The sequence below is a fragment of the Pelmatolapia mariae genome, linkage group LG2, assembly GCF_036321145.2.
Source record: "Pelmatolapia mariae isolate MD_Pm_ZW linkage group LG2, Pm_UMD_F_2, whole genome shotgun sequence".
Taxonomy (NCBI): domain Eukaryota; kingdom Metazoa; phylum Chordata; class Actinopteri; order Cichliformes; family Cichlidae; genus Pelmatolapia; species Pelmatolapia mariae.
In genome coordinates, this window is record NC_086228.1 from 32,914,744 (window position 1) to 32,986,832 (window position 72,089).

A 72,089-nucleotide genomic window follows, 5' to 3' on the forward strand; every position below is an offset into this window, starting at 1 on the left:
AAAAAAATACCAGCAGAAGAAAAGTCCTAGGCAACTCTCTGATAATCTGAAGCCATCTTAGTAAACACCTTCAGATGGTTCAAAATAACAAACTAAGGTCTACATCTAAATGAATGGCAGCTGCACTTTTAATGTTTATGAGTTTGCTGTAGAGAAAGGATTACATTTTTTTCAGTATTGGAAGATTTCTGATTTCTTCTTGCAGTCAGTTTGTCACCTGAGTTCTGTTAACTAATTAACTGCATTTGAGCAGACTTTGACTGTAATTAGATAAATAATCCGTGTGGAGAGCAAAAGAGGAATGACAGACAGACACTCTGAATATAAGTAAAAGTGGAAAAAAAGGTGAAAAAAAGAGCTAATTATGAGTCAGGCAATGTAAGTTATGGCAAGGATATTGAGTGCATCTGCATCAAAAGTTTTTGATCAGTATCATCTTCATTTTTGGACATTTTTGGTGTTATTGTTGTAATTACAGAATTCATTGTTGCTCAGTGGTCCAAAAGGTACTTGAAGAAAGGCACTGTTTTCTCATAACTAACCCATCTGAGAGTTCTCTTAGTTAAGTGATATTAATTTTCATGGTAAGTAATCAAATCTTGACATTTGGACGTAAATGCTTTTTAATTACCTCGTTAAAGTCAAAATTAAGCACTTATGAGCAAATCAGACAAAAGTTTTGTTCTAAATCATTTGTTATATGAAGCTTTTTTGGAAGATTTTCAGTTGCACAGTGGTGTCCTTCCCCCAGCTGTCGAGGATGGTTGATTACAAATATCTAGGAGGAAAACAGATGCTGAGCTGTGTGATTTAGCAAAGCGAAATGGAAAGGCAGTCCTGGTTTCTGCTGTGCTGTGCAAAATCTGATGATTTACCAGAGTTCATTTTCCATGAAATGGCTCACCAAACTATGTAGTATTTTGGTATAAGAAGCTGGAATAGTTGTGGACTTTTTACAGCTGGGGAAAAAAGTAGGATTCCTGTAAAACTTGATTTTTTGGAAAGACACACACACACACACACACACACTGTAATTCCTGCTCTTCTGAACTGAATGGTCTTAAAGTCAGTGTAGCCCTGCTGATTCTTGCTTACACTGAAATGCATTTGGTAGGAGTGTGATAGAGTTGCTGCTTTTCTTCCACAGCGATGGAATTCTTCAAACACACACAGAGTGAACTGGAAAACACAGGCTGAGCTCAGTGTCAGAGCCTGCAGCTAATAAGAAGCACAAACCTGGCAAGTGGCTGCATGAGCATCCGTGTTGACTAATTGGAGTGAGATGGCCTACTTCATCAACTTTCCAGTGCAGAGCTCTGACTGTCCCACACAGTACTATAATACACACTTAACACGGTTTGTACAGGGTGAGCTGGAATGTGTAATGACAATGTTGTTGGACAAGTTGTAGAGATGTCACTAGCCTGTACTGCTTTTTAACAAGCAGAAATGTTTGTGTGCGCATTGGATCTGAAAGCAGAGCCAATGGGGATAAAAGGAAATATTGCACCATTAATGTGTTGTACAATAATTTTGCTTAATTTGTAGTACTTTATTATATCTACACTGTAGTCCTGTGTCCCATAGAACAGTCATTCTCAAACTGTGGTAGGCTGGTGGTATGTGGGCTCCCTCTAGTGGTACGCGGGAAGTCTCCCAAAATATCTCTAAGATTAAATAATAGACCATGTTCTGATTGAGGGATTTCTAACAAAAAATAAAACGTACAGCTCTGCTATCAATTCCGACATAAATGAAGACAGGAAACTAAACAGCAGTGACATTTGTAGGGTTACTGAAGTTGGGCTAGCTGGTATATAATGATGTGCAATGTGATCGCTAGCTACACAGCTATGGATAGCATAATAAAAACACATTGGCACAGTGAAGCTGGAGGGTTAAAGCTAACCTTTTTCCACTCAATAAAAGTTAACATGAGGGTTCCTGATGGTTAGGGACAAATGAAATCGCATAGCAGGATGCTGTGAATGGATTAAACTTCAGTCAGGTGAAAAACTGAGATAGAGGTTAGTAATTAATATACTGCTGGGCTGGGCTCTAGGTCAGTGGTTCTTAACCTGGGTTCGATCGAACCCTAGGGGTACGGTGAGTCGGTCTCAGGGGTTCGGCAGAGCCTCCGCCATGACATGCACGGCTCATTTTGTGCACCAGTAAAAAACATATCTATGTCTTGAATTTGAAAAAAATCATATTTTATTTTTCACTAAAGAGGGGTTCAGTGAATGCACATATGAAACTGGTGGGGTTCGGTACCTCCAACAAGGTTAAGAACCACTGCTCTAGGTAAACTGTACGGTTTTAAAAAATGAGCTTTAAAATGAACAGTGGTAATAAAAACCGAGAGAGGCGGACAGTGATCACTGACATTTTTTTAGGGGCTTGTTCAGATTAAATAGAACAAGATGCAAAGCATTAAAACATGCTAAAAACACAACAGCCTTAATAAATGCAAAGTCGTTGGACCAGGAAGCAGGGTGATACATCATAACTTAAAGACCAGATATCCCACCTGCTGTGAATGTTTTAATGTCGGTCATAAGGGTGGTACTTTAAAAGCCAAATATTCTATGAGGTGGTACTCATTGTGAAAAGTTTGAGAACCACTGCCATAGAATACTGTACATATCTTCCCCATTATGCTAATGCAGTAGATAGTGATCTGCCAGTGTAAATATTACACTTTTCTCTTTTTCTTAGCTATGAAAATAGACATAGACGCTCACTTCATAGTATAGGGCCCTGGTGGATGTTAAAAGGATTAATATGCAGTTATAAAATATTCTGATTTCACCAGTGGCCTAACAGCTTAAAAAAGGAACAATAGTTTTCTAAAGCTACCCCTTAGGGTACTCAGACCTCTGATATCAAATTAACAGTGACTCTCTGCTATCTGAAGCAGTGATTTTGGATTTTGTTGTCCAAAATCTTTGCAAATCTTTCACACTACTTACTGGCTATGCTTTGGTTGTTCGACACCGATGCTGCTTTTGAAACTAATTTCTCTCTTCTCCAAACTAGCCTTCTAGTATTACATGCCCTTACCTAGTAATGGCATCCTTTCCTTCCATCTCCTTTGTTTCCAGTAGAATGCATCTATTGGGCTCTGCTGTGTATAGCCCGAGGGGTTTATTGAACTCCACTCTGAATCCTGCTGTCTGGGATTAACCTCAAGAGCAGAGCCTATTCTGACAAACAACAAGCATATAATGTACTCTGACCTAAGTGGCTCAGATAGAACAGAATATGAACAACTGTCCAGGTTATATTGGAACTGCTTTCTCACCTCTACTGAAACACCACGGCAGGTAGGAAGGGGCAAAAACAGGTAAAACATAAAATAGGGGAATAAGTTATATGGATTAAGGTAAAGTTTGTAATAATAATAGTCACATTTAAGAGAACATTAATACAACAGCATATCTTGAGGAAACCCCTCATGACTCTCATGTGAGCCATCCATTATAAGGGGAAGGTTAACAGATGTAAAACAACAGATATAATCAATTACAACATCCAGTTCTACCTGGTGTAAAACAGTGTATGCCACAGCGACTGTGCTCATTAATGAGAAAATCCTTTGGGTGTGCAGGAGTGAATTCTAAATGAGCTCACTGTTAATTAATCTTAATCTTGATTAAAAGTGTTGTAATGCTGCATTACACGTCAGGGTGTAAATTGATGCATAATATATTTATACATTATTAATCAAATCCAGTATTATGTGTCAAGTTTCAGTGAGAAATGGTTGATGGCTTCTCTTCATTGTAAAGTCCGAAGTTGACATTGATATGATCCTTGAGATTAATGCTTTGAGGTATCATTATGAAAAGGTATGAGCCAGCTGTTAGAATGAGTATTAACTCATCTCCAAGATAATATTAATAAAAAAAAATCCTCTTTTTCCATTTCAGCTTAATTCTTTTATTTGAATGAGTTTGAAACATGGGCATTACAACTGATTTCATTTTTTACGTTTCATTTTTATTGTGTAACTAAAACACAGTCCTTTTAACCAAACACAAATTACGGTTACAAAAGAAGCAAAATAAATTAAACGAGGTTAAGGTTAGATAAAATAGAATAAAAGTGTGATCAAAAAGCCTTTTTGTGGCGGAGGTGTGGTCCCGGGCGCGGCTGCAGGGGAGGAGTGGCGCAGTGAGCTCGATGGGGCGGTGCTAGAGAGGCAGGTGAGAACAGCTGATGGCGTTTGGACTAATGACAGTTTTCCTGCCTTTTTAGTGCGATGGGAGAGGAGCGGAAAGGAAGCCGGGACTCAGCTGAGACCGGAGCTGTCAGACTGTGTGCTGTCATAACAAACCTAAATCTGTTAATAAACGTGGCCGCTGGCGACAAAGTACTCTGCGTGTGTGTACGTGTGTGGAGTGTATTTCACAGTGGTGCCGAAACCCTCTTTACGTGGGGATGTCTGACCCACATGTTGCGCCGCCCGCCCAGCCTTTGCAGTTCTTGGCGCAGATGCTGGCGGAGATGGTGAAAATGAGCCAGGATCAGGCGGCGGCCCAGCGCGATCACCTGGCCAAGCTGCAGGAGCAGGCAGACCGGCAGACCCAGGTTCTGGAGCGGCTGGTTGGCGTGGCCGCGCCGCCGAAAACCCCCCCGCTGTCGGTGGCGGTGCCCCGGATGGGCGACGGGGACGACCCCCAGGTTTTCCTGGAGACTTTTCGTGCCACGGCGGAGGCCTGCCAGTGGCCGCAGGTGGAGTGGGCTCCGCGTTTGCTTCCTCTGCTGTCAGGGGAGGCTCAGACGGCGGCCCTGAGTCTGCCGCCGACCTCGCGGAGCAGCTTCCAGGATGTGAGCCGGGCGGTGGTGGACAGGATGGGGCTCACCCCGGAGGATCATCGCCGGCGGTTCCGAGCCTGTCGGCTGACCGCGGAGGATCGGCCGTTTTCCTGGGCCCGGAAGCTACACGACGCCGCGGTGCGCTGGCTGCAGCCGGGTTCATCGGAGGGAGAGACGCTGCTGGTGGACAAGGTAGTGCTGGAGCAGTTCGTGGAGGGGCTGCCGGTGGAGACCGCGAGATGGGTCCGGTGCCACCGTCCCGCGAGTCTGGAGGTCGCGGTGACATTAGCGGAGGACCATCTTGCCGCCGGAGCGGGGGAGCCCGGGGAAGGCGGCCGGAAACCGGGCAGACATGCCCCAGTACCGGCACCAAGGCGCCGGGTACCTGCGCCGGCGCAGGCAGAGCGGGCGCCTGTGCTAAGCCCCACTAATCCTTTTGCTTCGTTTGTGCCTTCCCAGGGATCAGACATGAGCAGTGCCGCCCCTGAGCCACGGAGAGCGGCACAGACGCCGGGGCAGGAGTGCTGGAAGTGCGGGCAGCCGGGACACCTGAGGAGGGACTGTCCTCTGATGGAGGTGGGGCAGGTGTTTCGCGTTGCCGGTGCCCCAGCGCCCTCTCCCGGTCCAGGAGGGACGTACAGCATTCCGGTAAGGACTCGAGGGGGTATACGCCATGCTTTGGTGGACACGGGCTGTACGCAGACCCTCGTGCACCAAAGCTTGGTTCGCCCCGGGGCATTGTTGGAGGCAGATTGGGTGGAGGTGAAGTGTGTTCATGGTGACGTGCACAAGTATCCCATAGTGCCGCTGTTATTAAAGTATAAGGGCAAAACGCATAGAGTGTCAGCTGCAGTTAGCACGCGGCTGTCGCATCCCCTAATTCTGGGCACGAATTGGCCGGGGTTTCATCATCTGTTAGGGCAGTATGCGGGGATGCGATCACGACCTTTAGTAGCATGTAGCGTCTGCGCGGCGCTCAGTGGTGACGCGGGGTCGTCCGACACTGACTCCGGGGAGGGGGAGACGGCGGGTCCTTCATGGGAGGCCCCGCCGGCTCCGGCAATTTCTCCCATGGGTGATTTCCCACTGGAGCAGTCTCGTGATGACACCCTACGCTCAGCCTTTGACCAAGTGATTGAGATTGATGGTCACGTGGTGCGCCCTGAAGCCGTGCGGACCTACCCGCGATTCATTTTATTAAAAGATAGGTTGTATCGAGTGAGTCGTGACGCTCGCACGGAGGAAACACACGCCCAGTTGTTAGTGCCACAGGGCCGCCGGGAAACGATTTTCCAGGCGGCTCACTATAACCCTATGGCGGGGCATATGGGATATGAAAAAACTCTGGAGCGAATAACGGACCGATTCTATTGGCCGGGCATCCGCGCGGATGTGCGCCGCTGGTGCGCCGCTGGTGCGCCGCTGGTGCGCGTCCTGCCCGGACTGCCAACTGGTTAATCAGCCGGCCATACCAAAAGCGCCTTTGCGCCCGCTCCCACTCATAGAGGTCCCGTTTGAGCGCATTGGCATGGACCTCATCGGGCCGTTTCACCGGAGCGCACGCGGCTACCGCTTTGTATTAGTCCTGGTGGATTATGCAACGCGGTACCCGGAAGCAGTCCCGCTGCGCAACATCTCTGCAAAGAGTGTGGCGCAGGCACTGTTTCAGGTCATCTCCCGAGTCGGTATCCCGAAAGAGATACTGACTGACCAGGGCACGTCGTTCATGTCTCGCACACTGTGGGAACTGTACGAATTATTGGGCATTAAATCCATTCGGACCAGCGTCTACCACCCTCAGACGGATGGGCTGGTGGAGCGGCTGAATAAGACTTTAAAGTCCATGATTCGTAAGTTCATTACTGAGGATGAACGCAATTGGGATCACTGGCTAGACCCTCTGTTATTTGCAGTGCGGGAGGTGCCCCAGGCCTCCACGGGATTTTCTCCCTTTGAACTGCTGTTCGGCAGGAAGCCGCGTGGGGTGCTCGACCTGATTAAAGAAAGCTGGGAGGAAGGTCTGAGCCCCGCTAAGAATGAGATTCAGTACGTGTTGGACCTGAGAGCAAAACTCCACACTTTGGGGAGGTTGTCACGGGAGAATTTGCTCCAGGCTCAGCAGCGTCAGCAACGCCTGTATGACAGAGGGGCTAGGCTCAGGCAATTTTCACCGGGAGACAAAGTGCTTGTATTACTCCCTTCTTCCAGCTCAAAGTTGCTCGCCAAGTGGCAAGGGCCCTTTGTGGTCACACGGCGAGTTGGGGACGTTGACTATGAGGTCGCTCGGTCGGACAGGGGAGGGGCCACGCAGATTTATCACCTCAATCTCCTTAAAGCGTGGAGAGAGGCTGAAACCGCTGCTCTGGTAAGCCTGATTAAGGAGAGAGATGAGTTGGGGCCGGAGGTACCAAATTCCATCATTCCCGCCTCCCTCCCTTGTGATGACCATCTCACGCAGGCTCAGAGAGCGGACGTTGTCGCGTTACAACAGCGTTTTGCGGATGTGTTCTCCCCCCTGCCCGGCCGAACGGCTCTCATTGAGCACCATTTTGAAACGCAGCCTGGCGTGACGGTGCGTTCACGGCCCTACAGGCTCCCTGAGCATAAGCGGCAAATTGTTCAGAGGGAATTGGCAGAAATGCTGAAAATGGGAGTGATAGAAGAGTCGCACAGCGCCTGGTGTAGCCCCATCATTCTTGTGGTAAAGAAGGATGGGTCTATACGGTTCTGTGTCGACTATCGTAAGGTGAATGAGGTGTCACGCTTTGATGCTTATCCCATGCCCCGGGTCGACGAGCTCCTGGATCGGTTGGGCACGGCCCGTTTTTTCACGACACTGGATTTAACCAAGGGCTACTGGCAGATTCCCTTGTCTGCCGAGTCCAGGGATATAACGGCCTTCTCCACTCCGTACGGTTTGTACCAATTCGTTACGCTTCCGTTCGGCTTGTTCGGAGCCCCGGCCACCTTTCAACGCCTCATGGACCGGGTGCTGCGTCCGCACGCTGCATATGCTGCCGCCTACTTGGATGACGTGATCATCCACAGCGACACCTGGGCGGAGCATGTGCAGCGGGTGGCCGCGGTCCTGGAGACCCTGAGGAGGGCGGGGCTCACGGCCAACCCGAAGAAGTGTGCGTTTGGACGGAGGGAGGTGCAGTATCTGGGGTACCACTTGGGGGGCGGGCAGGTGCGTCCACAGGTGGAGAAGACGGCGGCTATCGCATCCTGCCCGCGCCCCAAGACTAAAAAGGAGGTGAGACGGTTTCTGGGGCTGGCAGGTTACTATCGTCGTTTCGTGCCGGGGTTTGCGCAGCTGACCAGCCCCTTGTCCGATCTCACCCGGAAGGGTGCTCCAGATCTGGTTCAGTGGACGGGGCCGTGCCAGGCGGTGTTTGTGCAGGTAAAAAAAGCTCTCTGTGGAGAGCCGCTGCTTCACACTCCTAACTTTTCCCTCCCTTTTGTTCTGCAGACTGACGCCTCGAACAGAGGGCTGGGGGCTGTTTTGTCCCAGCAGGTAAGGGGGGCCGACCGTCCCGTCCTTTACATCAGCCGGAAGCTGACGGAGCGTGAAAGCCGGTACAGCACCGTGGAGAAGGAGTGCTTGGCTATCCGGTGGGCGGTCGACTCCCTTCGTTATTACCTCCTGGGGCGCTCGTTCACCCTCTGCTCGGACCATGCCCCGCTGCAGTGGCTCCACCGCATGAAGGATGCCAACGCCCGGATCACCTGGTGGTATCTGGCTTTACAGCCCTTTAAGTTCAAGGTGGTCCATAGGCCGGGGGCGCAGATGGCTGTGGCCGATTTCCTCTCTCGCTCGCGGGGGGGGGGAGTAGGTTCGGCCGGACGGCTCCCCGGCCTCAGTCGGGCGGTGGGGGTGTGTGGCGTGTGGCGGAGGTGTGGTCCCGGGCGCGGCTGCAGGGGAGGAGTGGCGCAGTGAGCTCGATGGGGCGGTGCTAGAGAGGCAGGTGAGAACAGCTGATGGCGTTTGGACTAATGACAGTTTTCCTGCCTTTTTAGTGAGACAGGAGAGGAGCGGAAAGGAAGCCGGGACTCAGCTGAGACCGGAGCTGTCAGACTGTGTGCTGTCATAACAAACCTAAATCTGTAAATAAACGTGGCCGCTGGCGACAAAGTACTCTGCGTGTGTGTACGTGTGTGGAGTGTATTTCACACTTTTTTTTCTTGCTTACACAATATTCATTCATGTACAAAGTGCAATCATAAAGTCCTATGATTCCAGAAATTCCACAATCAAAAGTTTAATAAATCTGAAACAATTTGGCAAGGAAACCAAATGGTAAGTTTCAATGTACTGCTTCTCAGTACAAGCTGCCTCTGCTGAACTTTTCTCTGCTTCCATTACCTCAGTGCTCCACTTTGTATCACTGGAAAACAAAATCAAAATGTGACAAAAGTTGAACAAATACAAAGAAAACCATGAGATGAGGGTTAACTCTGTGTTACCTAAGTATCAGACTCTGTGAACTTAACCTATTCAGTGGTAGGTTTTCTTCAGCAAACTCTGACTTTCTCTCTGATAATGCGCTTGCTGCACGTGAACCAGATGTCTGGCACTGACAGCAACTTTTTGAATAAGGAAATGAATCAAAGCCCATACTATAGCCGAGTGAGTTAATTTGCACAAGCTTACATTTTTACAAGTACTGAAATACCAGTTAGATGTTAGCTTGCTATTTTATGTGCTTAACATGACTGCTTTCAGAATACTTCAGTCAATTTATATTGCCAAATGGCATAAAGTTAATTAAACTTAGCAGAGGGGTTTTTTAATCAGTTTCAGCTGCTTTGGTGTTAATGAAATTAAGATCAGGAGCACTAGGAAGACAACAAAGAGACAACTAAATCTCCTCAAACAGGAGTGGTTTTACAGGTGAAGACTACTGACATTTTTTCCCTCCTCTTTTCGGTGTCAGTGTAACTACTAGTAGCATGAGGAAATACTTTGACCCCACAGAGATTTCATAGGTAGTCCCACTTCTCCAGGATTGTACATCAATACATGGCATTATCGGAAGGTTTGCTGTGACTCCCAGCACAGTCTCAAGAGCATGGGGGAGATTCCAGGAGATGGGCAGTTGATCTAAGAGAGCTGGACAGGGGCATAGAAGGCCCTTAACCCATCAGCAGGACTGGCATCTGCTTTGAGCAAGGAGGAGCAGGATGAGCACTGCCAGAGTGCTACAAAATGATCTCCAGCAGGCCACTGGTTTGAATGCCTCTGACCAAGAATTAGAAAAAGAATTAATGAGGGTGGGCTTGAGGGAACGACGTTTATCATTATGAAGACATTAAAACTCTAAAGAACATCTAGACTTCTACAGGGAAAAATGCAGGCATATGAAACACATATTAATTCTGCTAGTTGTACTCCCTTTTTTACAATTTTTTTGTTTTTGTTCTAAGGTTAATTCAGTTCAGGTGCAAGGGAGGTGAGGCAGCTTTGCGGTTGTTATCTGCTCGACATTTAAGAACCAGAAAGGAACAAATGGAATATGGAGAATACACACATTGCTAGGAGCATGGCGGGCTGCTAGTGTAGTTTATTTGATTTGCAGGGTATCTGGTGTAAATACAGTTATCTTATTTAGTTTTCCAGCTACATTAGACTGGATGAAAGTCAACCATGAAATGTTTGGTCATTGCATTTAGGTGGCACTTGTGAGTATAACATCTTAGACTGCTTTATGTGCTTTTATGACCAAAGCATCTTCCTGAGCAGAACTCCATGCAGTCCTGTGAAAATGTAAGTACATGCCTACTGCTTCTATGGAAATTAAAAAGGTTAAGTAGCAGCCAGGTGCTGCTAATTAAATTGCACTTGAATAATCAGCCATCAAGTGTGCTAGCCTTTGTTAAAGTAGAAGTTTTGGCAGTTTGATGATCTGGAGCATTCAGGTAAGTATTAATGCGATGGTACAATCTTCCCAGGAGTGGATGTCACTGCAAGTTTACCTCAATATTCAGAGAAATTGCAAAAAACCCTAGAGCTCCATCTCAGACTCTACAGACATCATTTAGCATGTTCAATGTTTAAGTTCATGACAGTACAATTAAAAGAAGACTGGATGCGAATGGCTTGTTTGGAAAGCTTACCAGGAGTAAACCTCTTCTCTCTAAAAAAAAAACATGGCAGCACACTTTAGGTTTGCAAAGTTGCACCTGAACAAACCAAGACTTCTGGAACAGTTTAATTTGGACAGCCAAGACCAAAGTGGGGTTACTTTTGCATAATGCACAGCACCACGTTTGGCAAAAACCAAAGAAAGCACAAAATACCTCATTCAAGCATCATCAAGCATAGTAGTGGAGGGGTGATGCTTTGGCCTTTCTTTGCAGTTACAGGACCCTGGCCCCTTGCAGTCATTGAGTCACCATAAACTTCAAATGTGAGGCCACAGGAAACCTGTCCAAATCAAATGCCTTAGCATACAAACACACTAGCCTATCAAACAATGCAATGCAGCGTGCTAACAAGAGATGCTAGCAAATTATACTAAAATGCAAGCATACAGGCAAAGGGATACACTAAACGAAACAAACATGCCATTGCAATAGCCGTAGGCCTCAAACAACAGCAGCTAACAATACCAACTAGCATTCAGAAACTGGGGCACAACAATTAGAGTACTAACACACTATATATGAGCCACAAAAATAGAATAGCACTACTACAGAGTTCACAAGAACGATAATGACCAAAAACTACATTGACGATTAGCAAGTCTCACTTACTCTCACTACTTATTCACAATGAATCATGCAGTGGTGTAATAAATGTAATTTTCTGTTTTTCTTTAAATATATACCTCTATCCATCCATTCTTTTCTCCTTAACCTTGCCAGGGTCACAGGGGCACTGGAGCTTATCCCATCTACCATAGGGCAAGAGGCAGGATACACCAGGTCTGTCACAGGGCTGGAGCCAGAGTACCACCGTAGTTTCCATCAAATGGAAAAGAACCAAACAGCTTTAGTAATTTTGGAAAAATGAAATAAATAAAACTTTAATCTAAATAACACACTGAAGAATTTACAGAAAATTCCAGACTGCTTTTGTTAAAGTATAGAAGAATTGTTTGCCTTGTGTTATCAGTCTACATCGATTTATTTTAAGTTTTCCTTCTTTGTTGTCTGTTAGGAGTATAATGTGCAATGCTCATGCAGAGTGCGAGGTGCCGTACAGAGATGCAGCATGATTCATTTTTGAAGAATGTAATTAATGGATTCAAATACCTTTGATTAGAGCTTGTGACATTGAACAGTTCTCAAATTGAAATTGATATGAGTGTTTCTTAGCTTTAGACTAGTCGGTCAGTCTAATTTTTTTTTTCTTGTTTAGTCAAATAAGAAATTAGTCACCAGGAACATCCCTAATTAAAACATATTTTTCACTAAAATGAGAATTGCAACAAATAATTTTGACCTCATTATGGATCCCAGTAAGTGTGATAATCATTTCAGCCATAATGGCGTAGCCTTACTTAGAAATAATAATTATGGTTTCTGTTTTTAAAAATGGGACAAGGCACACTTGGGATAGAACAAGCATCTCTCATTGCATATCATACATCAACATGTTGGCAAATAGGATTACAGGATTAAAAATGTGCACCTCTGCAGCTTTTCTTTGGTGTTCAACAGCTGAATTGACTCAACGAGGTGCTGGAAATATTTCTACTCTGGAATAGGTCACTTAATTTCTGCAGATGATTCAGCAGCACACTCAAACTGCAGTCATCCAATAAAAGAAAAGACAGTTCACAGATTTGAATGAAATGTGAGCACATGCATCCAGAGCATCATTATCTTGCTGGGAGATTTTCATTTCGACCCATTTGGACATGATACAAACTACTTTACCAGAAAGCTCAAGTGTCACATTCAGGCATCATTTGCTTCATACTAAACATCCTAATGTGTGCTACAAAGACATTTCCTATAACTCCTACATAGTATTGCACCACAGGATAACTGTAATAAGTAACTGTAAGTCTCCAAGCAACATGAAATTACAGTATGTCTGGTTCTTTCAGCTCAGAGCACATTATAATTAAGGCCAACCATTATACATCATACGAAGACAGCACGCATCCCCTATACTTCAAGTATGATGAATTACATCCAAGTATGCTTAGATCAGTTATCCAGTCTTGATACATGCTCAATCATCCAGGTAAGTAAATCCCAAAAGGTTGATGTGGTGTGAATGAGACACGGCGAGCCATTTTATTTAGATCACACCACAACACAACACACACCAACCCCCGAGTCCCCGTGTTTTAACTCGGCGGGTGTGATTAAGAATGCAGTGCAGGTGCGTCCACCCTCCCTGCACGGCACCGCAGACCACGCCCCACCACACACCCCCATAGCCCGATTGAGGCGAGGGAGCCATCCAGCCGAACCTACTCCCCCAGTGGGAGAGGGAATCAGCCCGGACAGTCAGCGGCCCCGGCCAAGCGATGGGGAGGTGTGAGTTCAGGTGGCCTCCCGCGAATCCAGCGGCGCCGGCAAAGCTGGTTCGGAGGTCGGCCGCGTGGCAGGTGGACGCGGCCCGGGCGGAACAGTCATGAGCCCCAGCTCACAGGCAGCTGGGCACATGTCCGGCGCGCACTGGCCTCTGGTGGCGGTGAGGCCGGGTGTTCTGGGAATCCATCCTACCTGGCAAACCATCCTACCCGTTGTTTCTGCGCATGCGCACAACACGAAATTCAGTGGCAAAACGTCCTACCTTTGTGAATATGAGCTAGAAGCATACTTAAACAGCTAAAATTTAGTGGCAAATTGTCCTACTTTTGTTAATCTTTGCTAGAAGCATACTTTAATAGCTACATTTAAGTGGCAAACCATCCTACCTTTGTGAATATGAGCTAGAAGCATACTCTGACGGGTAAAATTAAGTGCCAAACCATGCTACCTTTGTGAATGTTACCTACAAGCATACTTTAACGGGTAAAATGAAGTGGCAAACCATCCTGACTGTATGAATATGAGCTACAAGCATACTCTGATGGGCAAGTGGCAAATCGTCATACCTACTTAAATTGGTGCTGGAATTACTCTGTGACAGCAGAAATGTGCATAAACTACTTACGGTAGGACGTTTTGCCAAAGTAGGACGGTTTGTCAGAACACCGGTCTGGCGAGCACGCCGATCTCAAGCATGGCACATGCCATGCTCGCCAGCTCCAATCGAGCAGGTTCCCCTGGCATGGGGACCTCTGTCTCCTCGCACGGCTCCTCCGTCACCGCCGCCACTCCCAGCTGGAGCAGCCCATCGCGCGGCTCCTCTTTCTCCGGCCGGCGCAGACCCTCACGCGCCTTGTCCGCCGTCTCCGGTTGGAGCGGCTCCTCCACCGCTCCCGGCAGGAGCAGCCCTTCACCCGGCTGTTCCCCCTCCTCCGGCAGGCGCAGATCCCCGCACGCCTCATCTGCCACCTCTGGCTGCTGAGGTGCCTCACGCGGCTCCTCCACCGCTTCACCGCTGTCGGGACACACCTGTGGGGGTGGTGCCCAGGCCCAGAGCAGCGCCGCCAGCTCCTCAATCCTTTCCAGGTGGCGCTCGGTCTGGTCCCGCAGCTCTTCCTGGTCCCGCAGCTCTTCCTGCTGGCGACGCACCTCTGCCGCCCGCTCCCGCTGGGCGGCTGCAATTTCGGCCACGCTCTGGGCCAGCTCCTCCCTTCCCTGGCTCCGGTAAGGACCCGCCGTGCCGCCTCCTGGGTTTCGGCACCAGTGTGGTGTGAATGAGACACGGCGGGTCCAGGGATCAGTGTTTTGAGCCATTTTATTTAGATCACAACACAACACACACCAACCCCCGAGTCCCTGTGTTTTAACTCGGCGGGTGTGATTAAGAATGCCGTGCAGGTGCGTCCGCCCTCCCTGTACGGCACCGCAGACCACGCCCCACCACAGTTGATTCTGTTCATCTGGACGTAGTGTTTTCAGTGGGAGAAACGTTTCGTCACTCGTGACTTCTTCAGTCTCAGATGACTGCAGGTTTCCCCAATCTTATAAACAGTACATCTGCATAATGACTGAAACTAGCACACTGAATGAACAGTGGGCTGTGAGGTCAGTTCCTTGATCATTAATATGCAAATTTTCACGACTATTGATCAACAACCATTGATCATTGATCAAAGCCCATTGATCAAAGACCATTAATTAATGGCCACTGATCAATGGTTATATCATTCGCAGAGAGTTGGGGAACCTCTGGCAGTTTACAACTTACCTTTGTACAATTTCAAGCTATTCATTGGAATTGAACGACCTGCATTGCAATAAATAACTGGAAAAATTTTGGTGTTCTACAACGTTTGATCGGTAGTGTATATCTTAACAAATATTTGATATAAGAAGCTGCAATTTCACAGCACTAAATACATATGTTCAAACTTTGGACCATAAGAATTTTTATGCAAATCATAGATGGTTGAGGAAAAAGTTCGTGATTTGAGATGAAATGACATTTATGTATTTATGAAAATTTATCAAAACAAGTTAAATTGTCCTCTTTTAACCCAAAACCAATTACTTATATAAGCAGTTCCTCTAACTCTGTCTCATGTTTAAAAATGTTTTTCTTTTTTTCTTCCAAGAACTTAATGAAAAATTCATGCATTTTTCTCTAGATATGAAGTGAAATCATTATGCAACCTGAGTTCTCAACTTGAATATTAGTGTCTAGGTCTTTTGTGTAATGGAATGGCAGTACCGAACTATACCGAAGGATAGCAGTTCTCTACATTTAAACAAACAGGTACTCAGAGAATTGGAAGATACAAGTATTCTGGGAAAATGTTTCAGTGGTTATTTTCAAATGCAAATCAGCCTTCAGATTTGGACATTTTGGTTCATACAAGTTATAATTAGCCCCTGATAGTTGTTAACAAGCAGACCTGAGCTTTGTTAGCTAAAAATACACATCAACTGTGTGAAAGAAAAACATATTGGTATTTGGTATTTTGGCCTTTAATTGTGTTTTTGTTAATAGATGGGACTAAAATTGCATGCATAGTAGCAAGTATAGTAGCAAGGGAAGCAAGTAATTTTGAGGTTTAACGTTTTTGTGATTTCCTGTCTCTTTGGAGCTAAAACAGCAGCTTACAATTTAAAATTTTATAAAAAAAAACATATTTTTCTTTTTTAGATTTTACAGCATGTTCATTGTGGTGGACATCAGAATAATTTTATTGACATTTCAGTGGTTTTTGCTGATTGGCTAAGCGCTATGCTGTTAGGAATTTGTGACACTTACATCAAAGAAATGAGGATTCACACATGGTCTATTTCTTGGTACTTCTTGCCATGCAATAAAAAGGTAGCCTAACCCATGTTGTTGTAGCATTTCCTAATGACTGCAGGTCTTCTCACCTGAATGTGAAAGACATCTTCAGGATCTTTCCCATGTGGAGTAGAAGCCATCGGCACTGGCTTGCTGTCATACCATTTTGCAATCGCCAACTCAGGATTTCTCCTGACTATCATCACTGATGCTCTGCTCTCTTCTTTTTTCAGTTGTTTGTCACCAGGCAACTGACACAGAAGTTTTTTTTTTTTATTTTTCCAGTTGCTGGAAGGCACTTGGACAGCTATTCATCCATGAGGTTAATTGATGTGACGTAGCGGTCGAAGTATAGGTGACTTGCAGGAACAGTTTCGACCATGCATAGGGATGCTGCTTCCTGAATTCACATTCTTTGAAGCACATCAAAGTAAGGATACATTTGCTGGTTAAAGTGCAGCATCAAAGCATCTGGTGCAGCAAGTACAAATACTTTTAAGCTACAGGTGTTAGGAGCCGGGTTATAGCTGCCTGGTGTTTCTGTTTGTGTGTTTGGTGTTTCCTTTTTTGGCATAGGTAGGTGGGGCAGTTATTCAATGAACCTGGCACATCTGTTACCTTTCAAACCCTTTCTTCTGAAGCGTTCTTTAGAGCTGCCCGACAGAGGACTAGTGTCGGAGTATTGACTTTTCTGGAGTGCCTGAAAATCTGCCAGCCTGCCTACTGGAGCCTGTGGATTATTTTCACTGGTGACTGTACAGAGTTTTGTTTCCTCTCCAGGATTCTCTTCTCTCAGTTTCTCCGGGTCGCCTCGTTTGGTTTGTTTCCCTTCTGGAGGTTTTTGGCAAACAGTACCAAGTAAGCTCTCCAACTCTCGATAAAGTCTCTTTTATGCTTTTCTCGGTTTCAGGCAAGACCCTCCTAATTCTCCTGCTCCTCTTCCCTTAGATCGAGTGAGCTACCAGTGTGCGTCTCCTCACCTGCACGTCCCGGCTCCGCGCCCCCATTCACACTTTATTGTATATACACTGTAAATAAATTGCTTCACCGCAACTCTGTGCCTCCGTGAGTTCTGCTCCCTGAGTCCACCGGTATTTTCTCATAACAACAGGCTATGGCTTGTCTGGAACAAATTGCCACATGCAACTTCAGTCCATAAAAGGGATGTTTTGCTCATCGATGCAGACTTTTCCTGGTTTTAGGAGGGAAAGGCAACCTTGCCTGACTCTCCAAAGAATATCTTTTCTCTTTCTTTCCTCTGTTACATCCAGGTTGTAGACAATCTTCACTGAGTTTCTCAACCTGTTCATTATAATTTTCTGGCTTATCATTGGCATTTTGCTAGCCCAAAACATTTTGATTCTGGGAAAGCCATGATGGGCCATGTGGATTATCCCAAAGCTCATCATTTCTTCAGTGCCAGTGTTAAGGGAGACAGCCCTCTTATGCAGCTCTCTCTTTGTGAATGCTGTCAAGTCCTCAAAGACTACTATACTTTCACTATACCGTGAAAAGTTCCGAATAGGACTCCAATTTCTACGAATGGTGGGGTCATCTTGACAGTCAGCAGGCCTGGGTAATGCAGGTTTACATCTATGATGGGAAAAAAGAACAGAAAAAGGAATACATCTTATCTGTCTATCTATCTAGTGATATATCATATATGCTAGGACATGAGAGGACATGAAACACTAAACATATAAAGGCTAATTTACATTATGGAGCCCTGCTTTCAAAAACTGACATAGATGTAACACTGTCTGTGAAGCTGGATTAAAGAAATAAGTGCTTAAAATTGAAGTTTTAAGAATATGTGTCACACCGTCTCTTGTCAGCATGGAACGTTGCGTCATGTGGTTGGTTGCGCCTAATAGACATACATTAGTTTATGTTAGCTAACTAGTGACATAAATCGATAACTCAGAGGAAAATAAGGATGCTTAAACTAAAAATCAGTTCAACAGGATCATTTTTGGGTTTTTTTTGTTTTTTTACCTTTATATACCAATCCACTGCCCTACTCCAAAACTGCAATTTTCAGGTCATTTTGAATTATGAATTATGGATCATTAATACTAAAAAAAACCTTTGAAAACCTCACATTTTGCAAACTTCTGAAGCTTTGCAATACCAGCTGAATTATTTTATATTACATTATTTTTTAATTGCAACTCTCAGTATATTGTTAATGATTATATCAGTTTTTTTTCTTTTGTGAATGCAATTTGCTTCCATAGGTACGTGCCACATTTGTTATTTCCATCTATGTAGCAGCATGTAGACCTTTACTAACTTCAGTCACTTGAAATAATCCAAGCAGAGGACTGAGAATCATTAAAAGCTCAAATAAAAGGTTACTTTTCATTAACTGAATTAGTAAAAGCTTGAAACAATTAACATACAAAAACATGACATTTCATGAATTTCCGGTGAATGGCTCAATTTATTCCCAAATAAAAAGATTAAAAGATTAAATAGTTAATGTGTTTTATTTCAATGTGAGTTAACAGAATATTATTTACCCTGCATACCTTAATACTCTAAAGATTTAATTAAAACTGACCTTTGTTTTGTTAATCAATATTGTGCAGACTAGTGGGGGAGTGACATTTGGTTACTAAAGAACATGAGACATTAAGAAAACTAGAGGGTGGTCTCTTAGTTAATAAAGATTAAACTGTTCATTCACACAGTAAGAACGACTGACATTCTAACTTACCTATAAAGAAAGAAAGATATCCTCAAATACAGTTTCTTTCAGTCAATATGTATGTATATAACCTACAAGTATTATGTGAATACATAATAGGCATACATACAGTATTCACAAAGGATACCTGATATGTTTGTAGCTTACATCAGCTCCTCGTACAACTGCATGATCTCTTCACTGAAACTCATGTACTTACCAAAATGCTGTTCTTTTGCTGACACCCAGGAGCTTGGTTACAGGCAATGGTTAGCTGCATGTCGATGATGTACTTAAGTTTTTAGAGATAAGTTTAGATTGTCCTGTATATATGTGAAGAATCTCTATATTAGTGATGACATCATGACGTCTCTTGTGTTTTTTGCAAATGAGGAAGTTTCAATAAGTCCGATAGAGCAAGAACAAATTCTTTTGGCAGTTCAACAAAATTTGTAAAAGAGTCAAAAAGTCCAAAAATCATGACTTAAAACAAAGTGCGAATACTTCAAATCCAGTGGCTAATGTTGTAGAACTTCCTAAAACCTTTTATGCATTAACTATCTCCCTGTCAAAGGCAACTAAATTGTCATAGCCTGCACTAGTCTGTCTTGTTTTCTCTGTTTTCTAAAACTGTCTATTTCATGGTGTTTGAGCTCAGTCTTCCTAAGAACCGCCTAGGGGGCTTGGGCTCTTGATTCCTGCTCTCTGAGCTGCACACCTGCTTCTCTCCACTTCATGTCTTGCCATACAAAAGCTCCAGCATTTCATCTTTGCCAAATTTTCATCAAACCACAGATGGTAGTCTGACTACGACTTGACTTGTAGAGCTCGTACAGCTAATTTCTTTGTGTTTATCTTCCCCTGTTATTCCTTTGCAGTTAAAGGGTGGCTACAGATTCAAACCTCCTTACTTGTCTCTTTCAAACTGGTCTGCCTCCCTAAAGGGAAACTCAATAAAACACTGACCTGCAGAACCTCCTTGCCTGCTTACCCTCCCATGGATTGGGCTCCCTCTTGAGACTTCATGAGTTTTTCCCTCCACAGGCTATTCCTCTCACTTCAAGCAAGCAACCACAAGTCCAAGCTCAAGCATTCCTAAAATACATTCCTCTCCCACTCATCTTTATGTGGACAAGGTATAACTCCTATCTCTTCTCTCTTAAGGTTGTCCTAAGTTGACTGAGACCCTCTCCAGCATTCTTTCTGATTAACATTCCTTGTGAAACCTTTTTTGTTTATAAATAAAAGCCACAAACTAAATGTCTCCCAGGCCCTTCCTTAGAGTCCATTTGATGGTACCACTTTTTATGGCAACCGTACTGCCCCTCACCCCAAGTTAAGACACAAAATAAGATATATTATTTACATAAACACAGATTTACCTGTCCTCTTGTTTCATAAATCAAGTCAAACAAATTAGCTAACATTAGCTCCTACTTATCCAGTCCCCTGTGAAAGTGGTATGGAACTAATAAGCTAGTTCAAAGAAAACTTGTTAAACCTATTCAAGCTTTACATTATAAAAGGTAAGGGGAAGGAAAGACACGCACGTGTACTTTAATTGTTCCACCTGAACTCATGGCAACCATTGCAAAGGTGTAACCAGGAAAAGCTTTTGGTGGCCCTGTCATTCTCCTTACAGGATGCAAATTACGGAGGATTTAAGGATTCTTAACCACGCTACTTGACACCAAAAGACTGACAGAACTGACCGTTTTTATCTTTCATAACATTGCAATCATAACATTGCATGTTTCCATCAGATAAAGCAAAAAGTTACTGGAATTGCTGATTTAAAACAGAGTTTTGCTTTGAGTGTGCTGGTTCTTTCCATCAGTTCTGCTTTCAGAATCACTTGGCAAAATTTAACTGAGAAATAGTTTTAGTTCTGGCAGCCTACAGGTTCAAACTCAGCCAGCAATCTAAGGTAGATCTGCTGCTTCAGCTTGGATACAGTTGATGCAGTTGTTGCCCATGCTGTAACTGCTTTACAACCCACTTCCAGCTCAGATGCTCCATTTCATGCTTCTCATGCTGTTTCTTAAGTCATCAGTGTCACATTTTTAATCCCTGCTCTATTTTGTGAAGGGGTTTTGCCACTGCTCTCCCTGAATAGAGCCACACTGCAGATAGAATAACAATGCTTATCTTATAATCATCTAAGTCACTGCAATACAGTTCAAAAGCAATACAGTATATTTCAGTATACACTGAAAAGTCAATACATCAGTGTTCCGTGAATCTGGCAAAGGCTGATTTAGAATGCCATCTCAAGGTACACATGCAGTAAATCATTATGAAAGTGCCTCTAATATCATATTTATGTTTGAGCTTTTCTCCCATGCTTTCATCCATTATTGTATTGGTCTTGCTTTAAACACATCCTTAGGATTAGTAAAATAAATACAATCCATTTATTTTTTAGTCTCATGCTGTGTGGTCTGAATGAAATATTTGTGTACTGAAAGGCTCTTCTCTTCTGGGAGAAATTACTACACCTAATGTGAAGTGAATAGTTGATTTATTCACTTTATTGATTTGATTTATTCCGGAGCCTGGTTCTGCTGGAGGTTTCTTCCTGTTAAAAGGGAGTTTTTCCTTCCCACTGTCGCCAAAGTGCTTGCTCATAGGGGGTCATATGAATGTTGGGTTTTTCTCTGTATGTATTGTAGGGTCTACCTTACAATATAAAGAGCCTTGAGGCAACTGATGTTGTGATTTGGTGCTGTATAAATAAAATTGAATTTAAAAAATTGAATTGAATTTATCCCTCAGAACATGTCATTTTAATTTGTTTTTCTCCTGCCCTGCTAGAGGTTACATAGCAAACATGTCATGCACAATATATTTACAGACTCTTAAGAAAAAAATAAGACTTTGTTTTATCTTGTGCCTTTTTGTTAACCATGTGCTAATAAAAACACATTTTCTAATTAACAAATTAATCATGTAATAATATCATTAGTGGTCCTGCTATGGTTTATGTGATTGTGGATATTAGACTGCTTATTTGTTTCACAGTGTGTGATACTCAAAGTTGTGAAAATCCAATACTGTATTCTTCAGTTTACATGAAAACAAAGCCTGACAATAATATTAAAGCATAAACAGTATAAACAAAAAACTGATGTGTTGGTAACTAAGCTAGTAAGTAACAGCTGTTAACTTAGCAGTCTACCATTTCAAGTTATTTTCTAACTCTAGAAAACCACCATGGCCATCGCCAACACACTGATGTCAAATATTCAGATGCAGAGTCTAAAAGTGACATCATCATATTTACATCTGTCTGTTTTACTGTCTGCAGAATAAACTCACAAAGATGGTGAGATAGAGACAGATTTGACACAGGAGGTGCATAAAAAAACGTAATTAAAACAAGACATAAAACAAATGTAACAACTGAACAAATGCTTTTATGTCAGCTACCTTTACAGGTAGAACTGGTCCTGTCTAACCCTAGAACCACACGTATCTATCTGTGTGTGTTTGACAGAGAAGTAATGTCTCTGTATGTTGTTTGTTTACAAATTTCCTTTACATATTTCATTGCATTGACTGATTGCAGATGTATATTTATGTCCAAAGACATTTTACTATGTGCTCATTCATAACACCTTTTGGAAGCTGAAAATTGGTGTTAGTCTGACCATTCCATAGTGATCTTTAAGTGACTTGCATTCAATTCACTTCCATACGTACCTGCCACTGCTAGTTGTCAGCTAGTCTGAACAGTACATATTTAGAATGTAAAAATACTTTAGGTCTTGTTTTAGGTTTAATACATGATGGTGCCCATATTTAACTCTAAATATCCAAAACCAGCATAATTTAATTCAACCTCGATTACCTTTATAGCAAATACTTTATTAATTTGTAATACAAGTATTTTTTCTTGTGTGGAAAAAATAGTATTGCTTCAGTAAACAAGAATAACAACCTGGACAACAAGCTGGATTATGATGTCTTTGGAAATAAAATTCAAACTGTGCATCACAAGTTCTAGAATTGGTTTTAACATTAGCACTGTAATGCATATGCAATTAATAACCAAAATGAAAATGTGAAATTGGTTTTAATGTAAAAAAGGCACCAGTATGTCATGCCATATTCTTTACAAGGGTTAGAAAAACAGAAAATCAGCTAGGGGAGTCTTAATTGTGGTATTTGACATGAAATTGATTGTATACAACTTAATAGCTGTTCACTAGCCATAGTTGCATCATGGGTGAGAATGAACAATCAGAGGCTTTAGACTCAACCAAAATCTCTACCCATTTCTAATCGCTGTTGTGATTACATCAGTGTATTTTTCCTTTCCACTGGTGTTCATGAATCAAATTTATTTTAAAATCTGCTCTGACTACTGGAAGAAGGGGTTTGTGCCTTTAACCAGACAGACATGCTCAGGGATGATTTAAACTCCAATGTCCTCCTTGATCCTCAGTTTGCATCAGTTCTGTGGTCACAGCATTGTGCAGTTTTTCACTGAGCTTTATCCTGACATAGATGATGGAAAACAAGTGAGAGTATACCATTTTATTGAAGTCCAACACTGTCTCCAAACTAATCTAATTCAGCGTAACTCTTAGATCCGCTGACCTTTTGACCTTTTCTTTAAAGAGGGAGGGACCTGCATAGCTAGCAAATGAGCAAGTGCTCTATGCCCTTTGGCCACTGGGCCTCATAATGTGTGGCTGCTGAATTAGTGCTGTTTGGTTACTGCAATTAGGTATAGAAAACAGAGAGAGAGAGACAGGAAAGAGGTTAGCGGATAGTGGGATAGAATAGCCAGTCCTTTGTTTAGGATAATGTGCATTTGACTGTGTTCTCCAAAAGGCATTAAAAATGCCAGATTCAACACTAACCAGGTGTCATCATCTTTTTTTGTTGTTTTCATTTAAAAAAGCTCTCAAGCAGTCTTTTCTCAAGTTCCTGCATCATTTCTAAATACAGAACATGACAACATGATATAGTAAATTAATGATGTCTATAAATATGTTTTAGCAGTTTGTGGTGCCTGAGTTTTTCCTGCAAATTGCATGGCATTACAAACTTAAAATTCTTTGCTTAGTGCATCAGTATTATATTCTGCTTTTCAATGAAGGTCACATTCAGTATGTTAAGAGAGGAGTCCTTTTGTCTTTGCATCTGAAAAAATTCTCTTTGAACAAGATCATCCCTGGCGATGTAAAACTTAAGCCTTTGCTTGCATCCACTGGAGCAACTCAACTTCACTATTAAAAGAGCAAAAGAAAACAGTTACATTGATGTAAATGACTTTACAATTAAACAGGCAATGTGAAATAACTAACACTACCTTGATAACACAGTTAATTTAGGGCAGCTGAGGCATAAACCTACATTTGTTTTATTAGACCAAAAGGTTTGCCAGTGGAATATGAATATGCATCTTTCAAGTCCCAAGTGATCAGCTTAACATACCTGTAACAGTGACATTTTTTTCTGTAACATACTATATAATTACTTATTCAAATTAAATACACATTATTACCACAAACAAAGGGAAACATTCTTGAGACTATATATTTGCGGAAATGCATAAAAGTATGTAAATAATAACTTTTCTTTTCCACAGACTTTTGCACATTTTGTACGTCCTCAAATGATGAATTTGTGACATACAACACATACACATTCTCCCAATCCAACAGTGCACACAGCAATAGACGGAGATAAAAGCAAAACCGAAGTTATTTTATTTGGGCAACCCGACCCAACCCAACCTTAGACGCCATACCTTTGGTATGACAGTGCTGTTGGTCTCTTAACGTCTTGCAAGGTGACTGTAAAATTTGATAAGCCAGCTCTGTTGTTAGGACAAGCTTCTTTCAGCTAAGGCATACATAAACATCTATGCCTATGAGAGACTACTGAGGCTGCATCCTTCAAAGGATGCTGAATTTGGACAGCCCTAGTATCAATCTCTCTGTGAGATCCAAATTACACAGGATTCTTAGTCCTTGCAGCCCCACCCCGCTCCTGCTTATTATTTCAGCAAATAAGCCATAACCCTATATTTACCAGGAGACTTTGATACAGCAATGCTGTATGAAAAACATTTCAATTCCATGAGATTTGAGAACACTTAGCATCAATCTTCCCTGTTGGAGTACTAATAGTACAGCTAACTGGAAGTAATCTAGTACTACTCTTTCTAAATTCAGTGATTCCAAATATATGTTAAAGCATCCGGTGGCAGGGGTTTGTGTTTCTTACCAGACCTTTCCTCTACCTCAATTTCTGCAACAGACAAACTATCTGCCCTCTCATTTCTTGCACTTTGCATTTCATCCTCTTTCCGCTTTTCCTCTTTCAGCCACTCCTCCTCCTCTACCCACATTATCATCCTTCCATTCCTCCTCATCTCCATTCCTGCGTGGCCTTCTTATCCTTCCTCACCTCTTGTCCCTCGACAGCAGTGTCAGATTTTCCCCTGGCCATAAATTTTGCATGATTCTTCGTCTGTGCAGCTTCAGCACTCTCTTTCTTCTTCTCTCTTATACACACATTTCCACTGAGAACGCCAACCTTCCCCCACATACCCACCCCTCATTAAAGTTCTATATTAAATAAATGTTTCAGGAAGATCTTTTTGCTTGCAGACCAGACTTACAGCCTTCTTCATTGCCATTCCTTAATGAATAACTAAAAGAGGACGGTTAAAAACAAAGAATCATGGGTAAGGGTTAAGCTACAGGACACTAGGGATATTAGTACTGAAAGGGGGGCAGAGAGAAGGTAAAGAAAAACATCTTTGCAACTGTTTAACTATTCTTATCTCGTGCATGAGATTATATGATTGGGTTGGTCGGTTTGTCTTTGGTTACTCACACACAGTGGAACCCCGACTTACAAAATTAATTCGTTCCCGAGGGTCTTTCGCAAGTCGAAAATTTTCGTAAGTCGAAGCACCCATCGCGCCTTTTGAGTGAACGATAGGCTATAGGCTAATTGCTAACTGCGACAACAATACGTCGTTCAAGTGGAACAGCGAAGCGCAAGTACGAAAGCCAAGGGGGTTGTCACATGATTCGGAAAACATTGTGGGCATTCTAGGCATTCTGGGCTCAGCCAATCAGAGCCAGCGGATTTCGTTACACGGGCATTTTGTAGTAACACGGGCAGAAATATTGCCGTTAAGCGCCTTCGTAACTTGAATTTTTCGTTAAATGGGGTATTCGTAAGTCGGGGTTCCACTGTACTTAAAATGTTACTGGTGAATTTTGTGAGGATCAAGGGCAGAATGTTGGGTTTCTTCTTTCCTCTCCAGGTGGTCTGGGGTGACTCCCTTGCTGCCTCTGCCTTCAGCCAGAGCTGCTCTCCTGTGCTCACTTTCTCCCACACCTCCAAGTCATTATCCATCAGGATATTTAGTAAGACAAAAGTCCATTCAGTCTCTATGAACACTGTTGCCCTAACTCTCCATCAACACAAACTAACCTTTTTGCAGACTCTACCAGTTCGCCACCATTATACCAGTCTATACCAGTTCATTTATAAGCAAACACATAAATTTCAAACTTTGTTGTCTAATTCTGCTTTTGGTGTCCAGGAAATGTGTAAACATGACAAATTTGCATGAAAGTGTTACCACAAGTGGTACGTGACCAAACTTTGACCTGGTTAGGTTTTGGATCCTGTCTAATCTTGATCCAGAATTATTGGAATTGTTTGGAGAAATGCTCTATCATTTTGCATTATTTGTTCACAATGCATCTTGAAATGAAATAAGAAAAACTAAACAGTTTTCTTTCTGGATACAGACACTACATTCATGCAAAGTGTGAAGGTGGATTTAGGTATACCATCTGAGTTTGTACCTATTTTATCAGTGTTCTTACAGAAACAAGATGCAAATACCAGTCCCTAAGGATACTTCACAACACAACTGTGCTTCCGTTTCATTTTGAATTTTAATCATCCATAAAGAAATAAGTGGGATTGCGTTAATAAAAAATGTATTATTATGGAGGGTTATGGAACTAAAAACGAGCATGTCAGAAGTTAAATTGTTGTTCAATCATGGTCTTTCTCTGTCAACTGACGGCTTTACTGAAGGTTTCTTTGGGGTCAGTGCATGTACCTAAAATGCTTAGTTGGAAGAGCATCAATTGTATCCAAAGCACATTCAGACATCAAAAGTGACAAACCATCAGATCACTAAATGAGACAGATAAGCAACCCTAGTACATATAATTATCAAAGGTTCTGTTATAATAAGGCTGTCTTGTGATATTCTCAGATGACAAGTTACATCTCCAAACCACTTTTCAGAAGGGAAAATGAGAGCATAGTCATAGCAATATTAAACAGTGGTGAATATTAAACAATATTAAACAGTGGTATTTTCTGATTACTGATGGAGAAAAATTAGATAACTAACATAACAGAATGATACCACAGTGGATAAAATCCACAGAATCAACTGCACCCTGACGAGGGAGAAGCACTACTTTATTCTTCAGTGACACGCTCCACAACTGATTGGCTTTGTGGCAAAGAATTCATTGTAACAGACTCAAGTGGTGATGCAAACTTAAACAAATAAAAGACAAAAGTGTCATAGTGTCCTTGACCTCCCACCTAAACCTGCTTTTCTGTCATTTCTCTACTTTTTTGTTCTTTCTCTCTGTTCACTGGCTGAGTGCAGGTGTATGTGAAGTAATTTTGCCTGTGCGTTCCTGAGGCGGAGCCTTCCCTGGCCCTCTGCCTTTCCTGCTTATACACCTGGAGGAAATGGCTAATCACTTACCTGCTTGAGTTTGCTGATTATTCACCGGCTAACGTGGTGGTGGAGCATGGCTCTAAAAGGCTCTTTTTAAGAAAACTATTTGTGTATTTTTGGGCTTACTTTTCTTTATTCTGAGCAAACACCAGCAGCCTTGGGAAAATGTGTGGACACAAGGAAAGCTGTAGGGCAAAATCTGTTTAGACTTTAGACTTTACAGGAAACTTACTTTTGGGTTAATTCCCCCTGATGTTGCCCATTCAGGAAGAAGACACCAAACAACTCCTTTTTCAACCCTTGACTGTTATTAATTGGTGACTGCAATGAACCTGTTTAACTTTTGTTTCTATCTTGCATTTGTGTCAATATGTGTGTGTCAAGTCTCAGATTATGACAAAGAAGTCTAAGTAGTGATGACTGGCAATGATTTTCTTCTAGAGTCAACTGATCTCACCCACATCAAATATTTATGGGGTAACTTGGAGACCAAGTGGCACCCTGCAGGGTCAAAAAATTAAGCTAACACAGAAACTCTAAGACTTATAATGGGCGCTCGAGGCTGGTTACAAAAGCAGGAGTAAGTCCCTATAGACTCCCATAATGTGGGTTGCTGGGTTTTTACTAAACTTAGAGTCCTTATAGCTGCTGCCGCTGCAATTAGACCACAGAAGGTTAAATAATATTTAATATATGTTATTACCAAAAAATATCCTTCGTTTCTGACCAGACCATGATTTTCTTAGGTGAGTATAATTGATGAACAAAGCTGCTACTAAATACTTTAGTAAAGGAAAATCCTTTTCCTCATGGCCTACTGACTATTTAATGCAAAAGTTACATAGGTCCTGGATGCATTGATTACTAATGAGTCATTTCCTGTGGAGTCCCTGTTGTAAATCTGCAGTCATATAATTAAAGGAGCTGTTGTTTGCAAAGGGTAATGAGAAGCCAGCTCTGAACAACAAAGCCTTTTTAGAAAATGAGGTATAAAACGGTAGTTTAAAAGCAGGTGGGAGTTTACTATTATCTACAAAAGGAATGAATTTATTATCAAAGAACCACCAGTGGAGGCTTCATTCCACCTTATGTGTTATGAAATATGACAGATAATACTAATCCATTATAAAACAGAGTTTGATCTCACGTCATATGACTTGATTTGAACTTCCACCCATGAGCATGCATGCAAGGAAGAGGATCATTTGCACTTAAAATTAATTACACAGAGGAAGGGCAAAGTTTTGGTGGCCCTTAACTGTCCTTTCTATGAATAATTGCCTGTTGGAGCTCAGGAGTATGTGTACGGGAGTGTTGCTCATGCAATCACACTCAGTCACCCAAATGCACCGATTGCTCATTAGGTAAGTTGGCGATCAGTGCAAGGTACTGCATACCAAAAGTGGAAGACAGAGTGGGCGAGACATGAAAGACAAGTAATGGAGAATAAGACAGGCAGCAGGAGAGAGAGAGGTGAAGATGCTACAGTACCAGAAATATATTCAAAGGAAGAGATACTGGGGCTGTAATGCAAAGTTATCTTCAATCCTTTCTGGTGTAGAGAAACCACAGATTTTTGTTACCTCTTTTCAGAAGCTGATTAAATTGTTTTTTGGAGACAAAGAAGCTTTAAACCTGCGCGTAGGTTAATTAAGTGACACTGGCTTACTGTTACTGACAGTTAGTGTCTATCAGACGTCAATTTGTATGCTCCTCGGACAGTTTCTTTAATTGGTAAGACAGTCTTCCGACTTTGTTGTGCTCATGTCCTTTTAAGACTCTGTTATCCCATTCACATCAATTCAGTTTGATTCATATAGTGCCAATTCACAACAGTCACTTCAAGGTGCCATATATTCTAAGCTAAAGAACTTACAGTATTAAAGGTGAAAACCCTATGAATCAAATAATCAACCATAATAAACTCTTATAGTTGGTGACAGTGGGACGGAAAAACAGGATGCTGGCAGAATCAATCAGGAAAAGGCAGTGATCTACCATGACCAGTTTGGAGGTAAAAGGATAAAAGGAGAGCATAAGGAGACAGGACACACACTGTGTGTACGCTCTATTAGAATAATATGGTATTATTTTCCCATTATTATTGTCCTATTATTAGGACAATATACTAGGATAATAAGGTATAATGGTGCCTGATTATTCAAGACCTACACAGCAAAATCCGAAGTGTTGATGTGAGTTAAAATTACTGGTGTTAAAAATTTCGAGTTGAAAAGTGTTGGTTTGAGAGTTGCAGTAACACTAACGGTGCTGAAAAAGCTCTGTAGCCGGAGTTATTTCAAAGAGTCAATACTATAACACTCATTTGGAGTTGATTTCCACATCCGGGTTTTTCGCGCTCATGGGCATGAGGAGTCCGCCAGAAGTTTGCTGTCAAGATCGAGGAGGTTGTTCAGGTAAGAACTATACAACAAGACCTATGTTATTTTATCATTATTAAATATTGTAACTAACTAGCCTATAACATTATTTATCAGAAGCATGCAATATTTTCCTAATGTGGAGTGTATTCATCTGCGGTAAGAGATGGGATTCGTTAGCTTAGGTAGCTAAACTATCCTCTATAACAAGTTAATATTGCAGCGAAAATAAATGCGTGCTTAATATAATTCTCAATTCTAGTTAGTTCTAATGTCATAAGAGAAATGCTTTCCAGTGTTCAATGCTTATTAAATGAAACGAGGGAGGAGTTAGCTATCCTCTGGATATGTTAAATGTAATGTTAAAATTTGAATTTGTGGTAGCCTAGCTGGCAGCTAAGACAAATGCGTTTAGCCCACTGCTTTTAAGGGAAGCGAACATTCGCCTCAGAAATATCCTATTTAAAAGTGAACTAAACAATCACATGGAGACGTTCAAGTCAAGTTTTGGAAAGCGTCAAGATAGGCTAATTACACGTGCTACCAGCGAGTTTAGCAGTAGCCTAGCCTACAAATCTTTGAAGTGGCAGGGGGTTATGGAATTCTGTTAGATGTTAGTGACCAAGCAAGGCGCGCTGCGTTTGTGCATGGATTGCTTGCTAACGGTTAGGATATATCATACATGTTGTAGTAGGCCTAATCTAAGGGAACATTTTCCCCTTTTCTACAGTTTTAGTGAAATAGGCTACCATCCAGTGTTTAAGACAAAGCGGTATAACGACTGAGGGTCGTTGACGTCGCCTCCACTGATAATCCTAGCATGTCGTGTCACAAAACAACCACCACAAAGTAGCAACTAGCCAGACGGCTGTGCATGTGTCAGAAACTCCCGATATAAATGTAAGACTTGCACTCATTAATTTGCAGTATAAGGGATATTTGTTGTCATAAGTGAAAGCGTGATGAAGGCAGGTGTGCGTTCAACAGGAAATTTTATGTGGATTATCATCCTGACATGGTTTAAACAGAGATGCTTTTCCCCAAGTAGGCTACAGCGATTTACTCGCAACATAGCAGAACTAAGTATCTAGCCTGCGTGCAGACGAGAAGATCGCCGTTGTCGTCTTATAAACATGTGGATGGGTGGATAATTCATTGGATGCTATTTCTGTGTACCCAAGTTCGGCTATTTTAGTGCGCAGGGGGAAGCCAAATTATGTTCCTGAGGTTGAAGTGGTCTGTCACCCCTTCACAGATCATCACACAATGTATAGCCTAATATTTTCTTAAAGTTGTCCGGATTTGTTGCCACTTAAGCTATGGTTTAAATATATGGTAAAAAATATTCTGTGCCCCCTTCTCTCCACCAGGTGCTGTTGTAAGACATGTTGCTGAAAGTGAAATACCTCAATGTAAAGAAGTACATTAAATTGCACGCAGGATTCACTTATCTAGAATTCATCAGTGAAGGTAAGATAACCTGGCAGAACAAAATTTGTTGCACATGTATCAGTTCATCATGTTTGCATCTCATCTATTTAAAAAACGAATTAAATGTTAACACATTTTATTTTAATGTGTGACATTAAAAACAGTACAGAGCAGTAGGCCTAGGCCTGTATTGTTGCTGCAGACTTGTCTAATTTAACCATTTTAAAGACAGGTAAAACAGCTGTTAATAAATATTAGCTAAATAAAAAAGTCAAAATTAGTTTTTAAAAAAGTTTTTCAGGCGTTTTAGGTGACATTATGCTTATCTTTTTGTAAAGCCAAAACCAAGTTTGGACTTCCGGATGCTGCTGACCTTGATATTTTCGATGAAACTGACACAGCTGTCGAAGAAGACATTTTTCTGGAGTTACTGGAGGCCCAACCAGACCTATGCCTGACAATACGTGAAAAGATTTCAGATGAAGGTAAATGTTATCATAACTTAAATTTTCAGAGTATAGCCCACTCAATGTAGAGCCAAGTTCTTTTGCTCTTGATGCAGATGACATTGACCTGTCTTCATGCAATATACATGACAGTGGACAGGGCTGGGTCATATTTGTATAGAATGTTGTCTGAACATGAACATTGAAATTGTGTTATTAATGGCATTGTGGAGTAGCCTAAAGAAAGTTAACCAAATCATCTCTCCCAAAGATTTTTGTCCTTTAGCTCATTCCACACCATCCTCCTCGGATACATTATCTTCCCTCACGGACACTATATCACTTTCATCAAGTGACAGTGACCTCAGGGAAAAGGGCATTCCTGCAGGCCGCAGTAGATCCAGCAAAGACAGTTCTGCACCAAATGTTTCTGTGTCAGAGGCTGCAAAAGAGGTAATTGAGAACAGAAAATGTCTTTTGTATTTTTGAGTTGACACCATTTATACTGTAGATTGTTATACAAATTGAAATTCAAAACATGGTGGTTCCCAACTTGCCCTGTATGAAAAAATGTTAGTAGAAGTTAGTGCTTCTTGCTAGATATGTCTTTCACAGGTTTGTTGACATTCCTCTAAACTTTCACCTTTACTGACAAACAAGTTTTTATTGTTATTATTTTCCCTTTTATATGAGCAGATGGTTAAAAATGCCTTGACTAGGAAACCTGGTGGAGAGGAAATTCTTGAAGAATACAATGCCGAAAATTCACTGAGCCACCGCACCCGGCGGCAGCTTGTTAACATATTGGCAAGTGATATGACTGAGCGACATGGGTAAGAGTAATAGTACCTAATAAAAAAGTAAAGATGGGCCATATGGAATATTCTTGTAATGTATACTGCAGTAAAGACACATACTTCTGATTTAACATTGTCAATTGTATTTCCTCTATAGCAGAATTCCCTCCCGTAAGCAAAAGGAGAAATATGCCCTTGGAATAATTACACTCTTTCCCTCATTGAAGGATCCATTTTCTCCAAACGGCTATGTAAGTCATGCAGTGATTGTAAAACAGCACATTATTTAGTTTTCATCATGGAATAATTACATCAGCTAAATGATTTAAAAGAAAAATCTTAATTCCTCTTTCTTAATAACTATTGTCATAAAACTGTATTGAAATTGTGGATGTTGTTTAACATGTATTGCACCTGTTACATGATAATAGTCCTTGGGTTTCTTTTTGCTGAATCTGCAAAGTCTGTAAGATTGCATTTGATGTTTATTTTTCATCTATGTTTAAATGTGACAGGAGCATTTCTACGACGGAGTGAAAGGCACTGGATATATAGCGTGGCGCCTCAAAACCATGTCCAGGTCTACAACCAAACGGCCAGTGAAGGAAGTCCCAGTGCATCAAGAACAAGGGCCTAAGCGCAGAAGATTAGCAACCACATTGCCTCAGCAACTTGATGGAGATGCCTGCAAGGAGGCCATCTCATTTCTTGTTCACTCTCCTGATGAAGCAAGTGTATTTCAGAAGATGAAAATGACGTTCCAACATCGCCAGGATCTGGTGCATGATCCACAAAGAACTGCAGATGTCTTCAAAACATTTCCACGCTTTTTGGATGTCAAAGGACTAGTAAGTCAAATCACTTGATATTTTCAACTGTTAATCCTTTTTTTTTTTTTTTTGCTGATGTGGATGGCAACAGTAAAAGATGTGATCATTGGTCATCCCAGTCAGGCTATATCCCATATTGTTCAAAATCACATTGCAATGTAAACAATGTTGAGCACTGTCTTTATGTCCTGTGTGTATGATGAACAGGTCAATCAAGACTTCCTGCTGCTGTTTGGTGCTGAAACAGCCACCAAGTTGCTTGAGAAGTGGGACATGTCATTCAAGCCAAAGGTTATTAAAGAAGCCAAACAGCTGACTCAGTCAACTGACCTGTGTCGTTTGATAAAAGCTGCTGAGAAACCAACAGAGAGTGATGCAAATGGTAGGCGTCGCACCATGCTTGTTTGATTTTAATAATATTTATTTTTACCTGTCATTTTGAAATTGTTTTATAAATTCAACCATACACAGACTGGGACAGTGACATGGCCTCTCTGCTGCTACTCCTTCAACTTTTGCCACCCACAGCTGGACGAAAGAGGAGAACCAAAATAAGTCCAACTGATGCAGCACACAAAATGGTGCACTTTCACAAGGTAAATATGTTGTCTCACTTTTTAAAATCCTACAAAACACTTTTTCAGTTTTTGCACTTTTTAGTTTTCCTCTCCATGAAGTATGTGTCTTAGTATTTTGTAATAAGTTAGCAAGGCACATAATGTCAAACTGAATGAATGGTTCATACTCAGCAAGTATAAGCTAGGCCTATATGTCAATATCTCATTTGTTTTTAGTCATGCTGCAGCATTGATGAACACTTGCAAGCAAGAGATGGTAAACAACCATACATCCTCGCTGTTGGTCGAACCCAGAACAGCATTGACACCTTCTACATCGCAGTGGACAAACAGCTCATCCCCTGCCAAGCCACCAGCTCACTCAGTGCTTTTGATGAACTTTTCAAATCCCACTACGTGTTCAACTTATCTTACGACGAGTCACTGGTTCATCTCTACAGTTTTGTGCAGACCACCATATTCAACATTGATGCCACCTCAACAGATGAGTCACCACGTGTTCGTGAGTTGCGTGCCAAAATGTTGAATGAGAACCATGTTTAAATGTTTTATCTGTCAAACTCTGCATAGCACCAGTCAGGCTTTGATAAGTCATTTGCGACTAGGTCACAGTTTTTATCCAAGCACCAAATTTAAGTTGGCTTGTTCACAAGATGGTTGCAGCCGTCAGTTCACTACATATTCTGGTTTAAAAAAACATTTAAATAGTGTTCATGATGAAGATTGTTGTCAAAGTGGTGATGCAGAACCCTCAGAGTCATTTCAAGCTGATTTTGACAGATTACAAGATACAGACATAGCAGTTGCAGGAACAAGTGTTACTCAGAGCCTAGAGGTTGGGTGTTCTGAAAACAATGGGTCAGGTCAAAGAATTAAAAAAAATTCTGAAGCAATTTGCACTAAAATTATTGGTAAACTCAATGGTAGTGGTTTGGCAAATAGTTTTGTGTCATCACTTGTTTGTGATTTGGAAGATTTTGCTGATGGACTGCACTGTGAGTTTAAACATAAAGTACTGAACGTTGTGCCAACAGAAAATCCTGTTAGATCTCCAGTGGAAAAATGTCTTGAGACTTTTGACAATCCAGTTGAGAAGTTCGACACTGAAGCTAAAAGAAAGTCATATTTCCGTGAAAAATGGGGAATTGTGGATCCAGTGGAAAAGACTTTAGGAATACGCTATGATACAAGGTTAAATAAAAAATCAGGCACTTATGACCAGGTACCAGTAAAAGACACTTTTGTGTACATTCCAATTTTGTAAACAATCAAATTTATATGTCGCAATTCTTATATTTGCGAGCTGCTTGCTAAACTATGTGTATCAAAAGAAGACAGATATGAAGACTTTTGTGATGGGAGTTACTATAAGTCTCATCCATTGTTTTCAAAACCACAGACTTCTTTGCAAATTCAGCTTTATTATGATGACTTTGAGACTGCTAATCCACTTGGTTCCAAACGTGGTGTTCACAAAGTTGGTGCAATCTATTTTGTCCTCAGAAATCTGCCTCCAAAGTTAAATTCTGCATTGATGAACATTCATTTGGTTGCATTGTTTCATGCAGAAGATGTGAAAAAATACGGCTTTGATCCTATTTTACAGCCTCTGATTGATGACATAAAGTTTTTGGAGAGCCATGGCATTGATTTACCCTTCTCATCTGAAAAGGTCCATGGCACTATATGTCAGATAACTGGGGACAACTTGGGGATGCACTCAATTTTGGGTTTTGTTGAGTCTTTCAGTGGACGTTACTTTTGTCGTTTGTGTTTAATTGCAAAACAGGATGCACAGAGTGTGTATACTGAGGATGATCCAAAGATCATCTTACGAGGGAAAGAACTTTTTGAAATGCACTGCAGTGAGTTGCAATCTGATCCTCAAAAGCTACATGTGTTTGGCTTAAGAAAGAATTCTACACTGAACACTCTTCAATTCTTTCATGTTTGCCAGAACTTTTCCTTGGACATTATGCATGATATTCTCGAAGGGGTAGCACAATATGAGATAAAGTTACTGTTGGAATATCTGTCAGACAATTTTCTGCCGAAACATGCTCTTTTGTCACGGATCTATGCTTTTGACTATGGCTACTTGGAGAGCAAAAATCGTCCAACAAGGGTGAACTTAGACAGTAGTGGTAATAGTATAGGTCTTAACTCCATTCAGACTCTTTGTCTGATAAGAAACATTCCTTTAATTTTTGGTGATATTGTGCCAGAAGGAAATCAGAACTGGACTATGCTATTGCTATTGTTGCAAATAATTAACATCATATTCTCTCCATCTGTTACACATGGCATGACTGTGCTTCTAAAACATTTAACAATGGAACATCATGACTTGTTCAAATTGTTGTATCCAGGTAGGAACATGATTCCCAAACACCACTTTATGTTGCACTACCCAACTTGCATCAGAAAAATTGGGCCATTATTGCATGTATGGAGCATGAGAGGTGAGGCTAAACATAGGGTGTTCAAAGACACCCTTAAGAACTTTAAGAACATCACAGTGTCACTTGCCAAAAAACATCAAACATCCATAGCATACAAGTGGGAGACATGTCCTTTAAGCCATGTTGAGTATGGGCCCTTGAAATCATTTGATGTTGATAGTGAGGAAAATAGTGAAATGATCTCCCTAGGCTTGCCTGCTGTTGCAGAAGAGGCTTTCTCTGCTAATTGGATTAACATTAATGGGACTGAGTACAGAACAGGATTGGTCATTTGTTGTGGTTCTGAACATGAGATGCCGGTGTTTTGCAGAATAAAAACAATAGTTTTGGTCAATAGTCACACCTACTTCATAGTTCAGAAGCTTGTGGTTGAAAATTTCAGTGAACATTACCATGCTTATAAAGTGTTTGAAACGGATGAAAAAGATGTTGTTAAAGCAGACTGTATTGAAATATACAAGCCCTTTGATTTGCAAAGTGCTTATGGTGATGATGATGGTCTGTACATTGTGCCATTATTTTTGTTGTGAACGTATGCTGTATGGTGCTTGGAATTTAATATTTATTAAAATGCTTATGTGACCAATTTTATGTTTTCTCCTTTTATCCTGTAAAGGGACTTAACAAGGATTTTCACTGAATGTAACACAGTAGTCATACAGTAATTGCGCTTTAATGCATTTTTGTATTCAGACAATTAATACAGACTAGTATTTAAAAGCTCATATATGTCACTTTAAAGTGCCAAAATAACACTGTAAAAGTTACAGAATAACACTCTAAGTGAAAACAGTCAACACAATCCAGTGTGAAAATAAACACTTAAAAGTGTCATAAATAACACCATAGTTGTTGTGTAGTAACACCCTCAGTGAAAAGAGTTAACCCAAGCCAGTGTAAAAGTGAACACTTATCAGTGTCCTAAAACAACACTATAAATGTTAGGTAGTTACACTCTGAGTGAAGACACTTCACACCATACAGAGTGAAATTTTAACACTATGGGTGTTATATTTTTAACACTACAATGGAGTTAAAATAATAACACTTTGCAAAGTGTTACTTTAACTCTAAACCAGTGAGAATTATATAAACACTGGAAAAGTGTTAACTTTAACACTATAGGAGTTGAATTGACACTGGAGATTTTGCTGTGTAGTATGTGAGCAGAATCATTTTAAATAAAAGTTTTGACTTGAGTAATTAGCTTATAGAAAAAAGCCAGCTCTAGAGAATCATGTTCCCTCCATCTGGTTTGTACTTGTGCATCTGGTTACTGCTAATAAACAGAATTTCTACTATTTTATTCATGCACAATCCAATAGCTTACTCCGAGCTAACATTGCTAAAGTGGCTAAACTAGCCAGAGCTCACAGGCAGTCACTATCCAGTACAGTAAGTCGAAATAGCATATTATCAAAGCAGTTACATAGAAAATTATGGAGACGAGTGAAAAAGAGAACAGACTCGATTTCAATCTTATTTATAAACATGGAAAGTAATGCAAGTATATTACATTTTTTATATGTATCTGTAAGAGTTTCACTTTCAGGAGAATATTTAAATGAGTCATGCAAATGTGAATTACAAAGTGTGTGTCACACAATTTACTGCAAAATTAATGTTGAAAATGTCCTGTTTTGTGATACTCGCTACTAGACTATAAAAATACAGTACAATATAAAGGAACTTTCTATATTAGTTATTTACAGCTGTTTTTCCATATTATCTGGAGAGAGAGAAAGACATGCAGCAGAGGGCAGCGGGTCGGACTCAAAGCCGGGCCCACTGCTCTCTGGCCATACAGCATATGGTCGCCTGCTCAGATGAGCTAACCCTGCAAACAAGCTGCTTTGGATTGTAAGGTAAAGACCCTACAGTGTTAATCTAGAACAATTGTTCACTCGGATTCATTGATGAATTAAACGCAATTCAACTCTTTGACTGAGGCAAAACATCCACAAGGCACTAATTCTAACTTAAAGGTACTTTGGATATTGTTAAATGTGCAAATGTTGTTAAATATTATGACATTTTTTATTTGTCAGATATCCTGTTGAAGAAAACACTTTCAAGCCAATTGAAAGTGCACATATATATTTACATGAGGATAAACTGATTTCAAGGAAAATAAAAATGCTCAAATTTTAGTTATTAATATTAGTTATTCTTGTATTAACTAAACAGTTATTTTATAACAAGATGGATGCTGTCATTATATTTTATTATTGTTTTTTGCGTTGAGGAGAATAAAATGATGTTTAACATTAAATGCACCAGCATTGTGTACTATGCACAGATTAATTAAAAAGTTTAAATGTAAGACTTTTTGAGAAAATGGTGAATAAAGTTTTAATTGTACAGAAATGCATGGTTATCATTTAATGGTACAGAAAATATACTGAGAATAAACAGAATTTTCCATTTTAGAGGTGAAGGAAATGTTCGTAAATAGTAAACAGAATATTCTGTAGATCTACAGAATTTTCTGTTTTACCATTTACAGAAAAGTCTGTGACTAAAAAAAAGCAGTCTGGGAGAGTTTCTTTTTAGGGAGGGGAGATGTTATCAAAACAAATGCGTAATTGGTACTTTGTGAAGATGTCTCCAAATCTGGAGTGCAGTGCCAAAACTTTGGGTCTGTCCTAAAACTTGGCAGAATGCTGGTTATTACAAAAGTGAACTGTCTGCATCTTTCTAAAGTAAAGGAAGTAGCCACGATTGTGGCATCACAATAATTTTTCCCACTTTTCCCACAAATCTGTTCCATAGGCTGTCAAATTAAATAATTGTATTGTGTTATATTGCAGTACAGCATAAATGCAGAAGACCCTTAAACCCACTTTGATCAGTTAATAGACCGCATAATCTTTAGAAAGCTTATATAAATCTGTGTTCTTCATGCAGCAAAAACTCAACAAGAAGTTTTGGGTTTTTTTTTTTATTATTCCAGCAGTATTATGTTGTGATGCTCAGAGTTCAGCTGTGTGTTTACCAGGCTGTTGTTAAAACCTTAAACTGTATCAACAAGTCATGGCATGAAATGGAAAATGTAGTTACATTTAACATTTGCATTCCTTGTTTTGGTGCAGGTTATTTCCTGTTTTATTTTGATAGTCTCTTGTACTTTGAGTTTAACTTCCTTGTCTCATTATTTCTTATTTGTCCCTGCAATATTTTCATCAATAAATCTCCAACAAGCAATAAAAGCTTCACGTTCTGTCCCTACCTGGGTCCAAATCCTGCCTGCCACACAGCGTTACATGGGGGGAGTCTGGGTCTGTCTGAGGGATTTTCCACCTTCTCTCTTTGTTTCTTTTACTGCTTGTTCTCAGATAAAGTTATATTTTCATATTTCTGTGGAAATTGGTGGCGTTGTCATAGTAGAGATTTTCTTTCTACACACTTTGCTGATTGCACTGTAAAATATCTCTACAGGATGCTCAACTTTCTTACTCACTGCAGCATACATGTCTCTGACAACAAAACAAGCACAGCAGTGGAACAGCAAAATTTGCTTGCATGATAGGAGTGGTTCAGAACAGCAATACATTTGTTATTGTTCACGCCATTTAGGTTCACGTCAGTTTAAGGTCTGTAAGGTGCACAATGAGTTGAACTAATAATTCATCTCACAGTAAATAAACCTTCTAAGGTTTTGAAAGTAGAGGTACTTATTTCTTAAAACTATGGGAGGAAGTCAGAGTACCTAGAGAGAACACAGACAGGTGCAAGGAGAACATCCAAACCCCACACTGAGAGTGGCAGAAAGAGAAGCACTCGAGACAGACTCTCAAGTCCAAAATTGGAACAAAGCAGTGGGTTACTGTATCCTCATATGAACAGGTTGATGTGGATTAAAATCTGTTGTAGAAATACTAGCACGCCAAAATGGACTGATTCTTACATAGTGTTTACATAGTGCTTTTCTGCTCTCCCAGCGTACTCAAAGTGCTCTATACAACATGCCACTCAGTCACTTTCTTCTAAACTTTGAGGGCTTCCTAACTACTTTCACATTCCAATGGATGCATCGGAGAGCAACTTGGGGTTACTATCTTGCCCAAGGATACTTGATTTGTGATATTTGTGATGATACTGTAATCATTCTTCCTCTCAAGAGACACCATAAACAATTTCCATAAAAGTGGTTGATGGGTCTGTCTAGCACAGGCCCACCGCTGGAACGAGACAATTTAACTACACAGCAAAAGCATTGAACACCAAGTAGGCAAAGTTCTTTGTGTTACTCATGCATGAGGGAGACCGGACCGGAGCCAGATGTCGTTCCGCCCACTTGACCTCCATCGGACTCTCAGCCAGGTTCCCTGTAGCACTCCTTTTAATGTGGTCACATGAATATGCATAGGTTCATTAACATATGACGTCTACATACAAACAAAGAGTACCTTGCCTGTGCGTTGTGTAAGTGTGTGTGTGTGTGTGTGTGTGTGTGTGTGGGGGGGGTCAGAGTGTGACCCCATAAACGACTTCCCTAAACCTGCTGGTCTGGAAGTCCAGCAGTTCATCTAAACAAAAGGCACTTAGTGTCAGGGTCCTGAGTCTGAGCGACCCAGGATCCCTGAGCAGTTATGAACTAATATTATAATATATATTTTTGTATTGCTGTCCCTCGTTCTCCCTGCTTGTATGTGTGTGTCTGAGCACTCGTTTATAGGCGCCTTCAGGCCTGGTGGGTGTGGCCCTGCTAGGGGACTGGCCACACCCGAAGCCACGCACCTGCTACTGATCAGGTCTCGTCGGGGGAGAGAGTCTTGGAGCTCCCACCGGCGCGGGATCATTGCGTGAGACTCCACGTTAGTCACCCAGTCTAGGTCTAGTCGTTTAGTGCATGCCTGCTATTGTTTAGTGTCCTGACAGCTGCCGCTATTGTTTCCCGCAGGAGGAGCGTGGGAGGCCTGAAGAGCAGCGAGCACCGGGAGTGCAGACACGGGAGCAGAGAGCACAAGGAGGACACGACACGGGGGACTTGGGAAACACGGGGATTTGTTGTTGTTTGGTACCACACTCTGTAAATAAACGCACTGCTTGTACATAGAGCACCGCGACTGGGTCCTTCCTTCCCCACATCCCCACGGTCTGCCATGCCAAACCGTGACAGAATGATCCCGTCAAGCATGGACCCAGCGGTCTCTGAGGACAGGCTCAGGAGGGAGGTAATGGACAAGGTTTACAGACTCTGTGAATTGTGGTGGGAGAAGTCCGGGGAAGTGTTGCGTCGCGCCGTGGAGAGGCGGCTGCAGGAGACGCTTTTTAAGTTTCCCTGGTTGGTGGACTAGGGACCTGGTTGGTGGACTAGGGATAATGCAGTTGTCCTGGACTTCCTGCTTTCCACCCTCCACCTCCACTCTCCTCCTCAGGCTGCTCACCAGCCCGGTCAGCTGGTGGATGCTCAGCCTGACAGGCCGGCCCCGACGTCTACCCAGAAACGACGTTCGCGCCGCCGGCGTTCCTCACCTCAGCCGACTTCCCGGACATCTCAAGAGCCGGCTGTGGTGAGTAATAAGGACACTTTTTCATTTCTAACCCCATCTGCCCTTTTGTTTACAGTGGATGGTGACACCGCTGACGCTGCTGTAAGCCAGCCGACAGTACAGCTAGCATCGCCTCATTCAGCGATCTCCTCACCGCTCACCTCTTCACCATCTGTAGCAGTGCCACCTGCTGAAACGCCACCCGGACCTGCTCGGCCCGAGCCGGAGGAGCTCGCACTGCCCGAGCAGGAGCTCAATGAGCCGGAGCGGGAGCCAGCTTCGCCGCCGGAGGAGCTCAGCGAGCAGGAGCCGGAGCTGGAGCTCAGCGAGCAGGAGCCGGAGCTGGAGCTCAGCGAGCAGGAGCCGGAGCTGGAGCTCAGCGAGCAGGAGCAGGAGCTCGGAGAGCGGGAGGATCCCGCCCGCCAGCTGCGGAGCCCTGCGAGCAGGAGCAGCTCGGAGAGCCGGAGCAGGAGCAGCTCGGCGAGCCGGAGGGACTGGCGTTGCCAGCGGAGGAGCTCGGCGAGCCAGAGGGACCGGCGTTGCCAGCGGAGGAGCTCGACGAGCGGGAGGAGCGCGCATTGCCAGCGGAAGACCTCAGCGAGCCGGAGGGACCCGCTCAGCCGAAGCTGGAGGTCAGCCAGCCAGAGGGACCTCCACGTCTAGCGCGCCCTCCATGCCATCCACGTCCAGCGTGTCCACGTCAGCGACCAGCGCGTTACACAGCTGCTCACTGTTGCTCACCGGAGCAGCGTTGCTGCCGTCGGACCCGGGGCAAGCCGCCGGAGCAGCAGTGCCGCCGCTGCCACTGGACCTGGGGCAAGCCGCCGGAGCAGCAGTGCCACCGCCGCCACTGGACCCGGGGAAAGCCGCCGGAGGGGCTGCAGCGCCGCTGCCACTGGATCAGTGGTAGGCCCCCAGAACTGTTTCGCTGCTGCTGGCCGCCCGCCGGAGCTGCAACGCTGTCCCCACTGGACTCGGGGTCGGCCGCCTAAAGCGTCCTACTGCCGTCACGGGACCCGAGGTAGGCCACCTGAACTCTTTTGTTGTAGTGATGGTCCGCCTGAGACTGTTTTGTGGCGTTTTTCTTTTTTTTGCACCGCTGCGGGATGCGCGGTCTAACTTTGGGACTGTGACCTGGGAGGGGTTGTTGATTTATTGTTTTTGCTGGTTTTGGTTCTGGCCCTCCGTCCTGGACCCCCCGCCACCCGCCCTGGGTTGGTTGTACGGTGGTTTTTGTTTGGTTTTGTTTTAGGGTCGTCGGGAGCCGACCCTTAGAGGGGGGGTACTGTCAGGGACAGTGGGAACAAAGCAGTGGGTTACTGTATCCTCATATGAACAGGTTGATGTGGATTAAAATCTGTTGTAGAAATACTAGCACGCCAAAATGGACTGATTCTTACATAGTGTTTACATAGTGCTTTTCTGCTCTCCCAGCGTACTCAAAGTGCTCTATACAACATGCCACTCAGTCACTTTCTTCTAAACTTTGAGGGCTTCCTAACTACTTTCACATTCCAATGGATGCATCGGAGAGCAACTTGGGGTTACTATCTTGCCCAAGGATACTTGATTTGTGATATTTGTGATGATACTGTAATCATTCTTCCTCTCAAGAGACACCATAAACAATTTCCATAAAAGTGGTTGATGGGTCTGTCTAGCACAGGCCCACCGCTGGAACGAGACAATTTAACTACACAGCAAAAGCATTGAACACCAAGTAGGCAAAGTTCTTTGTGTTACTCATGCATGAGGGAGACCGGACCGGAGCCAGATGTCGTTCCGCCCACTTGACCTCCATCGGACTCTCAGCCAGGTTCCCTGTAGCACTCCTTTTAATGTGGTCACATGAATATGCATAGGTTCATTAACATATGACGTCTACATACAAACAAAGAGTACCTTGCCTGTGCGTTGTGTAAGTGTGTGTGTGTGTGTGTGTGTGTGTGGGGGGGGTCAGAGTGTGACCCCATAAACGACTTCCCTAAACCTGCTGGTCTGGAAGTCCAGCAGTTCATCTAAACAAAAGGCACTTAGTGTCAGGGTCCTGAGTCTGAGCGACCCAGGATCCCTGAGCAGTTATGAACTAATATTATAATATATATTTTTGTATTGCTGTCCCTCGTTCTCCCTGCTTGTATGTGTGTGTCTGAGCACTCGTTTATAGGCGCCTTCAGGCCTGGTGGGTGTGGCCCTGCTAGGGGACTGGCCACACCCGAAGCCACGCACCTGCTACTGATCAGGTCTCGTCGGGGGAGCTACTTAAGAGAGTCTTGGAGCTCCCACCGGCGCGGGATCATTGCGTGAGACTCCACGTTAGTCACCCAGTCTAGGTCTAGTTGTTTAGTGCATGCCTGCTATTGTTTAGTGTCCTGACAGCTGCCGCTATTGTTTCCCGCAGGAGGAGCGTGGGAGGCCTGAAGAGCAGCGAGCACCGGGAGTGCAGACACGGGAGCAGAGAGCACAAGGAGGACACGACATGGGAGACTTGGGAAACACGGGGATTTGTTGTTGTTTGGTACCACACTCTGTAAATAAACGCACTGCTTGTACATAGAGCACCGCGACTGGGTCCTTCCTTCCCCACATTCCCACGGTCTGCCATGCCAAACCGTGACACTTAGACTTAAACAGATATACGTATGTTTGCTATACCATATATCAGAAGAGAAGATACGACCTTGCTCATGATCCCAAGAGGTGTGTGATCTATGCCAGAACACTCTGGAGAGGAGTGAACGCACCCCCCTCTTCATGCTACACAGAGTTGTTACAGACCTCCTAGGATGAGACATTCTTTCAATCTACAAATGGTTATATACTTCTAAGCATATATAAGTAGCTATTTCTAAGCATAAATGACAATCCAACAGTACAAATCTAACAGTGGTAAAAGAAAATTTACAATCCTTTAGCTGGAAATAATTTTTCCTCAAGATGTAAGCCAACTTGAATGCAACAGTCAACTAAAAGCCTTTTTTAGCTTTGAAATGAAAATTTTTATTATGTGTCCTAATATGATGTATGATTTATGGATACCAAAGTGAAATATTTGACATACATAAATCAATCAGTTTAATCTTCAAATATCTGTTTCCTGTCTTTTTACTGCATGTTTTATTTTCTGTCTGTAATACATATAATACAATTAGGAGCTGTTTTGAGTCCACAGATCTCATACTCAAAGGGAAAGAGTTCCAGAGTATGTTGCAAAAGCCCTGTCTTTAGTTTTCATCCTTGCATAATATACAAAAAGTAGGCCCTGATCACAAAGCTTCAGGGACCTGCTGAAGACTGTAGAAAACTGATGTAAGCTGGTGGTTGTCCATGAAGAGTTCTAAAAGTTAGAACCAAAATCATGAAGTGACATGAGTGACTTTCCAGACGTTCCAGGAAGTTTTTGCACATGAAAAAGGAATTACAGTAATCCTAATGTGATGAAATAAATGCATGAATAACAATTTCCATTTCAGAGTGTCACACAGAAGAATAAACCAGAGATTTGAACAGCAGATTCAAGTTACCCCAAGGCTCCTGATAGACAATTTAGCAAATGTTGCAAGGGGACCAAGAACTTTCATTATCTCTGTCAGGGGCACAAACAAGGTCTTGCATTTATTTTCTTCATTACATTGAAGAAAGTTGTCATCCATGCAACTTTTAATGGAATCTCAGCACAATTAGGATCTGCAGCTTAGAAACATCTTGAGGCTTAAAACATATATAACTGAATATCATCTGCATAGCCATGAGAGCAAATGTCCTTAAAGGTGCTTAAAACGTGTTTAAGAGGGAGCACATGTGATATAAACAATAAGGGGCCCAAAGCATTAGTTTGTGGCAAACCATAGCTAAGAGAAGAGTACAAGGAACTGTACTTGGAGGCAGTCAGAGAAAAGCACCATTCAGACAGATATGATGCAAACCATTCCAAAGCAGATCCAGTTACACCCGATTTTTAATCCTATAAAGCAAAATGACGTGGCCGGCAGTATCAAAAGCAGCAATAAGGTCCAACATATGCAAAATAGAACATTCTCCTGCATCATTTTGCATTAAAATGTCACTCGCCACCCTAAGAAGAGCAGTTTCTGTAGAATGAGCTCTACAACAGCCAATGTTTTAATAAGTGAGTGGATGACAGCATTCTTTAAAAAAAAAACAGGGGCATGACCAGAGAGTAGTGAGGTGTTGATTATAGTGAACACAGGGAGCAATAGACTAAAAGACATTTTTGAACAAAGTTGCAGGTAAAATGTCTCGAGAACAGGAGGATGCTTTTATTGCGAAAGCTAATTTTATCAATTCTGGAAACGAAACAGGCGAAAATCTTTCTAAGAGAACACGCCAAGCTGAAGCAGGGACAGACAGTTAAGATGCTAATGGAAAAATATTACTCCTTACCTTTTTGATGTTTTTCAGCTAAAAAAGAAAGAAAAAATGTACAATCTTTATTTAAAGAAATTGGGACAGCAGGTGGAGCAGGAGTAACAACATCACTAAGTGTCAAATAACACCTTAGGATTACCTGTGCTCTTTGTAACCGCCCTGACATCACTTACCAAATTGTTGAAAAAGATTTCAAGATCCTTTAAATGGAGATCAATCAATCAATCAATCAATCAATCAAGGCTTTATTCGTCACATGCAGGGGGCCCTGCAGTGAAATGGGACCCCCCCCCGACCTTACATACACACACAGACATTATATGGGGATACAAGTCGGAGATTGGTAGCATTGGAGAGAAAAAAAACATTGAAATGTACATTACAATGGGAAAGTACAAGAGGAAAAAAAGAGACAAAAATGAACACGTAAACTAGTTTTCCTCCTCAGCTTTTCGACAAGAATGTTTTAAGGTGCAAATATTGTCATTTATTCAAGGTGAGTAGTTGGAAACAGGAGCTAATCATGTTTTAACAAGAAAGATTTAATCTAAAATAGAAAGACAATGAAAAAAAGAGTTGAAAGACCAACACTGTTTTAAGGGAATAAGAATACATTAAAAGCATCAGATAATTTGTCTGCAGGAGTGAATTAAAATGTGAGTGCTAAATAAATGGCAAATAGAAGAAAGAATACAATTATGATCAGAAATAAAATGTCCTCAGAATAAAGAAAATCAATATTTAAACCCAAAGCACTACTTCCCACTCCATTTCAAACTTTTTGAATGTAAGTGATATTTAGGTGTATTTTGCTTTACTTTTTATAGCATTTCTTTTTTCTTTCCCTAAATGAGCCTCTGTGTATTATTTACATGATCAAAATAAAAGGAACACAAACAAAAAAACTTCCCTACGCTGTAACTGAAAACAAAGTCTAGTATGTGTCCTTTAGTTTGTGTGGGGTGAGAAACATGCTGGATAAAATGTAAAAAATGTATGATGCTGATAGTGATTCTGGCAAGAGGTCAGAGCCATCATCTATTTAAATGTTCAAATACTCAACTATAAGCAGTCTGGACAGCTTTATAGTCGAGGATGAGAAGTCACTGAACTCCTTTAACAATAAGCTAAGAGTTCTTTTTCCCAACGTTAAACAGCTGTAGTTCAAACAGAGAAAAATGCCCGACCTTTGCTGACCCGCTAACTGGTCCCAGTGGCTCAGGAGTATAAAGCTTTCTTTGTGTACTGGTGCGCACTTACATTGGAACATGAAGGGGCCATCCTCAAAGTGTTCCCACAAAGTTGGGAGCATGTAAGTGTCCAAAATGTGTTGATATATTGAAGCATATCCACACCAAAATCCCCCTTCCACCAAATTTGACACTTTGCACAATGCAGTCAGACTGTACTGTTCTTCTGGCAACTACCAAACCCAGACTCATCCATCAGATTGCCAGACACCGTAATAGTATAGGAATAGCAAAGCATGATTACTGACTCCAGAGAACGCATCTCCTGCTCTGGAATCCAGTTGACACTTGCTGCATCCAAGACTTTGCATTCTGCTTGGTGATTTTACATAGCCTACCACTTTGTAGCTGAGTTGCTGCATTCCCGTTGTTTTAATAACACTAACAGTTGGCTGTGGTTCACTGGTTTAGCTCAGTCAGTTGAACAGGTTACCATATGCCACATGGCTGAAAGCAGCTGGCCTGGGTTCAAATCCAACCTGTGGTCCTGTTCCATATGGCTTAACCTCCGCTCTCCTGTCAATCTTTGCTGTAGCTATCCAATAAAGCCAGTTAACAGGCCAGAAAATATATATTTTACAAAAAAAAGTTGACTGTGGAATATTTGGTATTGAGGAAATTTCACAACTGGACTTTTTGTACAGGTGGCATCCTTTGATAGTACAAAGCTGGAATTTACTGAGCTTTACTGAGAGCGATCCATTCTTTCATAAATGTTTATAGAAGCAGTCTGCATGTCTAGGTGCTTGATTTTATAGATCTGTGACCACAGAAGTATTTGTAACACCTGAATTCAATGATTTGGTATGATGAGTACCTTTGGCAATGTATTGTCTTGCTATTTATCCCAACAAAGGAAAGACACATTCCCACTCACATCATTCCTAACAACTGCAAAGTGGATTTTATTTGATCAAAAAAATTAAAAAAATATATATATTTTTTTTTTAAATGTAAAGTTGATCATTTTCACCTGGGAGTCTAAGAAGATTTGACAAGCAGTGTTGGGCAAATTACTTTGAAAAAATAATTAATTATAGTTACTAGTTACTTCTTCAAAAAAGTAACTGAGTTAGTAACTGAGTTACCAGATTCTAAAAGTAATTAATTACTTGAAAAGTAACTATTGCGTTACTTTAAAAAAAAAATGTTTAAGCCTCTGGGGTCCAGGGTATAATTGGCCATTTTTACTACTTTTGATTTTACCTCTACATTTAACCTTTAAAAACAATTTACTTTGCCTTGTTTGGTATCATTCTTTTCAGCACAACCTCACGTGTCTGAATTTACATTTACGTTTTCATTTTGACGTACTGTATTAACACAATCGATCTAAAATCAGACAAAAAACATAAAATCCGAGTAGAAAAAGTTATATTTTTACTGTAACAACCACAAACATGTTCATTGAATCAAATGTCATAACCTTAAATGCAAATATAAATTGTCAATTTTAAAATCATATGCACAAGTTTTGCAAACAAGTTATTTGCAGCCATTTACCTTTTACTCTTTTTTTATAACCATTTCATACGATTTACAGTCAGCTGTTCTGCATTCAATAAGATGCCACACAAATTTTTTGTGCCACTCCAAAAAAAATAATTTCTGTCCACTTTAAAGGAGAACATCACAGCCTGATACCTGCAGGTCTGACAGCAGCAGGTGTATCACTCCTGTTCTGTACCTGGAGACAGCAGTTGCCTCATTGTTCTGACACACAACACAAAACTATCCACCACACTACACACTAACTACACAAGACAACACATGAACTACACACTCCAAACACGCTAAACAACACAAATCTCTCACATCTCAAAACTCGCTCTCTCTCTCTTCCTGCTGTCTTTCTCTCTCTCTCTCTCTCTCTCTCGTCATCATTCCTAAAACTTCCCCCTCTTCCTAAACAACCAAATGTCATGTAGCCATATCATTTTTTAATTGGGCGACATGGTGCATTTTTCCACCAACACGAACGGGCTAATTTTTGTTTAGTTTTTTTTTAAATTTTTTGGTCATAACCAGAGAGTGCTTGCTAGCGCTGTCCTTAGACAGCAAACGTGATGAAAATATTGAGGAAAAAACACCCGTATATATTATTTATCATGACTCTGGTTTTACGTGGCCTATCAACACAATTTAAAAACTGGTATATATCACCTTGTTGCTTTGTCATCTTGAAGTGGTCATGTGATTGGCTTACCACGACTACTTCATTCTTCCTCATGCAATTGTTTTCCCCCTAGCTTCAGGTGTTCTGCCAAAAAGTGATTTGTCTACCAGAAAGTGATTGCCGCCCACGGGAGTGCTCTCAGCTGCTTAAAGCTGTAGCGCCCAGATTACTTACAGCTACTTCCGTGCAACAGATATAAGGTGCGATAAGCTAAACACAGCTTCAACCGTCTGTTTGTTGAAAAATAGTAAAGCGACCGCACCGCATTTTCTTGTTAGTAACGGTAACGGCTTTGTAACAATAGGAATAGTAATTAGTTAGATTACTCGTTACTGAAAAAAGTAACGCCATTAGTAACACCGTTACTTGTAACGCTGTTATTCTCATCACTGTTGACAAGCAAGTAGCCATTAAAGCAACAGCAGTTTTTGACACCTTCATTTTACAGTTCTGGAGGCTTCTGGACCGGTCTATAACAAAGTATTTATACATGTGCTTATGACAACTTTTTCCTTTGAGTGATCCATAAGTGGTGCTGACTGTAAGTGAAAATGAAAGATTTTAAGGCTTTTTAAACTCTAATATAGGATAGCAAATAAACATTTTGTAAATGGTGCATTTTTATGTGCTGCCTGACAGGGACTTGAGGTAAGTGGTAATAGTTTTCCTGGCATTTGTCTTCTGCACCATCAGGCTCTCTGCCGTATAATGAACTGCTCCACAAAAATGTCAAAGGTAAAACGTTCTTCCTTGCCAGTAAAAATTCATTTATAAAGCAATTCTCAAGAAGGTCTTACAAAGGTCTTAGAGACCAATCAACACTGCCATGTTTTCCCAACCTCATATTTCTCAGTAATGCATTATTGTTGCGGTTGCTGAATCACCTGAGAAGATAAAATAATCAGTTGAGCTGTGATTGTTGTTTCAGTCTATAGCATCTGCATTTGACATGTATGAGTGCAACTGTATTCATATCCCCCCTGTTGATTAGTCCGATGGCCCTTGGAGGACTTGCAAGGTTATCATAGATTTCATTCCTGTTTGTAATTTGCTGGACCAGGGAGGAGTTTTCCATCAGCCCCTGCTCTGTCTTCTTGACACTAGTGTTGTTCGTCTACAGCTGTGGTATTTTTGGAAGCTGCAGTGTATCATTGTCAACCGTGACAGTCTGAAGAGCAGATAGATGTCAGTTGTTCAGGTGAGAGCTCAGATAAAGAGCTCAGCCATGCGTGAACTGTCTCCTGTCTGCTTTATTTCTTTTATCTCTCTCTGTCCTTTTCTAATTCTTATTGCTCTCTCTTGTTCCTCTTCTGTATGCCTGTTGATTGTTTTCCACTATAAGTAGGTATCCTTTGTGCACTTTTGCTATGGCTCATAGTATTTAAGTTACCTTTGGATAACTCCTGAATGCAATATAAGACTTTAGGTTTAGCTCCACAGTCAGACTCACCCTGGGTTTAAGTGAACTTTAATGACAAATTTAGAACCTCTAAATTTGGTCACAAACTATATTTAATGTTTTTCCTACTGTGTGTGATCCAAGTTGATTATTAATGGAGATTCAGGATAGAGGCAGAAAAAGGCACAGTAGAAGGCTGCTTTGTTTTCACTCTTTTAAATTTTACTTTTCCACAGCAAGTGTGCATAAGAAAAGGCAAATTAGTCCAGTTCATTCAAGTCTCAGTCGATTTCAGAGGGACTAAAACTTATCAAATTGAAGAAATTTGTGTATCTACTTGTCAATCACAAGATTGGTCTTGCCTAAAGCATAGACATGTTTGACTCCAATGGAAATGATCATTATCAAAATAAAAATTATTTCACATGTAGTAAGAGCTGAAACTAGCACTGAGTCCATCATGATACCCAGTGTAGTAGTGTAGTCATTTAGTCACTTTCATACAAGGACTTGTTTTTATACCTAAGTGCTTTTGTATCTAACATTTACATTCTTGGGGTTCAGCATCTTACTCAAGGTTTGGCATGTACTCTGGAGCAGCCATGGTGCAAACCATCAGCTTCCCAATTAGAAGACAACCTGCTCTACTTCTTGATCTACAGCCTCCCCATAACAGTGCAAACTAATAAACAAACCGCATGGTCACCAAAGTAAAAGTCTGAAAAATCAGATGTTCCACAGGTACTCAGCTGTGGGCTTTATTAAATGGTAACCTCAAATGCCAGTCTCAGTGTCATCAGTGAAGGGGTAACTTGTGGACTGGTACAGAAATGTAGACATGTGGCAAGGAAGATTGAAGTGCTCTACATCAAGGTGTCCTGTCCTATCAGAACATTTGTGAAATGTCAAATAAATCAAAACATTTTAAAAAAAAATCTGGAAATGCTTGATAAGTCTAAAGCACAGTAGCATGGTAGAGTGTCCTCTAAAAGGTTTTGTAACTTTCACTGGTTTAGTCTGCAACATGAAAACCTTGTTCCAACTCCATTGCAATAAAATTGATTTTATTATTTAATTCTGAGGCATGTGAGACTGAAAACATCTCTGCAGTCTGACCTGATTGTTAATGCATATTACATAAAAAGAGAAATTGGATCTGTAGCTTCATTTTCTGTACAGTTGGGTCCATTTTGAGGGTCCGCTTCTTGTTTACAGTGGGAAATAATCATTGCATCAGTTTTTTTTAGCTTAGTTAAGCCAAATAAAATTAAACATATGTTTGACAGACCCACCACTGATGAAAAAGATCATTTTACTCTGTGCGCACTTGTATGAACACAGCTGGTGAAATTGTTTTCCATTACAGAGCAGCGTTTCACCAGAGAGATTCTGAGAACACAGGGAGAAAACACCAAGCCATGATCACTGCATCTATTTGGCAATATACTTCAATTCAGTGCATCGCTAAGAGTGTTCTGAGGGCCCCAGCATTTCTTGAAGGGTTCCATGGGAGGATAATAAGGTGCGTTGTCTTCCCAGCTGTGCTGTTTTCCACTAAATCGTATCTAGTGGCACAATTCTTTGCAGATGGGGGATGTCTTGTTTGTTCGGCTAATGCATGTTGTTAGGAAGACTTATCCAAGAAAATGGATAATATCCTCTTGACTTTTACTTCTTGCCATGCCCCATTTCACCCTGGCAGAAACCACGGCATCCTCAAGCTTATTGCTATCCTTTTTCTAAACTGCCTCTCTCAGCAGGGTTATGGGAGATTTGGGCATATTCCTCATTTCTTTCTAAGTAAAACACAGAGGTGCCATCACCCACTGTGAGCTGCAGAAATGCATTTCTATCACTCATTAATTCTGTGTGACTTGATGTTGTGAATCTGAATCTGAATACAATTACGACAAGATTGCTGTTTCGTGCATGCAAATGTTTTTGATACTATGTGATATACAGCAATATGACTGTGTCCTCCTTATGCCACCACAGCAGCTCTAACCCACTAGGGCACTGGGAGATGTTTCTAAACCATCTATGCCCAAAATTTAATAGCAGATTAATGCATTGGGTCACAATCATCAGTGCTATAGTCATCTCACCTGTTTTTATACACAACTTACCAATAGTTAAATAGCTTTACAGTGATACATCAGTGGTTGTGGCCAAGCAGTAGTAGGGAACACTATGCATGTGTTTGGACTGTAAGAGGGAACAAAATGCTTGAAGAACATGCAAATTAGTGATGTGTCGGTCGCGAATGAAATGGCTCTTAGAGCCGGATCTTTGACGTGAACGACGCGAGCCGTGGTTTTTTTTTTTTCTTTCTCTCACCCTCTCTCTCACACTTTTTTTCCGCGAGCCTTGTGCTTTGCGCTGGGCAGAGGGGGGAGGGTCGGTAGTTACACTGGCAGTAGCACAGGAACAGAGCAGGAGGGAGAGACAGAGAAAGGGAGCCAGGGACAACAACGTCACATTAGAAAGGTATAGTAATCATCCACAACTATTTTCAGTTGCAGATGATAAAGGATTCAGAAAGTTTATTCATGCAGGCCCATATGACAGAGAATATGCATGTTCTTTTTGTTTTCATATTGTAATTTATATTTAATTGTGTTGTGGTTTGCAGTGTTTTGTGTTGTTTCACTTTAAATTTGTTTAAAAGGAGAAAGTTGAAAATTTAAATAGTTAAAAGTTGAACTGTGACTAGTTGGTTTTTGTATTATATGATTTATTTATTACATTTTATGTGGAGTGAATAAATAAAAGTATATTTACGGTGGCCCCTAGAGACAAAGCACGTACAAACTCCAAAACACGTAAAAACTCAGAAGCACGTAAAAACTCCAAAACACGTACAAACACAACAGAAGTGCTCCAGGATGCTAGGCGCAGTGTTGAGCTTTTGTTACCTAGTGGCTACACAAGCCAGCAAGTACCAACGACCGGATTTGGTGTGTGGTAGTAACAGGTAAACAAACTTTTTTTTTTAAATTATTTGAATATATATGAGTGCTTGTGTATAAATACACAAACAATACACATATGCTTTCAATTGTGTAATTGAAGTGATCTATGTAGCTCTGTTTTGGAAGGTCAGTTAAAGCTAGAAATGTGTTTTGGAGTTTGTACGTGCTTTTTGGAGTTTGTACGTGCTTTGTCTCTAGGGGCCACCACATATATTTATATATAAACATATATAAATAAAACCACTTTTTTTTTACATTAGTAATTCCTTTTGTGCATAATTTTATATTATTGTTAATAATAAATTAATTAAAGCAACAAAACAACCCGAAGAGCCGGTTCGGAGCCGAAAGAGCCGGCTCTTTTTAGTGAGCCGAGCCGAAAGAGCCGGTTCTCTAAAAAGAGCAGGAAATCCCATCACTAATGCAAATGCCACACAAACCAGCAGGTTTGAACCCAGACCCATCTGTTGTGAGGGGACAGGGCTGCCTTATGATGCCTCCATATTAACTGTCTAACTCTGCATCAGAAGTAAACATGTTTTCAGAGTAACACATGATGTTTCCACAGTTAGAGGATGATGATGTCACAGCAGAGCAACATTCAAAGTTTCCTCCAAATGTACTTAAAAGTATGTACAAATGTACTGTAAATGTTCTTTCACTAGGATTTGAAGATTCAATCAGAATAATTTCATCCTTCAGGGTCCACCGTATTCCAACAATCATTTTGTGCTTCGGGCTGTCAGATATTTTTCCACCTAAAATCGCAGGCTATAAATTCTGCTTGGCTTTCACTTAGCTTAATGCCACTTTTAAAGTTTGGTGAAAACTGTCACGGTAATTGGAATTAGAGGACCCAGATGCGGAGCTCTTAATGAAGAGACAGTGCATTTATTTACAGTGCAAAACTGTTCAGAATACGATTCAATGTGCAAAAGTCCAATAGTGATCTTCTCCCAGTTCTCCAACAGTGCTTGGTAGTGCGACTCTGTCCTTCCGGAAATAATTCTGTGCTTGTGATCCTCCTCCCAAGATCTCCCCAACTCCATGAACTAGCTTTCAGCATCACTTTAAGACAGGGTGTTTCTAATTTTAGAGATATTGCAGAAATGACTCCAAGCAGTGCTAGATGTTTGCTTAATGTAAAAGACATTCTAGTCAAAAATTCTCAGTATTACAGTATTCACAGTATTACTGGAGGCCAAGCTAACGTCATCTGAATCTAACTGAGGTGGTGTCGTAAATAAGTTGTGTACACTGGAGGGTGAAACAAGAAATTTGTCCTTCTCAATTTATCGAAAAAGTGACTTACATTGATACAAATCGTACATCCTAACAGCAGAGTAGCATTGTGTTCCACTTTCAAACAGATAATATGGAGTTATTTTCTCATTATAGTCAGACATTCAACATTACCTAAATGTCTACAGAGCTCAGAAAACCGAGTAACTTTGTCTACAGGCTGAATATGACATACCACACTTCTAAATACACAGCCAGACAAATTCTCTTTTGCCAGCCTTTCTGCACCATGCTGAAAATCCTAGATCACCTATTCTCTCATTTCTTAATTTTTCCTTCCCTCAAAGAACATACTGATTAACAGAAGACTCCAGGAGAAGACTTGATGATTGTAAGAGGATATTGAAAGGAGATGAAAACAGTTAAGCTAGAATCTACAACCATGCAAAGTTGGGGTGTTTCCCTGCTAAAGAAGACCAAGCGACATGCTTGAAAGCTTCAAATAGCAGTCCGTTCATCAGGCATTTCATCAAGTCCCACTCTGACATTCTCTTTGTACTTGGTTAATGCCTACAATGCTACATAAACAGACCTTTGCTCATATTTGTTTTGGCCATGTCAAAGTAGTGTCTGCTAAAACTGGATCCCCATGCCCAACTTTTGTGGAGCCATTCATCCACTTTGACTTCTTCCTTAAATTGAAGTTGTCAATTAAAGGGTTCCACCTTTATCGATACCACTGTCTTTGTGTTATGACATGATTTATTGTTGGACTTCTTAGATTTTGTTTTGCTGAAATTTTTTCATTGCTTTATTTTCCATGCATCTCATGCTTGCCTGCATGAGTATACAGTACTCTTTGCTCGTCTCTTTCAATTTACTGTTCTCATTTTCTCACACTCATCACTATTCTTATATCTCATTTCATTATGTGGCTTTCTGTTTTTCCTGTTTCTATTTTCCTGCCCACATCATTGCTCTGATTTAGTTCACTTCTGTGTGAAGATTCTTCTTTTCTGTTTGTATTTACTCAGTGTTTTCTCCCTTGAGCATTGTAAGGTCATCTTATTCTTTCCTTGTGTCTGCCTGTATTTTCTTGTACCTGCTTTTGGTTTGGTGCCGCAACCCTTGGATTTTGATGCCAAACAGTGCAGCACTGTAATTACTGCTGTTAATGTACTAGACTGATGTTTGCATTCATGAGCTCAGTGCATTTTTTTAAGAACATTGATATAAAAAACGGCCAATTATACCCTGGACTCCAGAGGTTTAAAAATGTTTTAAAATATTAAAATACTTTTCCTAGTAATTAGTTCCTTTGATAATATTGTAACTCAATTGCTTTTTGAATAAGTAAGTAGTAACTATAACTAATTACTTTTTCAAAGTAATTTGCCCAACATTGGTCAGTGATGACCCAATACTATCAAAAAATGTAATTAACGCGCATGGAATGCATTACATGAAATGGCATAACATTAAGTATTTAAATTTACCATAGACAAATTTAAGATAAGGTAAGATAGCCTTTATTAGTCCCCAAGTTGGGAAATTCAGAAAAATAGAGCCCTTGCTACAAAATGCCTTCATCTATCATCATGATTCCAAACCTACAGCTGGGTATTTAACATAGTCTAGTCTAAGAGGGTCACATAATAGGACACATTCTAGCTTATTACTGGAACCATTGAAGTGCAAGCACAATTGGCCTTACAGTAAACACGTTGGCAATTGATGGAGATGTGCTTCATGAATTCGAAGAGGAACAACAGCATCTCAGATGGATCATCCCTCTCAACACAAATGCAATTTTCTCTCTAATGCTCCAGCAAAGCAGGACATATGCAACCATTTCTAGTTGCTAGAGAGAATTTGGGTAGGTGCCTGGGAAGGGCTTGCCACCCCCAAGAGTCTGTGTGTCAGAGTGGCACTGGGAAGAGGGTTGAGAGCCAAAGAATGGAAAAGGACTTCAAAGTTGAATCAACAGGAGTGGGCTAATTGAAACACTGAATGAGTCACTTTTCACACAGGAAATACTGCCCTGGCTTGCAAAGATGTAATTTCCATCTCCTGAAGACAGTCGACAAAAAGATGTGAAGAAAAGATGGAAAGGAAAAAGAAAGATGGGCACAGGGAAAGAAGGACAGAGGCGAGTGACTGGAAGAAAAATAGAGAAGTTAGAAAGAAAAGGGACTCTACAGAGAGAGACGGCAGAGACAGAAGGTGCAATAAAATACATAAAAAATCTCCCAGAAGTAATTTAAATGTTTATCACCTTAATTAAAATTGTTTTTGAATTAACTGGATGAAGGTTTAACTCTGACTAAATTATTATATTTTACATAATTATAGTGTCCACCCAGCTAGAGAGTGCGTATGCATACATGGCAGATTTCATATGTTTGTGAGTTTATATTTGAGAATGGGTGTGTGACCTACTATATATTACCTATTGCAATGTAATGAGGATGCCAGTCATTGATTTCCTGAGCCACTGAATGTCATCCACTCACAACATTTGTCAAAGGCTAACAAGCAGGACAAAGGCTGGTGCACAGTGAACACAATCATTTAAATTCAGGAAATGGTCGTATTACATTTAATCACTATTTTGTCTTCTTTGCCACCAAGGGTTTTCATATTTTCTGCATTTACTGCATTTACATTTTTCCTTGTGCTGGAAACCTACTCAACGCCACAGTTTCCTGACACTGGGACCAAGTTAATTATTAATTTAACATGAATTCCAAAGTGCACAGGTTTGAATTGGGACATTAAAGCCCAAAGGGTATATGGGTAAGACCGAAACTGGGATCTGAGAATTTCAATCCCATTTTAAAAAACTGACTGCAAAGCATGCTGGACTTACACCCCAATTTCTCAGGAAATTTCTCATTGAAAAAATTTATGTACCACGAGTCAGTATATTTGTACATTGTCAGTACATTGGTTGTTTGTTTGTTTTTTAGATTAAATGAAGCTGTCCGATATTCAAATGACCAGGATAAAGCACTACCCTAGAACTGCAGTGTTAGAACACTGTAGGCCTCCATATCATCCCAGTTTGATAGAAAAACATGAAATAGCCATGAAAATCAAACTTGTTTGTATAAACTGCCCCTGTACTAGTTAGCATAGCTTTGTGCATTCCAAATAGAAGAAGACTTCATAGATATTTTAGCCAGTTTAAGCATGATGAAAAGAAATGACAGTAGTGCTGATTGAAAAAGATTTGGAATTTGTTACGCTAATGAAGCTATGCTACATCATCCGCTTCAAGACTGCAACAAAACACCTGCTGTCTTTGAACATTGCGCAAGATCAGCAATCATACCATCAAATTGACAATCCCTTGATCCAAAATTGTTAGACATAGATGACACATCACTGTCATCTGATGCATCGTTGTCACTTGCAAGGCATCACTAGATACTTTGCAAGTGACTAAACATTAAAATTAAAAATGTATAAAGAAATTTTGCAGGAGAATGTAAAGATGGGAGTCTGGGAGCTCAAGATGGTGACAATGAGAAGCACATAAATAAACAGAATGGATGAAAAAGAGTAAAATTCAGCATTTGCAATGGTTAGGTCAGAGTCCTGACCTTAATCTAGTTGAGATGCAGTGGCATGGCCTGAAGACAGCTACTTAGTACATCTTAAAAATACAAATAAATGGAGGAATAGGCAAAATCTCCTTCTCATTTCTGCTCAAGTCTAATGGACAGACTTATGTATAGATAGATGTTGCTGCTAAAAAAACAGTTACTAAATGTAAGAGTTCACTTGATTATTTAATTGGATAAATGCAGAGAAATTTAATATACAGCAATGTGTGTATTATTAGTTTTGTTTTTGTCCATAACTGTTAAGGATCAGATAGGATTTTATGACTTATAATCAAGGCAGAAATCCCAGGAATTCCAAAAGGTTCTCTCACTTCTTTCTAAATTCTATTTTTGCTCTCAGCTCTTGTTAGTAAGTTAATTTCACTTCCTGAAAAGCTTTCTTAAGCTGGTGAAACACCTACACTTTTGATCCCTACCCACCTCTCAGTTTAATTATCTTCTATAGAAAAAGGCTTCTAATTTAATATGTGCTTACCTCTGGGACTATTTTCTTTACCGCATATGATTATATTCCTCAATAATATAAAGTTTCTAAAAGTTGAATTTCCAGGTTTATAAAAGCTCCTTCAGCAAGCTCATTTGACCCACACCTGCACAATGAAAAAGTTATATAAATATACTTAATAATTCCAGGGAGAAAAAAATGGGGAAATGTAATGTACCCGCAGGTTAGGTGAAGTATAATTCATTCAAGTTATTTCACAAACTGAAACTATTTCATTTACATAATGTTTGTACTAGCCCTGTCTTTCTTGCTATTATTCTTTTTCCTCTCTCTCCAGCACTTTGCCTGTCTGTGCTCCACTTTCAATCTCTGTCGCTCTTATTTAGGCCTCAAAAATCAATTTCATGGAATATCGTTTTTTTTCTTCCAAAAAGGAACAGGTCTTTTAGAAGCAAGCAGAGTGCTGTTGTCACAGTGTTAACCTACGGCCCTTTGTGACCCACTTCTAGCAGAGAACAAAACTCTAATAAGAGGACATCTCTCTCTGTCTCTCTCATCTTCATGCTCTCTCATTCTCTGTCTTGTCTTTCTCTCTGTCTCATTTCTCATCTGTCCACCTTGCTCTAATTTTTGGTCTTTCAGTCTGTTTAGCACTGACAGTCTATCTATATCTTTTATCTGTTCACTTGTATTTTAGTGATTACAAAGTTTAATAGAATTTCTCAAGATTTCCCGGGACTGAAGAGATTTCCTTTTTAGTTCTGTTTAGATCAGATTGGGGGTTTCTGTATAAACATGCAACATGCAACAAATTTGTCAAATATTTATATATATTGCAATATATCCTCTTGGCAAACAAGATAAATATAACACTAATCATGTCTGCCCCTATTTGCTGTGAGGCAACAGTACTAACCACCATGTTGGTTAAGACTTTTGCCTCACAGCAAGAAGGTCCTGAGTTCGACTCCAGCACCTGGTTTGCATATTCTCCCCATGTTTGGATTGCTTCTTTCTGGGTACTCTGGCTTCCTCCCATAGTCCAAAGCAAAGAAGTTAGTTGGGTAAGGTTGTCTGTGTCTGTATTAGCCCTGCGACAGACTGGCAATCTGTCTAGGGCAGGGGTGGCCAACTCCAGGCCCTTAAGGACCGGTGTCCTGCCCTTAATTATCTCCCTCGGTCAACACAACGGAATCACATGATTAGTTCATTGCCAGGCCCCTGGAGAACTTCAAGACATGTGGAGGAGGTAATTTAGCCATTTAAATCAGCTGTGTTGGATCAAGGACACATCTAAAACCTGCAGGACACCGGACCTTGAAGCCTGGAGTTGGACACCCCTGGTCTAGAGTGTACTCCGCCTATGGTAGCTGGGATTGCCTCCAGCTAAGCAGAAGAGAATGGATGGATTAAACATGTCTTCTGTAAATAATTTTGTTGTTGTTCTCTAATGTGCGCCTTTCTCTTATTTTTGTATATATTTCTCATATATCTCTCTTTATTGTATATATTTCTCCTGTATGCTATTTATTCTTGCTGTCTACTATTTATATTTTATTCCGGCACCGTTGATGTGGAGCAGGCACAAATTTGTTGTATGTGTACAATGACAGTAAAGGGCTATTTTCTTCATCTGTTCTATTCTAGAGGTAAATGGACTGGCCATTATATAATGCTTTTCTATACTTGAGCACTCAAAAAGCTTTATTCAACATGCCTCATTCACCCATTCACACACATTCATACTCCAAGCAACACAGTGGAGAGCAATTTGAGGTTTAGTATTTTGCCCAAGGATACTTAGGCATGCAGACCGGAGACTGGCGCAGCCAAGGATTGAGCCACTAACCTTCCAATTAGTAGATGACCTGCTCTACCTCCTGAGTGTTTTGCTTCATTGCTATACTAATAACAGCATGTCAAGGTTTGGCTGTTTCCATGGTAGCTGAACAGTTAGAGCTGAAAGTTATGTCAAGTTTGTCGTGTTTGTCAGAATACATGGACATGATCCTATAGGACAAAAAACCATTAAGCATCAGTGGGGTTGTAAGGGGCATCCACATACTTTATAGAAGATGGATGTAACTTCTGGATAATAAAGGTTATGTCACTGTGGATGTGCCTTAAATCTGCATTCTTTCTATTGGTCAGCAGGGGGCAACTCCTGTAGCTGTATATAATTCTATGGGAAAGCAAAATTTCTCATGAATTTAGGATCTCCTATGCTAATTTCAAGGTAACTAGATACAAGAAAATATTTTAATTCAGTAAATAACGCTATTAAATTAAATTAAATTACATTGCATTAAATTGAGTTTTCTTTTCTAACCCCTACCAATTCAAGTGCATAATCCTTCCTATGGTAAATGAAAACAGACAGTAAATATATAGTAGAGTGATAGAAAAATTCCCACTAACTATCAGTCAAATTCTTAGAGAAAGAACTGATTCAGTACTGTTTTACTCCAGTCAAGACCACTGAGCCAGAATAAACACCCAGAATAATAAGGTAATGAGGGAATAGTTGAATAGGAATCTGTCATTGGAAAAAAAAGAGTCAAGCTGGATTGGTTGCATTCACAACTGAAAAATCCATGCAACTGTCTCTGCATACCTGTGAAGAAAAATATACTGTGGATTGTTGTAGGAGGAAGTCTAGCAATTCAACTCTGTTCATAGGTTCATCATGGAGAGGAAAACAACTGAGACTTTGACACAAGATGTGCAAAATTTGTGATAGTGTGTAAAATGTGAATAGAAATAGAATGCACTTATTTGCATATAGGCAAACATGTAAACCACTACACTGTGGAGCCTGTTGTATATGGTGCAAAATATCAGCAAAAGATTCTGAAAATCTGGGACAACCTCAGTGTACTTGCATGATGCAGGTTTTAGAGCAACGTATATTCCCATCCAAACAACATGTTTGTCATGGAAGGCCTTGCATATTTCAGCAACACTAAAGCACCAGCAGAACCAAACCACCTGCATCTATTACAACAGCATAGTTTTGCAGCAGAAGAGCCTGGGTGCTATGTTCCTAGTGGCACAAAATTCCAGTTTAAAGGGTTACATATTTTCTAAGACTCTTAAATACCTCTACTTGCTAGTGACCTAGCACATAACGTAGATAAAGCCATTATAGAGAAAACGACTAAAATAAAAATCGGGCCGCTATTTACATCTGCAGTAATGAAAATTTGATACAGCAGGGCTCTATTCTGGAATAAGCGGCAAGACCTAAACACAGGAAAGAACAGGCATTAGCCACTTGATTAAATCAAACAGGACATAAAATGGAGAAGTTGGGGTGGAGATGGATGGAATAGTGGCTTGCAGCTCTGGAAGGCTGAAGCAGCATAAATAGTGAGGCTTTTGTCACATATTTCTTTTGAAAGTGTAAAGGGGTATCAGCTGGAAAAGGTAAAATGGGCTTCCATTGATTTCATCTGATCTCAGTCATTACAGATGAGCTCAACCTTCATAGCCTACTTGAACTAAGTATGCTTAATATATAATTTTTTTGTAAACTTTCACATGCAGAGTACCATTAACAATGTATTTTTAAATGAATGCCTCTTTCTCACTATACGGTTCCGTTTTATCTTGCAGACGGCAAGAAATAACGTGCCACACTCAACACTAACGACGCTGTGACTCAATAGATTCAACTTTTGGTACTACTGAATGTCTAGTTTGATAAAACAAGGTAAAATCATCCCAGTGTCCAGTGTGGACCCAACATTCAACACAACCACATTCAACTCATAAAACTGTCAGCTCAGGAACATGACTTTTTTCCACTAGTACCTACTTGGCTCACCACAACTCAACTGTGCTCTACTCAATTTTCATGTTTGCCATTACGATTGATTATACCCCCAATGTGCTTGGGGTCATTACAGAAATGCGGCCAAAAGTCCTGTGAGGTCATTTTTATGCGACACAAACAGCGCAACAATCCAATGGGAAAAACAAATTGAAATCATCTGCTGTCCCTGTCTTGTTATCTTTTCATCTTCATTTTCTCAGCCTCTGTGCAGATTCCCTCACAGGTCACACTAGTTTTAAACTACCTTGTCTGACACTACTCATTGTGTGCAGCCAGCTGGGTAGAATAGGACATCTTGGCTTCAGCTGCTACACCTTGGATTATTAAAGAGAACTTATGGCCCGCTTCTGTCCCTCTGGCTCATTCAAGAAAACTGATTACATGGTTCTTACTCATCCTGTTTCGCCCTGTTAAATGGGAGTTTTTTCCTTTATTTTAGTTTGTTATTTTTTTTTTTTTTTGGGGGGGGGGGGGGGGGGTATTTTGTAGTTTATTTTATTGTATAAAGTGCATTTATCTGCAACTGCTGTGTGTTAAATACACCATTTGTGCACTGTTCCTTCTGGTGTGGTTCTTCATTATCAATGTTTATACCTTGGTAGATTCTCTGATATTGGCCCAGTGAAATTTTCGTTATTTTCATTAATAATCCGTAACAAGGGTTACATCTTACTCCTCCTGTTTCCCACCTGGAGACAGCATTTAAATTGCAGTCTGCCTTTGGTGGCTTTTTAGCATCCGTGACATTCATTAGTGATCTCGTTTCAACACACAGAACAAAAGAAATGACTACACCACACAATTACTAAACACTACAAACACGCTATATCACAAATCTCACATCTTAAAACTCACTATTAACATCACTCTCATTCTCTTTCACCACTGTCAGTCCCAAAACTTTCCTCTTTTCCTAAGCAACCACATGCCTCATGTTGCCATATAATTTTCTTATTGGTTGATGTTGCGCATTTTTCCACCAATAGGTGGGTGTATTTTTTATTTTTTGCTTAAGAGAATAATTTTAAACTAGAACAAAAAACATACTCAATTTAACCAGAACTATTTCATGACACCGATATTGTCTCACTGTTGCAATAAATAAAGGCAAACAGCAATTAAAAAAATAAAAATAAATAAAAAAACCTACTTTTTGTTGTGGACCTAGTGCAAAAAAACCTAGTGTACAACATCTTTATACATTTTATTCTCTAACTGGACTGTGGAGCTGTCCAATATCAGGTCCTAACCCTAGGTCCCTCTAGCTGTTACTTTAAGCAGTTAGTTCAACTTGGGAAGTCAGTCGATCACCATGACTTCTAGAAACTTGTTCCACCGTCTTAAAGTCAAGTAGAGTAACAGAGGCTACTTAAAGTTCTAAAACGGTTCATATTTTGGTAACACACACAATCTAAAGTTACTGCAGTATATGGACAATGAAGGGTCGCAAAAGAGGAACAGGGTCACTGAGATGCAGCTGGAGTTTGAAGGTAACGCATATTTACAGACAGCAAAATTGTTTTGGGCCACATAAAAAATGAGTCAAGGAGGTGTTGTGTACGTAAGTAATCCAATTGAACAAATCAGGCAGTCACATATTCTGAGCAAAACCCATCAAATCATGGCTCAAGGTCAGGCTTGCTGCGCACCTAGCCAACACAACCAATTTATCAGGGCCAACTTTTCTGTTGAATCGCTCCACTCTTCTCTTGACAGCTGACATGGAATTCAACCTCACCATACCAGAATTGGATTTAGCGATATGCCTGGAGGTGTGAGTGCACATCACTCATACCTCTAAAGGCCAGCAAACACTGGAAGCAATGCACTGGGAGCAAAGCGCTTTAAGCATTTTTCAAGTTTCAATTCTCTTCTCAGAATGGTGGCATGTCTTTCTCACATTATCTCCTCCTTTGCCCATTCAACTGAAGAAAGCAGCTTTAATGGGTGGCATATATGTAATAAGCAGTCTACTGTAGAGCAACTGAAGAAGAGAAGGAGATCTGTGATCAGAACTGTCCACTGTGAAATCTTTTCCTGAGGGAATTAAGTGCATTTCAAAGAAAAGGGACCTGCCAACATATAATGCCAACTGAGATTATATAATGTGTCCTCCTACATACATAATACAGCAGCATCAGAATATGAAATCTAGTCACTGATGGCAACTAACTAAAACAAACCCCCTCATCATACCTGGCAGTCACCATCTTGCAACTTTGATAATAAATTACCATCATGAGTTGGACAATCACCAATGCAGACCCTATACTGAGGGTGATTCTGGCTAGTGGGAGAAAAGAGATACATTCAAAGGAAAATCTTTAAATGTGTCAGGTGTAGAAAATGCCAGGGTAAAACTGAACAACACCAGATGTCAGATCTTCTGGCTGAAAGACCGTGCACCCCCTTTTACCTATAAAGCAGATTCATAGACCCCTCATTTTTTGTTCAGTTCTGCAACATACTGATGCAAGGGGGGAAATGTGGGAAGACTAGAAGCAAGAGAGCACATAGTACATGTGTAGTAGTAGACAATTTTTGCTAACTAAAGAAGATCACATACTTTTCGCAGTTGAGTTCACACTCCTTAAACTTGAAGAGAATTCAACTTTCTCATTTTGAATCTTTTTGAAAATACTTAACTGTTTAGCTAGCTGAATAAACAGTTTCATGGAGAGAGAAGCCAGAATGCAGTGCTTTAAAGGTTAAAACAACAAATTCAATTTGAGTCTCGAGTTAACAGAGAGCCAATGAAGACATTCTAAAATTGGAGAGATGAAGAAGAAGAAGTACTCAATGCAAAATGGGAATCCCTGAGCAGCTGATACCTATCGCAGCATAACTAAGGGAGGATTCTGTCAGGGTCCTGGGTCTCCTGACCCAGCGTGTTTAGTTCTTTGTGATTTTTGTATTATTGTACTTGTGTGAGTTATTCTATGGTTTCTAGTTTTGATCCCTTGCCCTTCATGTTTCTCTGTGTCCCCTCTGTTCTGTGTAAGTCTGTGTCTCTGTGTTTCTTAGTTGCTGTCTCCACCGTGTCAAGTTCACGTCTCTGTGTCATACTTCCTGTTTTACTTTGAAGGTCCATGTCTTATGTGAATGTGTCCTGCTTTGCTTGTCTCATCAGTCCTGATTTCTCCCAGCTGTGCCCTCCTTCTGTGTCTCATTCCCCTCGTTACTTCCCAGTGTATTTAAACCCTGTGTTTCTCTGAGTCAGTGTCGCGTCGTCCCTCATGCTGTGTGGATCTCCTGTCGTTTGTCATTTTCCAGTTTAGTTTAGTTTGCCTTCGTATGCTTTTCCCGGCCAGCAAATAAAGCTGTGGTTTTGAGTTCATCCCTTGTGTCTAAGAGCCTGCATTTTGGGTCCAATTCCTGCCTGCCACACAGCGATTCATGACAGATTCAGGATTATCTCATCCAGCCCTAACTATATGCGTTAGCAAAAGGAAAGTTTTAAACCTAATCTTGAAAGTCGAAATAGTGTCTGTCTCCCAAATCCAAACTGGAAGCTGGTTCCATAGAAGAGATGCATGAAAACCGAAGGTTCTGCCCCCCATTCTACTTTTAAATACTCCAGGGATAACAAGTAACCCTGCAGTGTTTAATATGTGCATTAAAGGACATATCCTGGTCAAAAATTACTCCAAGGTTCTTCATAGTGTTAATAGAGGCCAAGGTAATGCCATCCTGAGTAAGAATCTGGTTAGATACTGTATTTCTAAGATTCTCAGGGCCAAGTACAATAACCTCAGTTTGATCTGAATGAAGAAGCAGAAAATTAGAGGCCATCCAGGTCTTTATGTTTTTAAGACATTCCTGCAGTTTAACTAAGGTGTGTTTAACTAACTTGGTGTGTGTTATCTGGCTTCATGGATAGATAAATCTGGGTGTCATCTGCATAGCAGTGAAAATATATGCTATGTCTTCTAATGATACTGCCTCCATAATTAACCTTAGTGTGTTAGACGATTCTCCATTTACATGAACAAGTTGGAGTCTATTAGATATGATACAAACCACTGCAGTGCAGTACCTGTAATACCTACAACATGCTCTAATCGCTGTAATAGAATATTATGGTCAACAGTATCAAACTGTCACGGTCCCCGTGCCTCACCGGCTGACCGTGTATTAGGCACCACATTTTTGTTTTTGTTCTCTTTCTCTCCCTCTCCCCCTTGCCGCAGCAGTGCTCATTGAGGGCTCCCGCCCCTGGCCCACACACCTGTGCTCATCATCACACCTGTCGCTGATTGCTACAATCAGAAGAGCTTCTTAAGATGGCAGACCTGCGCTACTCATCACTGGAATGTTGAGCCACCAGCGTGAGTTATTCTGCGATCAGCAAGTCTCACTCTGTAAGTCTCCGTGCGATCTTGTACTAATTGGATTTTCTGTTTGTGTGTAGATCTTCCCTGGACCCGTCCCTGTATCTTCGAGCGAGTGAGTGAGCGAGAGAAGCGTGGGAGGAAAGGAGTGGGACTGTAGCCGAGAGAGTGGAGTGTGGTTTCGGACCCTTCCTCCTTCCCCTCGGACCCTGGAGCCCCAGATCCCTCTCCCGAACACTTTGTATATATTATCACCTGGTGAAATCACTGTAAATAAATGCACTGTCAGCTTTTGCAAAGGTGTCCTGGTCTGCGCCTGAGTCTGTCTACAAAACGGTGTCATAAACGCTGCATTGAGGTGTAGTGGGGCAAGAACAGAGATGAGTTGACTGTCAATTGGAGAAAAAGACTCTAAATGAATATCCATGGTACAGAAAGTAGTTGTAGCTAATGTTACACTTGTGAGATGATTAAGATTAATTTTTTTCTCTAATGGTTAAAATTTTGCATGTGAAGAAGTTCATGAAGTCATTACTAGTTAACATTAAAGGAATGGTTGGCTCAACAGAGCTCTGACTTTTTTCAGCCTGGCTACAGTGCTGAAGACAAACCTAGTGTTTCCCTTATGTTCTTCATTAGTGATGAATGGTAAGATGTTCTAGCTTTACAGAGGTCTTTCTCATAAATCAGGAAACTATTTCTCCAGGCTAAATGACGATCTTCTAAATTTGTGATACGTCATTTCCTCTCCAACTTATGAGTTACCTGCTTTAAGGTTTGTGATTGAGATTTATACCAGGGAGTGAGGTACTTCTGATTTTCTCTGTGTAAACTCTGTGTAAGGCCCAGGGTGGACAAGGCTAAGCATCAGGCTTTCAAATGAATTAAAAGTCTGTCTTGGTCTTTGGTTAATTAATAAGGTGGTGTGAAAAATTGCTGCCACACCGCGTTCTCGGCCTGTTAGTTTGGCCTCGACCTAACAGACACTTAGAAGAGAGAGACCTCATGTTTAATAATCCACATTTCAGAGCAGTGTTGCCAACTCCTCAGTAAGGAAAATCGCTATTTGCTGTCCTAAAAGTCGCTAGAAGTGGCTAAATGATGTCATCGCCTAATTTGCATAATTGGTCACCCTAATGTAATTGGAACCTACGTTGTTGGAGAGAGAAATAACATCGTGGAAGAGAAATAAAGTGAGTAAAAAACGTCCTAAATGCAGTTAGAATTTATTTAGAACTACAAATTAAATTTCTTTTAGTAATTATTGTTTTTTAATGTCACAATTCCAACACTGCTCCTTTATCCGGGTTTGGACCGGCAAAAGTGACCCGAAATTGGCACTCTGGTGGAGTTACTTTGTGTGTGTGAGTGTGTGTTTATAAGTAGTTTTAAACCTTTTGATCCACAAAACAGCATAACAGTAAAAGAAGAACTGACTGTGTTACAGTCAGTGCGGGAGCAGCGGCTTCGCTCATGCGCGATTCATTTGCCGTTTGGAGGCATAGGTGTGAACATCTCCTGCCCTGATAGCAGCTGGGGGAGGACTATCCTCCGCCTGTGAGCGGTATGCATTTTCACGTCAGAAAGTCGTCATAAATAAGTCTCCAATAACACCAGAAAAAGTCGCCAGATTTGTCGCTAGTCGCTTTTAAAAAAAAAAAAGTCACGAAGGGGTCTGAAAAATCGCTAAATATAGCGACAAAGTCGCTAAGTTGGCAACACTGTTTCAGAGTTTGATCCCTGATGGGTGTGTCCCCGAGTGGGGAAAAGTGATTAGACACATGAACAGGTTGGTGGTGTACCAGGGGCTTCTGTTTAAGACTTCTTCCTCCTCACTGTTACCCAGCCGACCTGTTTCCCCTGCTACTTGGGACAGTCTGCTAGGAGACAGCTAGCGGGGCCTACACTACCTTCAGCTGCATCAGTTACAGGGGCCTAGCTACAGGTTTTTCAAGGGTGCGAAGCCAGGTCTCCAATTTAGTGATCATGGCCTCCAGAGCTGCAAATAGGTTACATTTATTACAAGTATCATTACTGCTAAAGGATGTCGATGAGTAACTGAACATCTGACTCAATGAGCAGGAAAGTGCAGGAAGAACAGCTGAAGAGGCCATGCTGCTAGCGAGTCGGCTACGAGCTAAGCTAAGCGAAGCTAGCGAAACCCTAAAAACACAGTGGGTACTGTGACTAGAAGTTAACTAGTGAATACACAGAAAGTGTGCTTCGGATGAAGCATGTGAAGATTACACTATGAAATAAGAAGGTATCTATAAGTTTTTGATTAAATTGCTACACAGATAAGCTACATGATGAAGGGCTTTGATGGAAATTATTTCTTTGACTGTACTTTGTCTTTTATGGTTTGGTTGGTCTTAATTGCCCCTTGGGGATAAATAAAGTTTTTTTGACTTTGACTTGGTTGCGGAATGCTCGCATGAAATAATTTATCTGCACAGTACTCTCACATAGCAACTGAGAGTAGCTTGCTAACAGGGTGCCATTAGCAACAGGACACTGTGATCTGAAAAATTAAGTTTAGCTATTGACAAACCTATTGACAAATAATACTACTAAGGTAGTATTATCTTGAAGACAACAGATACTTTTCATTACCCATCTGGTACAAATACAGGTTTGTAGGATTTCTGCACCAGCTTATTTTTTCTTACCTGTAAGCTATGTCCATGTTTTATGCTTACAGAATAATAGCTGCTGGTTGGTCTCATCTTGTTGTTAGTGCTACAAATGATAACACACTTTGACAAAGGTAGCAACAATATGACATGAAACTATTGCTATCTACTATATAAAACTGAGCTTGATTATAGCTTTACAAAGCCACTAGCATTACTACAGGTAGTGTCTCTCAATACTTCTATCAGCATAGTACTAAACTACGTAGGCTACACAAAATATTGGTGCAGTGGGTGACGTTTTACTGGATAGTCTTGTTTTAAACCAAACATTACTTATTTTTTCAGTCAAGATTTAACACACTGTGTATTGCAAGGAAAACTCCACGTGCTATGGTTTTGTTAATATTCAGAACACAATCAGCCAGGTAACATAATTGCATAATGATTGATGCATCCTTTTTCAGCTGACAGCAACTAGTTTGGTGGTATCCAATGTGGCACACTGTTTTTTTACCTTTATGTATACCTCAACCAGGTACTCAAGCACATAATACAGCCATACTAGATACTTTGAATGCACTTGTACACTCAAAATAGCAAGTGTGTTATTTATGGAAATAGATGATTTGAGATAGAAAATTGGTCTTGTTCAATTGGAAACAGAGCTAACTTTGATGCTAATTCATGAGTAAGAAGGAGGTGACAAATGCTGAAACAAGCCAGACTCTCATTACATTAGCTTAATCCTTTAAGCTGACTACTTTCTTTGTTGGAACACACACACTATTATTTCTGCAACACATTCATTTTGAGCTAGTCCTCTTTACACAGTCCTTTTTTAGTCATATTCACTCTATGTTTACTTTGATGAAAAGCTTTGGAAAATTTTAAATTCTCTTCTTAAAATAGTTCATTCCATTGCATCTTCAGACAAAATATTGAGTAATGTGGTTACATAGTAAGTTGCAGCTGTATTTCTTCTAACAAAAATATCATTTTCTTAGAGTATAAGTCATTTTCAAGGTCACAATTGTTTTCTCTATCAAAGTCGCTGCCAGGGCCAGAAGCATCTGGCAACATGGACTGTAACACAAGCTAAGCTTCATTGCAAGATATGCAGCTGTAACACTGTAAGAGAGCTCTATGGGCACAATTTTCACATAGTATTATGAAAACCAAAGCTCTAATTCACACACCCTCTGATTCCTAAAAATAAAAGTCTTACACGACTAAACACTTTTTCACAGCACTGTCACATGCCACCTAGGTCTGATTCTTATCAAAATTATTGCCTCTAGCTGTCACTCATCCACAGTCTTCCATACATTTACCAACATGCACTCACCTTTAATGTTGTTCCAGAACATAGTGTTTATTCCTCATATGGCTGCTACCTCCTTGCAGCCAAATCAGCCAGGCCCTGTGTATTATATATATTTAACCATTCATACATTCAAGTGAAGTGAAGTCAGTGTTTCTATTTATATAACCAGTGCTCCATGGTTATCTGCCAGTGTCATTATTCAGTGAGCAGCAGCAGTTGAATGGACAATACCAAAAGACATTACAAAGTTTAGTGAGTTTTTTTATGTTCTGTGACAATTATTATCTAGTGAAAACAAGATAATTAGCTTGATAATTTATAATAAAACAGGAGAAAAAAATCCACAAAATAATAATTTGTGTAAGCAATAAATATTGTGGGCTCCAAATGTTTCACTTCTTTTCAATCTCACCTTCCTAGAAATAAAGAAAAGCTGAGAATAAACATAAGGATATAACTGGATAATGA

At 41.0% G+C, this 72,089-nt stretch overlaps 1 protein-coding gene across 1 annotated transcript; it reads left to right on the forward strand.

The window, feature by feature from the left end:
* The first annotated feature begins 29,935 nt into the window (after positions 1 to 29,935).
* Positions 29,936 to 34,579, forward strand: LOC134637883 (uncharacterized). Its single transcript, XM_063488431.1, has 8 exons — positions 29,936 to 29,990; positions 31,724 to 31,870; positions 32,118 to 32,284; positions 32,528 to 32,664; positions 32,786 to 32,879; positions 33,666 to 33,828; positions 33,987 to 34,054; positions 34,253 to 34,579. The coding sequence occupies exons 1-8, from the start codon at positions 29,936 to 29,938 to the stop codon at positions 34,577 to 34,579; spliced, it is 1,158 nt and encodes a 385-aa protein (XP_063344501.1).
* Positions 34,580 to 72,089: the final 37,510 nt, after the last annotated feature.

Bases quoted from the DNA above. Each gene is read 5' to 3' on its own strand.
- LOC134637883 (XM_063488431.1), top strand. From the start codon at position 29,936: ATGGGCATGAGGAGTCCGCCAGAAGTTTGCTGTCAAGATCGAGGAGGT. The intron at 32,285-32,527 runs GTAATTGAGAAC...TTATATGAGCAG, and splicing joins TGTCAGAGGCTGCAAAAGAG to ATGGTTAAAAATGCCTTGAC. The intron at 32,880-33,665 runs GTAAGTCATGCA...TATGATGAACAG, and splicing joins CATTTTCTCCAAACGGCTAT to GTCAATCAAGACTTCCTGCT.